The following is a 72,089-nucleotide window of genomic DNA, read 5'->3' as shown; positions in this document are numbered from 1 at the left end:
CAACTGACAGAAATTGTTCATTGTGCAGTAGTAGATCACACTACACCGCAGGAAAACCTGAGTCGGTCATAGTTGAGCCCCGTACTATAGACCTTACAAGAGATGGGGGCAAATCAGATTTTCAAACATGTTTCGTACGATTCGATGAGCAAGGAGACATAAAAGACGATGCAAAGTAATACACAAAAATCAGACTATAAAAAATTTTGTAAACAGATGGGAACGATACAACATCAAGGCAATAGGTGGAACAAGGTAATACCAAATCTTAAACAGAATATAAACCATAAGGTAAGTAAATGGTATCAGTTATACAATGGCGTTTTGTTTCACTGGAAGCACGAAAGTTTTAACCAGTGGTGTGTATGCCTTCCAGAGGAAAATATCGACGAATTTATCAAACATACACACGATTATGGGGACACTACGGAGTAAGAAAATGCACAGACAAGATTTCCAAACTTTGTTACTTTCCTATTTTATGAAGACGTGTTTTACAAGTATTAAGAGAGTGTACTATTTGCCAAAGAACAAAATCATCCAATATGTCAAAGTTTACAGAATTACACCCCATATTAACCAAAGCGCCACTGGAAATTGTTTCTCTGGATATCGCAGGCCTATATCCCAGAGAAAAATGAGATGTCAAGTAGATAATAGCTCTTTATGATATTTTCACAAAATACATCAAACTTTATGCTATCAAAACCACTACAGCCAGTAGCATCATAAAGAGAACTGAAGAGGATTACTTACGAAGAGTGGGGAAACCCAAAGTAATATCAACAGAGAACGCAGCGTATTTCGTAGGAAGAAAATGGAGAAAATTCATGAATACACAGGACATTAAACACATCTTGGTAAGATTTTTCCATCCAGAAGCAAGTCCCGTGGAGAGGGTGTTTAAAGAATTCAATAGATTTATAAGGACATACGCTCCTAATAAGCATTCACAATGGATCGAATACATGACTCCATTTATGCAAATAGTAAACCATTTCCCCCACTCTTCCACAGGTTTCACTCCTAATGAACTGATGTTTAACATAAAGCAAATTGACGAATGGATTCACCCATTCCAAAATTACCTTACAGGATAAAATCAACAAGAATACAGAAAGAGAACATACAACAAAAAGTTAAAACGAGTTACACATTTTTTTGAAGGGCAACGAGTCCTCTTGAGAACACATCCCAAATCGACAAGGATCGGTAAGCTAAATAAAAAATGGCAATTACTATACTCAGGGCCATATATTATTGCAAAAATACCTTATCCTGGAACTTATAGGTTGGTATATGAAAGAACAGGGAGAGACAAAGGTCTCAACACTCACAAAGACTTAAAAGCTTTTCACGAATAGTGGCACAATATCACAGCAGTTTTCTTGTCATAAAATATATTTATGAGTAATGTCATAGTTTTATAAGTAAAAAAAATTATTATGTGTATTTTCGAATGAAATATGTATAGACTTAAGTAATTTTCTTGTTTAGTAAGCAAATACAAACACTTGACAAGAAGGAAGTGCAAAAACACAGCTTCACGCGAAGCGAAATTCAAACTGGAGTAGCGTACGACTTAGCTGTGCGCGCTCAACGATGAATGTTTACGTCAGTACTAGGGAAGAGACATTGACCTTGCGCAAGCGCAACAGGCTAACTCATGGCGCAACCAAGTAGAAATGCGAAGCTGCACAAGTATCAAACTCAATTTCAAAATAAATGATAACATGCAACAATTATATTAACTGTCAGGGAACGAAAGAATATAATATTATATCAACATACGTAGTTACGTCAATATTATAAGTAAAAGAAAACATTACAACCAAACGTACAAGACGTGTTAGCTAAGAAAAGATAAGATACCGTATGAAATGTCAAAGTAACTTTCTTTATAGGGTGAATGATTAGAAAGAATGAAAATACAAGTGAATAAATACATAAACAAATAAGAATGAAATATGAAAAACGTCTGCGAACGAATGTGATGACCGAGTATATGAGTGGCCTACGAGCTACGAAACACAATTAAGTTTTTAAGTTAATTATAAGTTTTTTTATATTGCAGTGACCAGTGCATCGAGACGGCGCAGAAGAAGAGATTTACGACGGGTTTTATAGGTACCAAATGAAAAAACGGGCCGCACCTTAAAGAAATGATTTAGTTATTAGTATGTCCATTTGCATATTTTGGTCATCAAGCAAATGAAGAATAAGAATATACATCGTCCCAATGCAACTACAAAACATTTACCCATACCTACTGACTACAAAGTGCACATATACAAGTAGGCATGTGATCTCAAATAAAACTAATCAGTTCCTATGGCGTCACATGTGAATATAAACGACAGCATTTCCACGTAATTGTAAAGGGATAAGCATGAGGTAATGCAAAAACTTCTGCGTTACGAACACAAAGCGACACGTAAACAAATATAAGCAACGCTAGGGTATTAAAAAAATGATAGTACCTGAGTAAATCGTTAATACATTTCGTTTCCATGAAAAAGAAGTTCCTTGATAAGTGATTTAAGAAAGTACAAACAGCATTTCCTTAGTAATTTATAAACCAGTAGAATAGTGATTCCTTATTCCCTCCCTAAACCGAGCGAGGTAGCGCAGTGGCTAGTACACTGGACTCGCATTCGGAAGGACGACGGTTCAATCCCGCGTCCGGCCATCCTGATTTAGGTCTTCAGTGATTTCCCGAAATCGCTCCAGGCAAATGCCGGGATAGTTCCTTTGAAAGGGCACGGCCGACTTCCTTCCCCGTCCTTCCCTAATCCAATGAGACCGATGACCTTGCTGTCTGGTCTCCTCTCCCAAAAACAACCCCAACAACAACCCTCCCTAACGCAGGAGACGGCGCCCAAGTGTAGTTAAGCCAGCAACACATAATGTAGAATCCTGATGAGACTTCAGTAGCTCAGTTGGTAGAGCACTTGCCCGCGAAAGGCAAAGGTCCCGAGTTCGAGTCTCGGTCCAGCACACAGTTTTAATCTGCCAGGAAGTTTCATATCAGCGCCCACTCCGCTGAAGAGTGAAAATCTGATTCTAGAATCCTGATGTAAATGTTTTTCTCTATTTCTCCTTAGGAAAGTATTAAACTCTCATAACTGACGTATGCATGACTGCAAAGCAAAATATAGATACATTAAATGCATATATAGTAACATAAATGGTTCAAATGGCTCTGAGCACAATGGGACTTAACTTCTGAGGTCATCAGTCCCATAGAACTTAGAACTACTTAAACCTAACTAACCTAAGGACATCACACACATCCATGCCCGAGGCAGGATTCGAACCTGCGACCGTAGCGGTCGTGCGGTTCCACACTGTAACGCCTAGAACCGCTCGGCAACCCCGGCCGTCTATATAGTAACACAATGTAATGAGATATAAACAAGTTATATGTATTTGTGTACGAAGGAATTTTGAAGTTAAACAAACTTTATTAACAAGTAACTGTAACTGAAGAAGGAATTTTGTAATGTTTTAGTATTTAAGAATTTTCTACGTTTAGTACAAATAATGGGTGGAATGTCAGCCTTAGATGTAAGTCATTGTAATATGCATTGTTACGTCAAAACGTTAATGATTTTAATTGAATTTAGAGCCATGTGTAAGAAAACTCGAAGATTAAAACGATTCTCACGACAAAGTGAATAACGAAATACACTACTGGCCATTAAAATTGCTACACCAAGAAGAAATGCAGATGATAAACGGGTATTCATTGGACAAATATATTATACTACAACTGATATGTGACTACATTTTAACACAATTTGGGTGCATAGACCCTCAGAAATCAGTATCCAGAACAACCACCTCTGGCCATAATAACGGCCTTGATACGCCTGGGCATTGAGTCAAACAGAGCTTGGATGGCGTGTACAGGTACAGTTGCCCATGCAGCTTCAACACGATACCACAGTTCATCAAGAGTAGTGACTGGCGTATTGTGACGAGCCAGTTGCTCGGCCACCATTGACCAGACGTTTTCAATTGGTGAGAGATCTGGAGAATGTGCTGGCCAGGGCAGCAGTCGAACATTTTCTGTATCCAGAAAGGCTCGTACAGGACCTTCAACATGGGGTCGTGCATTATCCTGATGAAATGTAGGGTTTCGCATGGATCGAATGAATGGTAGAGCCATGGGTCGTAACACATCTGAAATGTAACGTCCACTGTTGAAAGTGCCGTCAGTGTGAACAAGAGGTGACCGAGACGTGTAACCAATGGGACCCCATACCATCACGCCGGGTGATACGCCAGTATGGCGACGACGAATACACGTTTCCAATGTGCGTTCACCGCGATGTCGCCCAACACGGATGCGACCATCATGATGCTCTAAAACGAACCCGGATTCATCTGAAAAAATGACGTTAAGCCATTCGTGCACCCAGGTTCGTCGTTGAGTACACCATCCCAGGCGCTCCTCTCTGTGATGCAGCGTCAAGGGTAACCGCAGCCATGGTCTCCGAGCTGATAGTCCATGCTGCTGCAAACGTCGTCGAACTGTTCGTGCAGATGGTTGTTGTCTTGCAAACGTCCCCATCTGTTGACTCAGGGATCGAGACGTGGCTGCACGATCCGTTACAGCCATGCGGATAAGATGCCTGTCATCTCGACTGCTAGTGATACGAGGCCGTTGGAATCCAGCACGGCGTTCGATATTACCCTCCTGAACCCACCGATTCCATATGCTGTTAACAGTCATTGGATCTCGACCAACGCGAGCAGCAATGTCGCGATACGATAAACGGCAATCGCGATAGGCTACAATCCGACCTTCATCAAAGTCGGAAACGTGATGGTACGCTTTTCTTCTCCTTACACGAGGCATCACAACAACGTTTCACCAGGCAACGCCGGTCAACTGCTGTTTGTGTATGAGAAATCGGTTGGTAACTTTCCTCATGTCAGAACGTTGTAGGTGTCGCCACCGGCGGCAACCTCGTGTGAATGCTCTGAAAAGCTAATTATTTTCATATCACAGCATCTTCTTCCTATCGGTTAAATTTCGCGTCTGTAGCACGTCATCTTGGTGGTGTAACAATTTTAATGGCCAGTAGTGTACTTAATTCAGCAGCACTCAAGCAACAAGGTGCCACAATCTTTTCCACATCGGTAACCGCCAAAGTGTTTAATGTACGCGCCAAAAGGCGTACCACTGCCCAAACTCACACAGCCGTTTGTACTAAAACCACTTCTGCCCGTACTTCAGCTCTACCACTACGGGAGCTGTGTCGCCTGGCCACGACATGGAATGCTGACTGAGGACTGCAGTTCGCGTCTATGCCGGGAGAGCCCATCCTGAAATTGTTCGATCCTATATCCGCTGCCACAGCGAACCAACGAAGGGCCAGGGTAGCAGCCGCGCACTCCAGCACCTGAGCAACGGGTCATTGCCCGTTTCGTCACCGGGCAGCCGGCTTCCGACATCAACTGTACAAGGGGTCGCTGAGCATGAAGAAACGCGACTGACAGAGGAGGAGGTAGTGTCACGTAGGCCATGGTCGGCCGACGCCAGGCTCCACAGCAATCCTGGGCGTCAACAGAACCAAAGTCAGCAGAATCCCTCGTCCGAGTCACCACCATCCTGTACTCAGCTGTGGCAAGATGCATTAATAAAGAGCATTCATTATTTTCAGACTGTCTCTCTAGCGCTGCATGGCTACCATCCAAAATACGCAGGTACCGACACTGTTACAGCATGTTGGTCAAGTGAAGGTGACCGGCTTAACTATCCTGGCTTCAATTTGCCGTCTGTGTTACTTCGTTACATTCGTTCGTCTGTGGCTGACGGTGTTGAATGCCACCAGCGCTAGTTCTCGTGCTTTGCCAAGATGAAATCCCTGTCTCTGTTAATTAAATTGTTACGTATTTTGGCTGCCTCTTCAGTGCTGAAACCCCAGTACTCGAAGATGAACGAGAGAATCTTCGTCACGCTGTATTTCGTGCAACATCCAGTGTCAAGACAGTGTTCACCGACAGCAGATTCTTCTGATTGATCCAATCCGATGTGTCGCCTATGTTCGTGGCATCTGTCTTTACAGTGCAACATGTCTAGCCAATGAAAGACTTCCCACACCGGCGCGGGATGTTATACGTTCCTGGTTTCCTCCGTTTCTTCTGGCTGATCTTGATGTTTAGTGCATGATGGAATTGTGAATCTGCTTCCTGGAATACCCTTTATAAACAAACATGGAAACATGGTTCAAAAATGAAGGAATAGTTGCTGTCACATGTGGCCATACCACAAATGTATGGTCTACATTTCTGCAAAAACATTTAGGTTTCAAATCCGCGAGATAAAGGGCTTTGTCCTCGAAGTCTTCCATAAAAATTTTATCTACTATGGAAGACAGAGCGCTACCTATAGCAAGACCGCCAGTTTACTCAAAATGCTGGTCGCGTAAGCACATGTTTGAGAAGAGGTAAGATGTCCTCTTCCAGCTTAGCTCCTAAGAGCTGTAGTGAATTCGCCGTACGCAGTCATAAGAACAAAGAGACCGCAACGAAACTCACTAATAAGTCAGCTAGCCCGAGACTTGGATTTTTTAGTCGCCGTATAAAATCTTCTGAAAAGCGAATATAGTGTTCGCACTTTCCTACCAAAGGGGCCACAAGAGAAGCCAGATGTCTGATTAAGTGATACGTTAAAGCTCCAGTACTACTCACAAACGGAATTCCTTCCTAATATACCTTCGGCAGGCAATAAAGTCGTGATGGATCTGGCGTTCTTACTCTTGAACAACTTCTCATATGCTCAGGAAACTGACTGGATTTGAGTATGGCATGTTTGTATTGTACTGTATTTTCTTGTGACGATCAGCGTGGAAGGCGATGGAACTTGAAAGTCTGACCTGCTACAGCATCCGTCTGAAAGCAGTGTGCACCTACGCCCATAAATCCGCTGACTGACAGGAGATATATTCAGCTGAAAAGAAGGCAGGGTTCTGGAGACTCTTTCTAATTATCGCCTTGTGTAACAGATTTTTTTCTCTCGCCAATGCCCTACTGCTCGTTGTTTCATCCTTAGCAGAGTCTAAATAATGAGCAAACCTGGCGAACGTCGGTATTGTCTGCTGATCCCGACATCTCAATAAAAAAGAGACGGAGCACAGTAGTCTATTTCTCTTGTTACGGAGTTTATTGAACTCCCGTTTTCGGTTAATCAACTCCTCTGCATAAACGAACCTAATGTCCTGTTTGTGCCTTTCCAAGATAATAAATGCCTGGGCTTTTCACGTTGGATAGTGTTGTGTGAGCTGTGCAATATTTTCGAGAGGCAGATGCTCGCCATCTTCAGATGCTGCTGCCGAGCTGCTGATGTGGTTGTATAGTCCGCAAGGAAAGTGCAGGTGGAAAGGGTGGAGCTATAATGTCGCCCTAGAGGGCGTTGACATCCTGAGCCCCCTTCCGAAGAAACGGGACACTATCTCCGCATGCGTGGCATGAAAAAGCGCGGGTGGCGCTGACAAGATGTTGGTACCCGACTTAAGGGTCCTGACTTCGATTCCTCATCTGTGTTAATTCGTTACATTTATCTGTCTGCAGCCGACAATGTCTTAGTGTCGCTAATGCTGGTTTCCAAGCTTTGCAGAGTTGATATCCCATGTATCTGTTAATTAAGTAGTTAGTTAAACGTATTCTAACTGCGTCTTTACAGGCGGAGTCCCAGAAAGTTGAGGCCGACAGAGAATTTTTGTCTCTGCGTATTTTATGACGTGTCCCGTATCAAGACAGTGCTCAGTAACAGCATATTTTTCTGGCTAACTCAATCTGGTGTGACGTCTATTTTTATCGCATCTGTCTTTAACAGTGCGACACCTCTGGAGAATGTAAGATTTCCCGCAGTGTTACTTGGTTTAATATACTCCTGTCGTTCTTAGATCTAGGACATATTTAAGAGAATCCAGCATCGTTTGCAGTCACGCTGGAGGGCGGAAGGCACATTTTATTCGAAGTTTCTTGAAACAGATCTAAAGAGATCACGAGTACGTAATCTTACACTGGTCAGAAGTGTCACACTGTTAAAGACAAATGCCACGAACCTTCGTGTCACACCAGATTAAGTCAGTCAGAAATATCTGTTGACGCTAAACACTGTCTTGACATGGGACACAGCATGAACTGCGGAGAGACAAAGATTCTCTCGCCCAACTCTATGTTTTGGGACCCCATTATTAACAAGCAACTGAAATACGTATATTAACTACTTAATTAACAGAGACATAGCATTTCAACTCAGAAAAGCTTGGGAACCAGCACTGGTGGCACTAACAAGGAACCCCTTGAGTCCAAGATCGCAAAAGGCCAACGATGTTTACGTCATTCGACGCCCCACATTATTATCTACCACGCAACCACAATATTGGCTGCCAATGGCAGCAGGATGCGGGACTGAAGGTATCCAGTGGTGTGCACAGCATTAGGCTGAAACGCTTAGTCGACGTGTAACTCATAACATTGGTGGTGTTGATATGAAGCAGAGCTATGACAACGATAAACAAAGTAAAGACTGCATTATGTCCACAACAATAGTTGCCGATGTTGACATTTCGTTAGAAATTTGTAGGTGAGATAAACAAACTTATCCCATCATTCGGCAAGAAATTTACTGAAAACAAATCGGGATTTGAAGAGGAAATGTATATGAAAGGAACCCTGGAAATTAGAGGTACGGTACGAAGAAAGATATATCACGATCGAGTAATATCAATGACTTAACAAATTCGTATATTTTTATGACTACTGTTAATCTGGGTGGTAAATTAGCTGTATAGTTACACTACTGGCCATTAAAATTGCTACAACACGAAGATGACGTGCTACAGCTGCGAAATTTAACCGATAGGAAGAAAATGCTGTGATATGCAAATGATTAGCTTATCAGAGCATTCACACAAGATTGGCGCCGGTGGCGACACCTACAACTAGCTGACAAGAGGAAAGTTTCCAACCGATTTCTCATACACAAACAGCAGCTGACCAGCGTTGCCTGGTTAAACGTTGTTGTGATGCCTTGTGTAAGGAGGAGAAATGCGTACCATCACGTGTCCGACTATGATAAAGGTCGGATTGTAGCCTATCCCGATTACGGTTTATCGTATCGCGACATTGCTGCTCGCATTGGTCGAGATCCAATGACTGTTAGCAGCATATGCAATCGGTGGGTTCAGGAGGGTAATACGGAACACCATGCTGGATCCCAACGGCCTCGTGTCACTAGCAGTCGAGATGACAGGCATCTTATCCGCATGGCTGTAACGGATCGTGCAGCCACGTCTCGATCCTTGAGTCAACAGATGTGGACATTTGCAAGACAACAACCATCTGCACCAACAGTTCGACGACGTTTGCAGCAGCATGGACTATCAGCTCGGAGACCATGGCTGCGGTTACCCTTGACGTTGCATCACAGACAGGAGCGCCTGCGATGGTGTACTCAACGACGAACCTGGCTGCACGAATGGCATAACGTCATTTTTTCGGATGAATCCAGGTTCTGTTTACAACATCATGATGGTCGCATCCGTGTTTGGTGACATCGCGATGAACGCACATTGGAAGCATGTATTTGTCATCGCCATACTGGCGTATCACCCGGCATGATGGTATGGGGTGCCATTGGTTACACGTCTCGGTCACCTCTTGTTCGCATTGACAGCACTTTGAACAGTGGATGTTACATTTCAGATGTGTTACGAGCCGTGGCTCTACCCTTCATTCGATCCCTCCGAAACCTTACATTTCAGCAGGATAATGCACGACCGCATGCTGCAGGTCCTGTACGGGCCTTTTTGCATACGGAAAATGTTCGACTGCTGCCCTGGCCCGCGCATTCTCCAGATCTCTCACCAATTGAAAACGTCTGGTCAATGGTGGCCGAGCAACTGGTTCATCACAATGCGCCAATCACTACTCTTGATGAACTGTGGCATCAAGTTGAAGCTGCATGGGCAGCTGTACCTGTACACGCCATCCAAGCTCTGTTTGACTCAATGCCCAGGCGTATTAAGGCCGTTATTACGGCCAGAGGTGGTTGTTCTGGGTACTGATTTCTCAGGATCTATGGACCCAAATTGCGTGAAAATTTAATCACATGTCAGTTCTAGTATAATATATTTGTCCAATGAATACCCGTTTATCATCGGCATTTCTTCTTGGTGTAGCAATTTTAATGGCTAGTAGTGTATTTATTGTGCTGCGAGAAGTTTTTGATGGACTGCCCCCTGCGATTTAATCTTGTGTGCCTGATCTTGAAGGGACAGTAGGGGATATTTACGTCACAGCAAACAAGAGTGGAAAAATTGGCGTAAGAGAACTTCAACTATGCTTATGGCCAATAGCTGGTCAAAATAACACGCTTTTGCTTCATTCCTGGCCTCTGTATAAAAATCATACACCTTTAGAGCAAACTATCCCTCCTGAAAAGCGTGTGAGGTTGCAACTCCTACCACCTGGAACCATTGGGCAAATTGAGCCTCTGGATGTTTGTTCTCTCCGTGCCAATAAAACATTTTATCGCACTATCTGCAGCTGTGCTTTAAAGGGTAGCAAGTTTCACGATAAGCTGTTCGGCATTTGGTTGCATGCCATCACATTCCAGCAGTTCTCAACACACCGCTGCACCAATATGGTTCTACAAGCATTCTTTAAGAGTGGATAGCCAGCTGAACGTCCTGCACGGTTTGCAACTCCCACAATTCCGCCTTCGATCTTGATCGTGCGAACCTTTGTGATCACTATGGCGCGCCCTTTCTCTTCCGATGTTCATAGCGCAAGTGACTGGTTTGTTTTGAACATTTCTTGAATGTCTACGATGTCCATTTTGTGTAGTGTAATACATATGTCCTATAGAAAGTCGCCCATCCGATACACATTGTAAGTCATTAGCAGCTAACATTTTTACTGTCGTAATTTGTAAGACAAGACATTCTATTGAGCCGTACTTAAGACTGGGGTGGCCACCTCGCACTCAAGTGGTTCCCTGCAGTACATTGTTGACCACAGACACGGTTCCTCTTCCGTCCAAAATAAGAATGTAAAGCTTGGTTTGAAATCCGCAGTGTTTTACCAGTCATTTCTTTCATGTAGTATGCCGTGGAGTTTCTCTGGCCGTTCAACGAACTTACCAGCCAGTTATAGGAAAATCTACAGTTAAACATGGACTCCAAACCACTGGGCATTTTTCATTCATCCAAATCATAGTCAGTGGTGATAGAAGCCATAAGTACTGATCAGAAAGTAATCCTAGGTCCGACTAAGGATTCAATGCCGTATCTTAGCGTTTGTAGTCAGAAACGTGCCCATTGCGTTAATGACTCAAACCATGCAGAAGTTTACAGCATTGCAACATTTGCTTTAAAGCGCTTTATCTAAAGATATGTAAATACGAAGTTTCTACCGTTCTGTGCTTAATCCTAAACACTGAAAAGCAACTAACTTACAATTTGTCACGGTAGTGTCATCTTAGTCCAGTTCATGAGTTCTGGTTGTGTCCGGGAGTATCGTTGGAATCCGAGCCTGATGACGCGAAATCTTGATTAACCCTGAAACACAGCAAACTACTGTTGAGAAACCAAAGGCAAAATTTGTTCAATTCGCTTTGTAGTCTCTCCCTCACGTATGAAGAGGCTACAAGTTCTGAGTGAAAAAGCAGCTTGGCGTAGTACACAAAATAAGAATGTGACTTTCCTCACAGCGAATTTCATAAAACAATATACTAGTTAACCTATGGATACTTAAGAAACTTTTCATATACATCATACAGCAAAAATAATAGAAAAAGAGGAAATGATTGTGTGCGTTCGTCGTAATTCCAGCACTACGAAAACTAGAAATTGCAACTAAGGTAGTCTTAAAACACCTTAAAAATTGTAAGTAGGCTGTTTAGGTTTTCTTATTGGTAACGCCACGTAGCGCTCTGTATGAAAATCACTGGCTGTGCTGTGTGCAGTCTGTGGCTAGTTTGCATTGTTGTCTGCCATTGTAGTGTTGGGCAGCTGGCTGTTAACAGCGCGTAGCGTTGCGCAGTTGGAGGTGAGCCGCCAGCAGTGGTGAATGTGGGGAGAGAGATGGCGGAAATTTGAGAGCCGATGATCTGGACGTGTGTCCATCAGAGACAATACATTTGTAAGATGGATGTCATGAACTGCTATGTATACTATGACTTTTGAACAATATTAAGGTAAATACATTGTTTGTTCTCTATCAAAATCTTTCATTTGCTAACTATGCCTATCAGTAGTTAGTGCCTTCAGTAGTTTGAATCTTTTATTTAGCTGGCAGTAGTGGCGCTCGCTGTATTGCAGTAGTTCGAGTAACGAAGATTTTTGTGAGGTAAGTGATTTGTGAAACGTATAGGTCAATGTTAGTCAGGGCCATTCTTTTGTAGGGATTTTTGAAAGTCAGATTGCGTTGCGGTAAAAATATTGTGTGTCAGTTTAAGCACAGTCATGTATAATTGTTCAAAGGGCACATTTCATATGGCGACCCTGCCAAAATACCTCACTGGAATCTTCTGAATTTTTCTTGTAGTTTGTGTAATTAGTGTAGCTTTTGTTTATTGCTAGCACATAATCGTAGAGAGAATCTCCTTTGTAGTTGCAGTTTTTCATTGTTGTACAGTAAAACAGTTGTGGCATGCATGTAGATTTGCACCAAGTATTTCGCAGCTGCACTTGCAATTAACTAGATATTATTTTCAGTGCTATGTTAATGTGTTTTCTTATTTTGCTCTTCAAATTGTGCTTTTCTGTGTTGTCGTGTGAAATATTGTGACAATAATGGCGTGTGAAAAACGTAATACTAGGCTCCAAAGTAAATTGAGAAATGACAGTGAAGACGAAAGCAGTGTGTTAGCGCCACCGTGTAATGAATTAACTAATGTTCAACATAGTAATTTAGTAATTGTGCATAGGGAAATGGAGCGGGCGGCAAACAATGGTGTAGACAGTGAAACAATTAGTGAAAAGGGAAGCATTATCGATCGATCGGTCTGCAACAGCTCGCCTCAGGAATCCGAAATGACAGGACACAATCTTGCAAATACTGTAGATTCAGGTTTTGCGTCCTCACCGTTTTCTCAAATAAGTCAAGACACATTTTCTGCTTGTCAAAATGTGAATGTTGCTGGTGCAAATGCACTGCCAAAAAGCATAAAGGAACAGATTCCATACACTAATACATTATTATTGCAATTAATGCAACAAATGGGACAAAGGCTACAAAAGTTAGACACAATGGAACAAAATCTTCACACCACGCTTGAACTAACACGTGAAGATTTAACTACTGAGTTACATAAAATCGAATCGAAATGTCAAAAAGTCTGTAATGACGTAACAACACAAATTTGTGAGCATTTCCAACCTATTTTTTCGCGGCATGAAAATACATTACAGAATCACGAAGCAGCCATAAAATAAATGCAAATTGTTGTTCATGAAAATCATGAGACCTTGCAAGCTAAAATTGACTCAGTTGCATCTACCGATTCGGTTATGCAACTTGCAAAAACTCAGGAAAACTTAAAGGACACAGTAGATACGATTTCAACAGAAATGGACATTCTGAAATTTGGTTCAGAAAAACACACTGAGGAAATAAGTACTCTATCGGAGAAAGTAGCCATTTCGAACAATCTGAATTTTCCAGTCTTGTGAAATATTTTGAAGACATGTTGCACAAGGATCAGTTCACTAACTTATCTACAAAGGTAGATGATGATCTGAATGACAGAAGACCTGTAGCCATCACTGACACAGAAGAGTATGAACAAATTAAGAAATTCAAACAAAATCAGAATCAAATTAATATGCAACACAAAAGAGAAATCCGGGAAGTACAAGATCAGTTGGCACAAGTAATACAAAAATTACATATTTCAGAGGACACTCGCGCTCCAACACGGGAAGAGGGACTTAGAAATACGGAAAAGCCACAAAATAATAACTCAGGGCATTTCGGAAGTTATGAAAGAATTTGGCAATGTGCACCGAATTTTGAGATGGAACCGCCGACACGACGTAACAATGACCGATATGCGACTCGTCGACACGATGATTTTGACTATAAGCTGTTCTTTACTAAACGTAAATTCAAAACATTTAAGAATTCTGGCAACGACATTCACCCACAAGCGTGGCTCCATCAATTCTCTCATTGTTTTCCTCCCAACTGGTCATTAGAGCACAGATTAGAATTTATGTGTGTCTATTTAGAGAATGAACCAGCTGTAAGAATGCGATCGGTCATTCACGATTGCCACAGTGAAGGAGAATTTTATCATGCCTTCCTCTCAGCATATTGGTCTCAAGCTACACAAGATCGAGTAAAACACAGTATCATAATGATGAAACATTTCGAACAATCTGAATTTTCCAGTCTTGTGAAATATTTTGAAGACATGTTGCACAAGAATCAGTACCTGTCAAACCCATACAGCCCCTCAGAACTAATCCGCATTTGCTTAATCAAATTACTTGAACATTTACGACATATTATTTTGGTAGGATCTTGCAAAGACGACATTGAAGCTTTTCAGGGACTCTTACAAGAATTAGAAATTGACACTGACAATAGCGGGACGCGAAAACAGAAACACAACAATTACAGGTCACATCCGTCACAATTCCGCGATGAAAGAAATAATAACTGGACACGACAAGCCTATTCCTACAACGCAAATCGTGACCAAAACAGACACCACCCGTATGACAACCGTTGGCAGAGTAGTAATAATTACAGGGAAAGATCACCTCTCTGCGGTAGTGACTATCACAGAGACAATCATAGAAACAGACAATATGGGAACCAAAATAATTATTATCAAGGGAGACAGAATAACTTTAGACGCAACGGTCCAGCGCGCAGTTACGATTCAGGGAGAAATTCTCCACCACGTGACCGACAAGAAAGAAACTATGGAATCTACCGACATGACGACAGACGATATAATCATAACGACAGACCTGAATTTCATCAGAACTGGCGAGATTCAAACACGGCGGGGCCCTCTCGACAAGGTGAATTGATCTCCAAATCCCAATAACGACGCGCGCCAACAAAGAAACAGACAATGACTCGCACCGCAGGCAGCCACGTGCGGGCTGGGCTTCAGAAAAATAACATAAGCTAACCTTGAGAAAAATTCCAGTACTTCTTACCAACGCATACCACATGATAATTGCGTTGAAACTGAAACTCTGCATACTAGGAAGAGTAGAGGTTTACAACAAATTTGACGTGTAAAACCATTTATTGAGAGATAATCTGCTTTTTAACTTAGTCTTTGCCATAAAATTTTTCACTTCACGCTACTAGTACAATTTGTCACACTGAGAAACTGTTAACATGCAACTATGTTTTGAAGTTAAATATCCAGTCAAGTACCAAGAGAACTTATTTAAGCAGAAATTACGAATGCATTGTTATAGTGAACAGACGACACAGTGTTATTGTGTGTGTACATTCTTGCTTGTTAGTTGCACGATTACGTAACGACTATGAGGCTCACATACTTAGAACATGTACCTGTACTGCTAATGAGATTTTAATGCAACATTTTGGTTTAGTTGAAAAGACATTCTTTATTTGAAGTACTTTCTGTGAGATTAAAGGTGACTTAGCATTTGGTTTCTTTGACAGCTACACGATTATATCACGATGCTACTAATGTGTGACACAATTTACATTGTTGCTTTTGTGCTGTATCCGCTTTATATCTGCATAGTTTTTCTGAATTCTTCTGGAAAGTAAAACATGTTTTAGTAGTAACTTTGTGGTATAGCTACAATAAGACAGCCTTTTTTGTAGCACAACAATACGTTAAAGTGTAGCACTTTCTTGATCACAGTACTGTATGTAATAACTACGATATCTATACGCATAGCATTTCGCTTTTGTTTATTACCAGGTAAGTACATTGACTTCCACAGAACTTTGCTTACGGACAACGATAATTACGACACTTGGCACATTTTTTACCTTTAAGTAATTACAGAGATTATGTTACAACAAGACGCACAATTTAGCGCTACAGGACACGCATTTGAGTGATAAATTTTGTACTTAAAACATTTATTTTTAAAGATTTTTGAATTACAAAGAAAGCTTTCCGTGATACATTTCATTCCATTGCTGTAATCTGTAACACCTGAGGGTATAATTACCTTAATCCTCAGGGGGGTACACGTTTACTTTGTGTACCATGTGTTTGGCAAGCACTAGGAGCCCTAGCTAATATGGTATTTGCTTATACAACTTTAGACATCGGTACCATATTCCTCCAACACAGAATTACACAGCTACCTGATTATTTAACAGAGAAACAAACATCTTTTTACTACATCAGTGACCGATATTTACTCAATTACACAGTTGGATAACTTCACACTTATGAAATTGTATTTTGTCTGTACTTGTGAACTGTTCATATTTTTTTGGAACCATTGTGATAATACGAGAGCTTTGAATGTCGTATTTGGTATGAGATCATGATTTTTAAAGTACGTTTGAGGTAGATGACACTATTGAAATGAGCAGAGAATTTTTTTTAGGTTTTGAAATTATTGGAGGAAGCTACAACGATTTTGAGAATTGACTGAGATGTTATGATATTATTACGATGATGATGTGTATTATTCTGTTGAGGTATGTTTATGATCAATAAGATGATGCTACCGTATACGAGGAATTTGATTATGCTACGTATTTCTTATGATGAAATATTGAAGAAGTGTCGACGAATGTGTATATGTATAATAAGGTAAGGAATAATGAGTAGTGGTTAGGGACTCTGATTTGTGGAAAAGGACTGGAAACCAAGAATCGTACTTTAAGAATTATGAAATGTATTTATATGCGTAAATGTATCACAACGCCAACGAAAATTTTTTGGACACAGTTATGTTTATAGGATTTTGTTTCTACACATTTGTAACACAAATTCTCGACCTGTGAAATTTTTTATATGAGACTGTCACTGTAGTGCAAACTGGTGTCGTAAATATTTCGGTAAGAAAGTTAAATGACCACCTTCACGTAATGCGTCATGGGCACCCAGCTGCATGACAGTCGCCTGGAAAAAAGCCATTAGTGTGTGCCTTTCAGAGGCACAGGTGAAAAAAAAATGAGAGGCCATTATCCTCACTATTGACATTTCTTTGTAGAAAGCGTCGCAAATACGACACACTCAAACTTGAAAACATATGATTACACTGTGGAGCTCTTAATTTATGATATTTACTAAAATGCCTAATGAAATCATGAGAAACATTTTTACATCTATTGTCTTTCTAGTTGAGAGATTGCTCAATTTGTTTAATATCTAGTTTCTAGCTGCACTGCAGCATTGGTTAAAATAAAATTTAATAGCTGTACTAATATAGATATTTTATACCTACAAATCCAGTAAATAAATAATTTTATGACCTGCTTCCAAAAAAAATGAGGGAGCACAAAAAGACATTTCCCTTCAAAGGAATTGCATAGATAATTTTTGTCAATGACTTGGTAAATTTTTGGTACAGTAAGTAAAGGTGATGCATCACTCTAGTGTTAAGATGTGACATAGGTATTAGACATGGCCATCTTTACTGTAATATTTTTTATGCTTGAGCTTTGTCATAATTAGATATAAGTTACTGCATTTGCTGCTGCTGCTTGCTTTGCCAATTTGCATTTTTTGTTGTTGTCATTGCTGCTTGTATTAATTGTTTTGTGCTGCTGCATTGCTTCATCCCTTAGTTTATGCATCTGAGCTCAGTAGATTTAAGTTAGCTTAAGAGGGGCTAGACTATATAAGAGAATGAGTTGCGATGAATTGGAAGAAATGCATTGAGAAGTTATATGAAAAAAGTACAGAAAGCAGGTATAGATAGGACTTTTTGAAATAATGAAGAACGAAGGGAGATCTCCGAGAAGTAAAGAAAGTTTTTTTTGCAAAATACTGCAGTAAAACAAACCCTGTCCTTTCCTTGTGTTATCCCACTATATGTTTGTGTACCCTTGGGTATTTGTGTTCTTCTTGTCTTTATGTGTTTATCTGATGAGAGTTACGTTGTAGAATTTTGTGATAATATGTTATTTACTTTGTAAAGATGTTTAGACATTATTTATTCTGTTTTGTTTTAATGCTCATGTGTGAAGTTGATGTTTCAAAAGTTATTCTGATCTTTTATGTATTTACTTGTCATAATTCCTGTAACACTGATGTATATGTTTATTTCCATTCTTTTGTAAAGCCTGTATTACTACAAATGTTATCTGTACTATTATATTCTTTAATGATTTTTTTGTACCTTTGTAATTGTATTCTTATGTTATAAAATTGTAATTGACACCAGTTCATCAAATTAAGTAACTTGTAAGTTACATTTCACTGCACACGTTTCTGTTGGTCATAGTATATGGACAATATGTGAGAAGTAGGGACTGATAGTGTTTACACATGCATTGATAATTCAGCAAGGGACTGGTTAACAGCATTGCTGGTTCTAAGGACAATTCCAAAAAAAGTTTGTGAGTGCTGAAGCGGTGGTTTATGGACTTGCTATATAGTACAAGACTTTTCGATGGTGATTGTGCACTGGCACAGTCGCAACAGATGGCTGCTGGCCGTCTCTACAAGGACTGAAGTGGTTGTGCACCTTTGATGGCCCACCAATACCATTATTTCTCCAAGGACTGCAGTGGGTCTGCACCTCTGGTAGCCCACCAATACCATAATCTCTACCAGGACTACAGTAGGTCTGCTCTTTGATGACCTACCTACCAACATTCTTCAAAACTTCGACTGACTCTGTGGTGGGTTTTCTCTGTTGTGGCCTATTACCTGTCTGCATGTCAAGAGTCAGCACTGTCTTTCTGTTGGAAGGACAACACTACTTCTTCAAGACTGCATGGAAATCCATTACTTCCATGTGCATTCTCTTTTACTGCTCAGACTTTAGGAGAAAAAAAAAAACACTGCAATTTTACTGTGATGAATGATCAGGACTGTCTTTATGGACTGTGGGAAAACTTTAGCTTTTGACCAACATTGTATCAATAAGTGTGTGCATTTGATTTCTTTGTTATTGTAATTATGAAAAATTTTTTCCAATCTGTATTGGCCACTGCCCAAAACAATTTGTAAAATTTTTTGTGGGGAGCATGGGGGCTATGTAAGTAGGCTTTTTAGGTTTTCTTATTGGTAACGCCACGTAGCACTCTGTATGAAAATCACTGGCTGTGCTGTGTGCAGTCTGTGGCTAGTTTGCATTGTTGTCTGCCATTGTAGTGTTGGGCAGCTGGTTGTTAACAGCGCGTAGCGTTGCGCAGTTGGAGGTGAGCCGCCAGCAGTGGTGGATGTGGGGAGAGAGATGGCGGAAATTTGAGAACCGATGATCTGGACGTGTGTCCATCAGAGACAACACATTTGTAAGATGGATGTCATGAACTGCTATATATATTATGACTTTTGAACACTATTAAGGTAAATACATTGTTTGTTCTCTATCAAAATCTTTCATTTGCTAACTATGCCTATCAGTAGTTAGTGCCTTCAGTAGTTTGAATCTTTTATTTAGCTGGCAGTAGTGGCGCTCGCTGTATTGCAGTAGTTCGAGTAACGAAGACTTTTGTGAGGTAAGTGATTTGTGAAAGGTATAGTTTATTGTTAATCAGGACCATTCTTTTGTAGGGATTATTGAAAGTCAGACTGCGTTGCGCTAAAAATATTGTGTGTCAGTTTAAGCACAGTCATGTATAATTGTTCAAAGGGGACGTTTCAAAATGTCGGACAGTTTCGTTTTGGGCCACCATAATCAGTTGTAAAATGTAATCTCTTTCGTTGGACACATTCACGTAAAGGGTTATTGCATTCTTCGTTTCATTGTTACTGATATAGATTGACATGTTCATATCTTAGTATGGATGTTCTGTGACGTTAACGTTGCAAGCATAGTTTAAGTTCAAGTATGGTGGGGCATTTTGCACTACACGTTTGAACTCTGATATTCATACTTTCTGTGAACTGCAAACTTTATTCAGTGCTACGCTTCTTTGAATGGTTATTTTATGAAGTTACTAGACAGCACATGCGCTTTCTGTTGTTTATTGTATACACAGTGTTGCGTATTACTTTGATATTTCGTTATCTCTGGTAACGTAATTGTATTCTTTCATGTGGTTTGTATTTTTCCTAGTTTTCCACCGTGACTTGCATCGTCTGCATTAGGATGTCTGGCACCATGCAGTCTCGATGCAGGCACTGGATGTAATGCAGTCCGTGTGAGAAACACGTAGTGTTACGCTGTTACAAAATATTTAAATTTTTCGCATCTCAGAACTAGTGCCTAAGATAACTGTGGTGCACTACGGGCGACAAATGGCAGTGGTGAATGACGGCTGTGGAAATGTGTACGTGCGGGAAGAAGTGTAACTGTTGGGTAACTGACAGCCCAAATGAACCACAGGACTACCAACAGTGTCTCCTCAACGACAATTCTGCCAACGTTTCTGCATTTGGGCCTCTGCAGCAGACGCCTGGTTCAGGCACACATTCTGATTGCTCTTCATCAGCTGCAAAGGCTGGGATTTGCATGCCAATAACGTAACTCGACGCCCAATGAGTGGTGACAGATGACGTTTTCAGATTAATCACTTATTATGCTCTACCACACATATGGCGGTTGACGTGTATGGCGAGAAACGTTTGAAAGCAAACAACCTGCAGCAATCATCGGAAGGTTATGGTCTGGAAAATGTTTTCAGTGTAGTCCCTGTGTGATCTACACATTCTTGGAGGCACAATGGATCAACACAAGTATGCATCTGTCCTCTAGAACCGTGTCCATCTGTTCAAAAATGGTTCAAATGGCTCTGAGCACTATGGGACTTAACTGCTGTGGTCATCAGTCCCCTAGAACGTAGAACTACTTAAACCTAACTAACCTAAGGACATCACACACACCCATGCCCGAGGCAGGATTCGAACCTGCGACCACAGCGGTCACGCGGCTCCAGGCCGTTGCGCCTAGAACCGCACGGCCACTACGGCCGGCTGTCCATCTGTACACGCAGTTGTTTTTCCTGGTTGTACAACGCAACGCGTCATGCAGCTCACAGGGTACGCATGTGTTTTGGTGAGCACCAGGAAGAGTTTACCGTACACCCCTAGCAACCAAACAGGCCGAATTTAAACTCAATCGAGAATGTGTAGGATCACTTTATAGGGCTGTTCACGTCCTGGATCCTCAGTCGAGAAACTTAGCGCAGCTGGCCACAGCACTCGAGTCAGCGTAGCTACACATACCTGTTGGTACCTTCCAAAACCTCACTGGCTGTCTTCCAGCATGTCTCGCAGTGGTCCAAGATGCAAAAGATGTTTATTCAGTCTCTTGACAGGTGGTCACATTAATGTGATTGGACAGTGTATTTGGTGTCTATTTCATACCAGACGATAAAGATACCAGTATGGGGATCTGTGCCACGTTTACAATTTCTCTAAACTGTATTCTGTTAGCAGAAAGAGACTGGTGCCTCAAGTGTTTCTCTGGGCACTCCATGAAAGATGTGCTGCAGAACAACAGTACATCAAAGCATCCTTTATGTTTTTGCAGAGGCACTGTTGCTTCCCCACAACATTTAATGCAGCCCTGCATCAAGCAACTGGAAGAGGTACCTGCGACAACTCTTTCACAGGACTTGTACATGCAGGGTAATGCAAACTCTTCTGACTTCACACCTTATCTGTTACTGGTGACTCGAATTAATATGAAGATCGTGTCTGACTAGATTAACGTAAAACATAAAGAAAAATTCCAGGCACAAAAAAAATGCATCAGAAAACACAGCAAGCATTTTGGGCATTTGGGCATACTAGTTGGTGGATGTATGAAACATTATATGTATAGATGTATCATAGATTGGATGGCCATGTACGAGGTCTGTTAGAAAAGTATCCGACCTTTGGCCGGGAAAAAAGACTGGCTTACCTGGACTGATGGACATCTAATAACCCTTAAAGTAGTTCCCTTGTGACTCCACACACTTCTTCCAGCCATTGCTGGAAGCATGCGGCAAAAGCCTCTTTCGGAATGGAGTTGCTATCATTATTTCCTCTCTTGTCCGAAATCGCGTTCCTTTCAATGGCCTCTTGAATTTGGTGAACAGAAGCACAAATATGGGTTTTCGCCGAAAAAGTCTGAATCACATGCAAGTAATGTGCTGGAGCATTGTCGTGATGAAGGCGCCGCTTTTCTGTTGACTGCACGTCCGGTCTCTTGCGCCACACAGTACCACGTAGGCGATGCAGGACATCCCAGTAGTACTCTTTGGTGACTGTTTGACCCTGTGGTGCGTACTCAAGGTGTACCACATTGCGGGAGTCAAAGGAAGCAGTCAGCGTCACTTCGACGTTGCTGCATACTTCGTGGGCCTTCTTTGGTCTTGGTGACAAGGAATGCTTCCACTGTGACGACTGGGGATTGGTTTCTGGGTCGTACCTATACACAGGTCTCGTCACTAGTGATTATGGTGTTCACGATGTTCACTGTTGTGTGGAGTCCAGCATGACCTCTGAGACTGCAACGCATTGTCGCTTTCGCTCCGCCTTGAACAGCTTCGGCACGAATTTCGCCTACACCCTCTTCATGGTCAAATATTCGGTCACAACGGAATGTGTCGAAAAAATACTAATGTCTACCTCATTTCAAATCTTTCTGATAGCCACATGATGATTCTGCATAACTAAAGAACGCAACATCCCCAACACTGGCTAAGTTTCACGGAAGCGCGAAATTTAGTGCGGACGCCAATGTGAGATGCTATTAATAGTTTCCACACTGAAACATTGCCTCAATATATGGTAGAAAACCCAAAGAGATTCTGGTAGTATGTAAAGTGCACCAGTGGCAAAGAAACAGTCAATACTGTCACTGTGCGATAGCGATGGAAATGTTACTGATGATAGTGTCACTAAAGCGGAGTTACTAAATACAGTTTTCCGTAATTCCTTCACGAAAGAAGATGAAGTAAATATTTCAGAATTCGAAACCAAAACAGCTGTTAACATGAGTGACATAACAATAGATACCTTAGGTGTTGCGAAACAACTCAAATCACTTAAGAAAGGCAAGTCTTCCGGTCCAGATGGTATACCAGTCAGGTCCCTTTCTGGGTATGCAATCATAATAGAGACTTTCTTAACAATCATATACAACCACTCAAGCAACGGCCTTGCCGCAGTGGATACACCGGTTCCCGTCAGATCACCGAAGTTAAGCGCTGTCGGGCGTGGCCGGCACTTGGATAGGTGACCATCCGGGCCGCCATGCGCTGTTGCCATTTTTTGGGGTGAACTCAGCCTCGTGATGCCAATTGAGGAGCTACTCGACCGAATAGTAGCGGCTCCGGTCAAAGAAAACCATCATAGCGACCGGGAGAGCGGTGTGCTGACCACACGCCCATCCTATCCGCATCCTTATCTGAGGATGACACGGCGGTCGGATGGTCCCGATGGGCCACTTGTGGCCTGAAGACGGAGTGCTTTTATATACAACCACTCACTTGACGAAAGGTCCGCTCCTAAAGACTGGAAAGTAGCACAGGTCACACCAATATTCAGGAAAGGAAATAGGAGTAACCCATTGAATTACAGACCTATACCACTGACCTCAATTTGCGGTAGGATTTTGGAGCATATACTTGAGAGGTTCCATGCCCTCTTTTGTATGTCTCCTTTCACTTTCATCAATTTTATTAATGTTCTATGTCATTGCACGGTAGTAACAGACCAAATAAGGTTATTGTAATGAGAGTATTTGTACTGAGAGCTAAAAAAAAATTCACTTGATTCCTATACATGTTGTTTTACTTCCCTGGGTGGCCTGTGCGAGGTAAGCATCGGAGGATGTGGCACACGGCATTTTCGGTTGGGAGCTGCACTTCCCTGAATTCTGAGGGGTTCGTACAATAGGTTTAAGTGCCTGGCGGAACGACTGACGTCGGTCGAGTTTCGCCTATTGTATGCAGGGCGAAACGACCTGCAAGACGTCTGAGTGTTGCCGCAGTTTATGTGTTTACCGTTTTGGCGCGTCCATAACGAAGATTCCTGGCACTGACTGACTGCATTGTCCTCTTGATTCTGAGAATACTTGTGGACCGTGCCCTGCTGGGTGCGACTGTCTGGCTCCAGATGGCCGGTGGTCTAGGCAGGTAGTTTTAGTAGCCGCACAAACGGCAAGTTCAATGCCCTCAGCTGAATAGCACAGGCATGATTGGTCAACTTAAACTGAGGCTAGTTGACATCATAAAGCCCTGCTCGAAATTGGAGGGAACGGTCGCTATTGGCGCGAATAATGTTCTGAGACAGTGTGGGGGAATTCTGGAATCAGAACTGAATGCTGATTCGAGTAGAGTAGGGAGTAGAGCAATGTTGGCTTCGCTCTTGCGTTACTGGGCCAGTGAATTTTGGGATCTGATCTTCCTCGGAGTCGGACTGTCTTGGGACTAGGTCGCTCTTTTTTGGAAGCCTTCGGGGCCAGGGGTTGACACAGAGTTTCTGCACGGCAGAAGTCGGCGTCTACATCATCATGACGCTGCCTACCGATGACGTGCTGCAGATTTCAGTACTGGTGCAGTATTTTGCGGCTCCGGCATTGTAGAACCTTATCAATTTTATACTGGATCACTCAGCACAACGCGCGCTCGCTATGCTACAAGTCCACCTCGCTTGTTTCTCTGTGTGATCCCATTTGAGCTCTCACTACTAATTGCGATATTGCTATATAGTCAGGAGATTAATGTTTGATTCATTAGGACCTCCAGTCATTATCGTCAGTCTATTGCATCACAGAGAGTAGGAGCCCCTTGTTCCCGAGCCAACTCTTATTCTCATAATATTTAAGTACACCCTATCCTTTAACCTACTGTGTGTTTCGGCAGTCATGTGCATTTATGTTCTAATGTATAATAAATCCCATTGTAATATTTAATCCGCATATCATTTCGTAGATATAGGCAGAATCCCATTTCCTGTTTTTACTATGATAAAGTTCTCTTTTTTGTGTAGATTACGATTTCTATTAAATTATTGTGAGTGTGCACTCCTTATTTTACCAACCAGCAGAGTCCACCACCATTTCCTTCCGTTAACGTTTTGTGCATAATTAATCAGCTGGTAGATAAGGAGGGGGTCGAGTACATGTCTCGTTATCATGCAAAATTCGTCTGAATTAAAGAGGTACAAACTATTTTCCACCCCGGCACCGTGCATAATATGGCGACCTTTGCCTCGGTTCTTTCCTGTGACTGCTGAGACGCTGTCAGGACTTGATAGATAACATTTCTTGATTAAAGAAAAACACCATAATTAATTTTCCTTGCTGTAATTAGATTTCACGATAGAAATATTTTGCGGCGCGCATGTAATAGCCACTGATTTTGTTCATTTATTTAGTAATTTCATGTTGTTTTATTTTGTGTGTGTTGGTTGATGTGTGTGGGTTCTGTACCACATCATATTCCGTTGAAATTGACAGCATTGCTTCAGTGCTGAAATTATTTTGGAGGGGTTGTTTTATCGACATTTGTACTTCTAGGTTAAATTCGTTTTTTTAGTAGCAGGAGTCGATTAGTGCAATTAGGTGTTATCTGGGATTTTCGCTGTTATATTTTTGTTGTTGTTGATGTTCCGTGAATGAATGTTTACTCGTAGCAGGGCGCGACTGTTGTCGAACGCATCTCAGATAAATAGATTGCACACGGTGGAGCAGGATCAGGGTAGTATCAGGGTTGAGTCAGATGAAGAAATGTTGAGTTTTCCTACTGGATGGGAGGTATGGAACACTGATGATAGAAGTGAATCAGAGGCAGACGGAGACCAGGAGGAAATGAGCTGTGAAATCAATGAGAAAGTAGGTGAGGTAGAAATGAATAGCTATGTGGAGGATCTTGTTTATATAAATAAGACCACACATGAGAATACACCGAGGAAAATTCGGCCTCCACAGTATAACAGTGCTCAACTGTCTAGAGCAGGGCTTCGCAACATACGTGCTCGCGGAGCAAGCTGTGAGCAGCAAGGCGCGAGCACGGAGCAGCGCGAGCACTCTACCCCCACTACCGGACTAGAGCGGAGAGTGGGGAGAGTCACGTGGGGCACACAACGGCTGCCGCCAGTCATTGTAAATCCGCGGCCACCCGCAGGGATATCACTCACGAATTATTACTGCGACAAATGAAACAAATAAAGGAGAATGTACACGTGCCACATAATTTTACTTAGTGTATGCATCTACATTCGTATTAATTTGTGAACTGTTACACAATAAAAGGTGTCACTGAAGTGTGGGATTCTCGGTTAGCTTGTACTTTTTGCCCTTTACAATTGCGTCTATGTTCGAAGTAATGTTCTTGCGCATTGTAGGCGCAGCGAGCGGTTTAAATTTCGATCAGACAATGCGTTTCTCAGGCGCGTCTTGTTACATTTCATTGCAGAGAACAGTTGTTCACAAACATACGTGTAACCGAACATTGATATTATTGTAGCCGCCAGTTTGTGCAAACGAGGAAATCTATCCTGAGGGAAGTGTCTGTAGAATTCCAAAATGTTTTTCTTGTTCTGAAATTTGTCTCTGTATTCTCTGTCACACTGCAGGTCAATAATTTCTAGTTGCAGCTCAGGACGAATCTCTTCAATATTCGCTGAATATGGAGAGGAGAACAGATCAAAATCACTGTCTAGTGCTGTCAGATCTTGAAAGCGTTGATCAAATTCTTCCTTATAGGCAACTAAACTATGTGAATAACGTTCACAGTCTTTGTGAACATCTTGCATGGATGATAATTTAGGAAAATGAGCTAGATTTTCTGTTTCCAGCTGACTCACCCAAAGTGTAAATTTCATTTTAAAAGCTCGTATTCGATCTATGAAATGAGTAATTAGCAGATCCTTACCTTGTAGTGAAATGTTCAAAGCATTCAGATGGCTAGTTAAATCTGCTAAGGACACGAGATCACAGTTCCATGAAGGCTCTTTCAATTCAGGAACACACATGTTATTTATTTCCATTAACATATTTATCTCATCTATTAGGGAAAAAAATCGATTTAATAATTCGCCACAACTAACTCAGCGGACCTCGCTGTAATAAGGCAGGCTACCATACTGGCTTTCTACATCCTCAACAAAGCTTTTAAATTGCCTGTGTTGTAGCCCATGCTTCCTTATATAATTGGTTGTACGAACAACAACACTCATCACATTTTTTAGAGTGATACTCTTTGCACATAAGTTTTCCTGGTGGATCACACACTGAACGCCCCTTATATTATTCGGCACGGTCAGTTTTTGCATTTTCTTCTTCAACAGCGCAACGAATCCTGATTTGTTCCCTGTCATCGTTAGTGCACCGTCTGTAGACACTGAAACTAAAGAATTCCACGACAATCCTATATTTTCAACACTTTCTTCAACACTACTTAAAATATCACCTCCGGTTGTAGTGTTCTTCATGGCTACTACATCGAGGAGCTCCTCCCTCACCTGAAGATCTCTATTAACACCTCTAATAAATATGGCAAGCTGCGCTGTTCCAGTGATATCAACACTTTCGTCCAGAGCTAGAGAATACGCCATAAAATCTTTACAGATATTTGCAAGATGGCTATGGACGTCGTCTGCCATGTCCTGTATGCGACGCATAATGGTCATGTTAGATAATGGCACAATCCGAAACTGTTCAACTTGAGATGGACACAAATGTTCCGCTGCAACTCCCAAACATTCTTTTATTAAATCGCCATCAGTGAAGGGGCGCAGGGATTTTGCTAAAAGCAAAGCAATTTTGTAGCTCACTCTGAGAGCTGCCTCAGTTAATTTTTCTTTGTCGTCCAGATCTTCTTCGGATAGCTTCCTTTTAAGTTTAATAACTTCCCGTGCACGATCTGGTCCATCACATTTTCCTCTTCCGTAGTCTTTCGCGTGGTACGACATATAATGTCGCTGCAAATTAAATTTCCTAAAAGAATTCAGCGTTTTGTGACATGCTAAACATTTTGCAACACCATCTTTTTCTGTAAACATATACAATTCCTCCCAGTGGGGGTTTAACTGCGAAAGCATGGTTGGGGTTACACAACGGCGACTTGACATGATTCTTAACCAGCGAAGTTACTGTTAGAGCTGATCGTAGTACTTTAAACGTTACACAGTCGGCGCGAATTCAATAGGCACGCTCCGGCCCTATTCAAACGTGCGCGCGCATTTCCCCTCCCTCCCCTCCCTCCCTACTCCGCGAACTTGCACCTGCTCGCGAGCACGGGCCTGAGCAGACGCGAGTACTCGCGCTCAAAACCGGCCAGTTGTTAAGCCCTGGTCTAGAGTAACATTACCAATTGGTGAAGACGGGCCTTGTCAGCCGAAGGATTTATTATTAGAGATTTTGGGGGTGGTAAAGGACATAAAGCAGAGCCTAGTAACGAGAATGGATGAAGTAGAGAATAAGGTACTTGCGGTTGTGAACGAAGTGAAGAGTGAAATAGCGAAGGTCGGTAAGAGGAGTGTCGAGGCGTAGAAAAGGGCAGTTGAAGGCAAGAAGGAAGCAGAGTTAGCGAGGGTTGAAGCAGCTGGATCTAAAACATTTGCAAAAGTCGCAAATAACCGTGCAAGAAACACTAGGCGAATTGGACACGTCAATGCGGTAGGAACTGATGCAATAAAAGCCCAGGGGAAGGAAGCACTTGCGAGTACAAGGCAAAGAATGGAAAGCGTTGAAGAACGCTTTGCGGGTACCATTCAGAGGTTGGAAAGCGTAGAAGAACGCCAAGTACAAATTGGTACATCGCGTCCAGAGGCGACGACCGGCAGACATGGAAGTGTGGCACCGGACGGCGGCCCACCGTGCACCGGCTCGGCTCAAGGTAGTGGACTACGAAGCGCGCACAGCAGCCCAGGGAGCGAACCGATGCAAAATTACAGCCCGACCGCAACAACTAACGCTCAGTTCCAGCATCATTTTGAAGCAGAACTATGTGGTCACAGCATGCACCAGGAGATGTCAGCTCGAGTCGAACGGACGGGTGCGTTTGATGCTATAGTTCAATTCTTTTATCTTGGCGGTTCGCGCATGCCCGCCCAGACGCGGGAGATTGCTGCGTTGCCAGTTGTACGCGCCAAGAGAAGCAGCGCCATAGTATAGTTCGCAAACTTACGTTTAGGGGGGAGCGCACAGTTAATGAAGTAAAGCCACCACGGCCGCATTAACCCTTTCGCTGCTACAGAGACGTGCTCCCCGCATTCCGCGATGAGCGCGATTTTGTCATCATTGCACTGCTCGCTTGTGCAGACGCATGGTGTTTCGACTGCTTTGACACACTTTATCATTCGATTTCACAAAAACTATTTGGCCCCAAAATTTGATTTTTACACATCTTCTTGACTGATACCTCCCCCCCCATAAATGACTTAATTTTGTTTAGATGTTCAATGCACTTATTGTGCAGCATTAGATGTAGTAAACCATTGCACGAAATTCTGAAGAGGTAAAAGTCCATAGCATATACTTTCCGTATGGTGGATTTTAGTTGCCACTAGAAATTTCAAAATATTACATTCAAACGAATAAAATACATGAAGTAAGACACTTCGATATTGTGTTTAAATAACGAAAATATTAAACACCGATCAAGGATTGAAGCAGCGATACACTTTAACCATTACGCTAACACAGCTCGTAATTCAATATATCTCCCGGAGTACTTTAAAGCAAAATACCGACAAACCCTGCTGGTATGATTATGAATTACTCACGTTTCGTCGAAGTACAATAGGAAATAAACGCCGGCCGCGGTGGTCTCGTGGTTCTAGGCGCGCAGTCAGGAACCGTGCGACTGCTACGGTCGCAGGTTCGAATCCTGCCTTGGGCATGGATGTGTGTGATGTCCTTAGGTTAGTTAGGTTTAAGTAGTTCTAAGTTCTAGGGGACTAATGACCACAGCAGTTGAGTCCCATAGTGCTCAGAGCCATTTGAACCATTTTTTTTAAATAAACAATTACCGCTGTTCTTTATTGTGAAAAAGCGGTTAGTGAGAATGATACAAACACCTTTCCTTGCTATCGCCTGAATTAGGAGGCTTATTGCTTGTTTGGTTTAATTACTTAAGAGAATATGAAGCAATTGGTATAAAGAATGCTTTTTCCAAACTTTCTATAAAAGAAAGTCTGCTATCAAGACGTTGCTTTTGTTCAATTGTTTTATTTATGACTGAACGTTTCTAACACTGAAGACACTCGTCCGTGCTCTGCACTGCAGTCGAGCTCTGGCAACGTCGTTCTCTGTTCATTGGCTGACTGTGTTTTTTGACGTCAGATGCGCAGAACGAACCTAAACTCGGCCGCCGTCATAAATGACGCGCACTTTAGGACCAAAAGAAATGTGCAAGAGGAACCAGAGTTTGATTACAAACACTTTCTATCGGTCCTCAAATTCCAAAATTTCTGAGAAAATGGAGGCTCACTTCACCCAAAAATTTGGCTGTCAGAATTTTCTAACACGCAACCAACATCTTGGCCACTGACAGCAAAATTAGAATTTATCTGCGCCCACATCGAGGGCACAGCAGCTGAGAAAATGCGCGGTGTTGCGGGTACATGCCGAACGTACCAAGAATTCACCGACGCGTTTCTCGGAACGTATTGGTCGCGCGAAATGCAAGACCGTATAAAATAGGAAATAATTTTGTGTCCAGATCTGGAGGCGTCAGGATACAAGAGCTCCACGAAGCTCTTTGAGGCTTTCATTGAAAAGAATCAGTTTCTTGATGTGCCACAAAGTGATGGTGAAATAATTAAGTTCTGTTCCGCAAAACTGCCAGGCAGCTACCAGTAAGCACTTGTAGGAAAGTACGGAGCGAATATGGAAACATTCAAAAGCCTTCTGCGCGAGTTGGAGCTAATTTTTGAAAAAGAATCAGTTTCTTGATGTGCCACATAGTGATGCTGAAATAATTAAGATCTGTTCCGCGAAACTGCCAAGCAACTACCAGCAAGCACTTGTAGGAAAGTACGGAGCGAATACGGAAACATTCAAAATCCTTCTCCGCGAGTTGGAGCTAATTTTTGAAAAAGAATCAGTTTCTTGATTTGCCACATAGTCATGCTGAAATAATTAAGTTCTGTTCTGCGAAACTGCCAAGCAGCTACCAGTAAGCACTTGCAGGAAAGTACGGAGCGAATATGGAAACATTCAAAAGTCTTCTGCGCGAGTTGGAGCTAATTTTCGAAAAAGAATCAGTTTCTTGATGTGCCACATAGTGATGCTGAAATAATTAAGTTCTGTTCCGCGAAACTGCCAAGCAGCTACCAGCAAGCACTTGTAGGAAAGTACGGAGCGAATACGGAAACATTCTGAGCGAGTTGGAGCTAATTTTTGGAAAAGAAGCGGCACATGATCGAAGGAAAGGGCAATATAACCATTACAATGGCGACTTTCGTGGAGCACCGTGCAATAACAACAACAATGACAGGAGGGATGAGCGTGATGGAATATCCTGGAGGCAGAATTATGGGATACAAAATTCTGGATGGCAGAGTAACTTGCAGGACAAAACGATATCCGCCAGTACGACACGAGCTGGAGGCGCAGAGATTCAGATGAACAGCATGATGAGTCAATCGAAATTCGTGGTCCTAACCCGAGTTCCAATCACAGAAACAGAAATGGAGGGCGAGGTTGAAGCCAGGACCGTGCGGATTCGGCTCGGGGAAAATCAGCACAAATACTCGGACAGAGCCGTTAACATACGTTGAAATGTAAGGAGCGCCAAAACGTTGTTTTCGTATTGGAAAAAAAGGTGTTGCCTGTGTGTGAAAGAAAAGGGAAACATTTGTAAAATAGACTGGGTTAGAAAACCTCTTTCTGTTGTGTACACATTAGACATTAAGTGTGGTAATTAGTTTTTATTTTATATTCTTTAACATGTACATGTGTAACTTGTAGGGGCTACGAAGCGACAAATGATCTTGCGCGATACTGGTTAACTCAGAAAGCAAAGTGTCGGTCTACCTCACTTTTCCGGACTTTCCGTTACATGGGGGAGCCACCAATCTTCCGAGTCATTGGTAATACAGACTTGATCTTCATGTGCGTTTTTCTTCACACCATACCTATTACTGTGTCTTTGTTGAAGAAGGGCTACTGGATGCATATCGACAGTTTTCTGGGCACGCCTTAGAGCGTTGCACCATTTGTTTGTTCAAATGGCTCTGAGCACTATGGGACTTAACTTCTGTGGTCATCAGTCCCCCAGAACTTAAAGCTACTTAAACCTAACTAAGGACATCACACACATCCATGCCCGAGTCAGGATTCGAACCTGCGACCGTAGCGGTCGCGCGGTTCCAGACTGTAGCGCCTAGAACCATTTGTTTGTTTTCGCGGTATTTGTCACTGGGGTCATGGGCACACAGTTGCAGTGTTCCACCTATTTTCAGTGAGCCTTTTTTTTTCGTTGGCGAGTTGGGCACGCCACAGCGCGTTGCACCATACTCTTATGGTTTGGAGGCGGATATACAAAGGTGGTCATTGTGAACACCCATCCCGCTGCTGCTGGGCTCAAGCTTTCTGGAGTGTACCGAGTTTCTCGTACGATGGTAAGTCACGTCTCAGAACATGTGCGGTCGTCGGGATTTATCGCATGAGCGGTGTAATACAGAAGGTATGGAATTCCTCAACAAGTCCGGTAATTGGTGTCTTAGTGTGAGACCTAGCACACAAGAGAAGTCCAAAAGTATGATATTTATAAGAACTTGTTTACAGTCTTTGTTTACGGTCTTTGCATTGTAGCTTGCACAGTCTGCCGTGTTCTCTTTGTGTAAAATTTCCACCGTAAATTTCAGTATATTCAATTACATCTCAGATGAGTAACGACCAACTCAGCGTATCGGCCACGCCAGAGACAGCAACATCCATCGAGTTGTCTCAGCAGGGCAGGATGGGGGAGTATGTATGGTAAACAGGTGTAGCCGATTAGTTACATATAGTATTTTTATTAATTTCCATTACTAAGGTCATTGCAGCTAATTTTATCTCGTCTAATATGTGTTCATTGTGTATTTGTGTGCGGCCTCCATATTTTGAGCAGTTTCAGGGATAGATCGAGGCCTCTGAGATCAGAGATGGGGGTGGGGGGTGGGTGGGGGGGGGGACGTGCAGTGGCGCCTGCAGATAGCATAGTTAGCGTAGTTAGGGAAGTAGTTGGGAGCATGCTCCAGTGACGGGTATACCATATTGGGATTACATATAGTATTTTAGAGTTATGGGCAGCGTACTTCAGCTTCTCTTTAGCTTAATGAATCAATAATTACATATACCCTGGTATTAACAATGGGCTCATAGGTTAAGTCACTATTCTTTAGAATAAGCATTAATTATAAAGTCTCTCAGCAGAGTGTAAGAATTTTCTTTTGTATTAGTGTAACAGTTCTATTCATGTAAATATACATTTTTATTATTTTTTTTATTGAATGTACAAAATACAATCTTTATGAATTCTGAATGCTGTTTTTGTAAAACGTTTTGGGGAGGCACACTTTATAAAAGGACAAGTATTGTGCAGGTACTGGGAACAGCGAGTGGCTGCTGGACGAGAACTGGCGCTACAAGGTGGGCGATGTGGGGTAAATGAGGGCCCAGCCGCAGGGAAACACCTGAGGGAGGAGGCTGTCAGTCACGACGCATCCCCCCTTCTCCCCCGCCTACCTATTCAGTGCAGTGAAAGTAAGGCGCCGGCTCACCTGGCGGACAGTTCTGGGTCAGCTGAGAGCGGACACAACCCCGGAATCCCACCGGGACAGGCGACCCCATTGGCGGCTGGCCGGGGAGACAGCACGGCGCCGCTCAGCAGTGACACAGAAAAGGGGCTTCCACTGTAGAAGAGGTGCCGGACGACGAGGGCGTGCTCTAACAACGGCTGCACGAAGCGTCGGAGAGATCTCTTGAGCCGCACTTATCACAGACGCCGTTTACAGTTCCTGCACGAGTTCGCATAACTCACTATAATAGGCCGGACTGCACGCCCAAAGCAGTTCTCTACTGGGTATTGCTGGACTGCAGTTTGTCGTGATTATCTCATCTCCTAATACTAACGCGAATTCTTTACAGACGAATGGAAAAACTGGTAGAAGCCGACCTCGGCGAAGATCAGTTTGGATTCCGCAGAAATGTTGGAACACGTGAGGCAATACTGACCCTACGACTTAAGAATAAGGAAAGGCAAACCTACGTTTCTAGCATTTGTAGACTTAGAGAAAGCTTTTGACAATGTTGACTGGAATACTCTCTTTCAAATTTTGAAGGTGGCAGGGGTAAAATTCAGAGAGCGAAAGGATATTTACAATTTGTACAGAAACCAGATGGCAGTTATAAGAGTCGAGGGGCATGAAAGGGAAGCAGTGTTTGGGAAGGGAGTGAGACAGGGTTGTAGCCTCTCCCCGATGTTATTCAATCTGTATATTGAGCAAGCAGTAAAGGAAACAAAGGAAAAGTTCGGAGTAGGAGTTAAAGTCCATGGAGAAGAAATAAAATCGTTGAGGTTCGCCGATGACACTGTAATTCTGTGAGGGACAGCAAAGGACTTGCAAGACCAGTTGAACGGAATGGACAGTGTCTTGAAAGGAGGATATAAGATGAACATCAACAAAAGCAAAACAAGGATAATGGAATGTAGTCGAATTAAGTCTAGTGATGCTGAGGGAATTAGATCCGGAAATGAGACACTTTAAGTAGTAAAGGAGTTTTGCTATTTGGGGAGCAAAATAACTGATGATGGTCGAAGTAGAGAGGATATAAAATGTAGACTGGCATTGGCAAGAAAAGCGTTTCTGAAGAAGAGAAATTTGTTCAAATGGTTCAAATGGCTCTGAGCACTATGGGACTTAACATCTGTGGTCATCAGTCCTCTAGAACTTAGAACTACTTAAACCTAACTAACCTAAGGACATCACACACATCCATGCCCGAGGCAGGATTCGAACCTGCGACCGTTGCAGTCCCGCGGTTCCGGACTGAGCGCCTAGAACCACGAGACCACCGCGGCCGGCAAGAGAAATTTATTAACATCGAGTATAGATTTAAGTGTCAGGAAGTCGTTTCTGAAAGTATTTGTATGGAGTGTAGGCATGTATGGAAGTGAAACATGGACGATAAATAGTTTAGACAAGAAGAGAATAGAAGCTTTCGAAATGTGGTGCTACAGAAGAATGCTGAAGATTAGATGGGTAGATCACATAACTAATGAGGAGGTATTGAATAGAATTGGGGAGAAGAGGAGTTTGTGGCACAACTTGACAAGAAGAAGGGACCGGTTGGTAGGACATGTTTTGAGGCATCAAGGGATCACAAATTTAGTATTGGAGGGCAGCGTGGAGGGTAAAAATCGTAGAGGGAGACCAAGAGATGAATACACTAAGCAGATTCAGAAGGATGTAGGTTGCAGTAAGTACTGGGAGATGAAGAAGATTGCACAGGATAGAGTAGCATGGAGAGCTGCTTCAAACCAGTCTCAGGACTGAAGACGACAACAACAACAACATCTCATCTCCTACAGAGAGCAGTTCCGAGCAATCGGCCACGTTGATATCCTTGTTTCAACATCCATCAGATGACTCCTTGATTGTTGGAGTCATTCTAAGAGTAGTATCCTGTACTGCAATTTTTCGGTCTAGATAAGACCGAGTGTTACTGTCTTTGGACAGCCTACTACCTCTCCTATGGCTCTGTCCTGAATCTTGCGGTTCTCAACAGAATCAGAGCCTGTACATGCGCTTGCCATTGTACAGCACTGTACTGCACATCAACAATAGGCTGTCGTACCAACCCACGAGCTTGTCGACGGACAACGCCAGTACAGAGAGTATGACTGGAGCTACTTCTGGATGCCGTGCCTGGTTCCGAGAAACATTAGATTGGTGGCCCACACCACTAGTCGCACTCCTCCCACCAGGAGCCCCTTTCTCCACGCCAGGAACCACCATCCTGCTCCACAGACAAGTGCGGTTATGTTCGTGTGTTGAGTGATTCGTTGTGTGATGTTAGTGTGTGAAGGATGTTATGGTCAACTGTCTTTTTTTCTATTTTTTTGCTCAGATAACTTCGTTAGCACAGTAATATTCGTGCCTTTAGTGGAAACATTTTTTTTGCCCCAAACTTTATTTCAGACACTAGAAAATGTAAATACAATGTCAGCTACATGTATATTGTTTTGTTTTATAGCTTCCAGTCTTCTTTTTTAGATATACATGTTCATGTTAAAGATATCCTTGTTCCCTATCATAATGTCAGTTTGGAACAATTTTTTTGGGTGTTGCTCACTATGTTACATAATCTTCGATCACACAGGTATACTTACAAAATTTCTATCTTTTCTGTGTTCACTATATCGCTCTATCTCACTTATGTTCATGCCTGTCAATTGTCACTATGTGCACAAATTTCTAGTGTATGTGTCAATAGTTACAAAATGTTATACACAATTATATGCTACAGTTACACGAGGGTATTTTTGTTTCTGTATGTGTGCAGGATACCTGCAATTCTGGTTAATGGTGAATGGACCATTAGTCAATCAGTCATTGTGAAAAATTATCATCCTTTCTCTTCAGGGAAATGGCGTGAGTGTGGTTAAATGTTTCAACCATGAAGCATAGAAATATTGTTTGTCTATTCGGCTTGATGCAGAAGTATGTGTGTGTTTGAGTTGGGTACCAGTAGCTAATTCTTAAATGTTATCTTAATGAGAAGCTTGCAGTTCCATTAGGTCAACATTTTACTGCAGCTTCGAACTTGGCCTTCTGGCATGTGTTCAACATTTGTATGACTGTGCGAATATGTCCACGTATGACAGTGGGCTCCCTGAAGGTGAAACTGTGTAGCGTGTGACTTATTCGTCAATGTGAGTAAGATGTTGGCAATGTCATAAGAGAACTTTCCACCTTTCATTTTATCATCAGTTTCCATTTTAATCTCCTAATTTGTAGTGACACTTTGGAAATTTTCAGACCAATTCTATTTGAGTGATTGACACACTGCCTTTGTCAAGTGAGTCAACCACTACCAAAAATAATCTAAAGTGACTGGGGGGTAATGAGAGGTTCCATGCCCTCTTTTGTATGTCTCCCCTCATTTTCATCAATTGTATTAATGTTCTATGTCATTGCACGGTAGTAATAGACCGAATAAGATTATTGTAATGAGAGAATTTGGACTGAGAGCGCAAAAAATACTTTTCACTTGATTCCTATACATGTTGGGCTACTACCCCGGGTGGCCTGTGCGAGGTAAGCATCGGAGGACGTAGCACACGGCATTTTCGGTTTGGGGCTGCACTTCCCTGAATTCTGAGGGGTTCGTACAATAGGTTTAAGCGCCTGGCGGAACGACTGACGTCGGTCGAGTTTCGCCTATTGTATGCAGGGAGAAACGACCTGCAAGACGTCTGAGTGTCGCCGCAGTTTATGTGTTTACCGTTCTGGTGCGTCCGGAACGAAGATTCCTGGCACTGACTGACTGCATTGTCCTCTTGATTCTGAGAATACTTGTGGACCGTGACCTACTGGGTGCGACTATCTGGCGCCGGATGGCTGGTGGTCTAGGCAGGTTGTTTTAGTAGCCGGTCAAACGGCAAGTTCAGTGCCCTCAGCTGAATAGCAGAGGCATCATTGGTCAACTTAAACTGAGGCTAGTTGACATCATAAAGCCCTGCTCGAAATTGGAGGGAACGGTCGCTATTGGCGCGAATGATGTTCTGAGACAGTGTGGGGGAATTCTGGAATCAGAACTGAATGCTGATTCGCGGTTTTCGAGGAGAGTAGGGAGTAGAGCAATGTTGGCTTCGCGCTTGGTTGCCTGGGCAGTGGATTCTGGGATCTGATCTTCCTTGGAGTCGGACGGTCTTGGGACTTGGTCGTTCTTTTTCGGAAGAACTTAGAATTCTCAGACAGCCTTCGGGGCCAGGGGTTGACACAGAGTTGCTGCACGGCAGAAGTCGGCGTCTACATCATCATGACGCTGCCTACCGATGATGTGCTGCAGATTTCAGTACTGGTACAGTATTTTGCGGCTCCGGCATTGTAGGACCTTATCAATTTTATACTGAATCACTCAGCACCACGCGCGCTCGCTTTGCTACAAGTCCACCTTGTTTCTCTGCGTGATCCTATTTGAGCTATCACTACTAATTGCGATACTGCTATATAGTCGGGAGATTAATGTTTGATTCATTAGGACCTCCAGTCATTATCGTCAATCTATTGCATCACAGAGAGTAGGAGCCCCTTGTTCTCGAGCCAACTCTTATTCTCATAATATTTAAGTACACCCTATCCTTTAACCTACTGTGTGTATCGACAATCATGTGCATTTATGTTCTAATGTATAATAAATCCCATTGTAATATTTAATCCGCATATCATTTCGTAGATATAGGCAGAATCCCATTTCCTGTTTTTATTATGTTAAAGTTCTCTTTTTTATGTAGATTACGATTTTTATTAAATTATTTTGAGCGTGCACTCCTTATTTTACCAACTAGCAGAGTTCACCACCATTTCCTTCCATTACTGTTGTGCTCATATTAATTAGTTCGTAGATAAGGAGGGTATCGAGTGCATGTCTCGTTCTCATGAAAAGTTCGTCTGAATTAAAGAGGTAGAAACTCTTCTCCACCCCGGACCTCGCACACTGTACTCGAACATTATGAATCACCTTGAAGAAATAGACTTATTGATACATAACCAACACGGATTCAGAAAATATCGTTCTTGTGCAACACGGCTAGCTCTTTATTCCCATGAAGTAATGAGTGCTGTCGACAAGGGATCTCAGATCGACTCCATATCCCTAGATTTCCAGAAGGGGTTTGATGCCGATTCCTCACAAGCGTCTATTAATCAAATTGCCTGCATATGGAGATCATCTCAACTGTGACGGTTCGTGATTCCCTCTCAGAGAGGTTGCAGTTGGTAGTGATGGACGGTAAATCATCGAGTAGTGATATCTGGCGTTCCACAAGGTAGTGTCAGAGGCACTCTGCTGTTCCTGATTTACATAAATGAAAAATTTGAGCAGCCCCCTTAGATTGTTTTGCAGATGACGCTGTCATTTACCGTCTAGTAAAATCATCAGACGATCAATTCCAATTACAAAATGATCTAGAGAAAATTTCTGTATGGTGCGAAAAGTGGCAATTGGCACTAAACAAAGAAAAGTGCGAGGTCATCCATATGGGTAGTAAAAGAAATCCGATAAATTTTGAGTATACGATAAATCGCACAAATCTAAGGGCTGTCAGTTCGACTAAATACCTAGGAATTACAATTACGAGCAACTTAAATAGATAATATTGTGGGGAAGGCGAAACGAAGACTGCGCTTTGTTGGCAGAACACTTAGAAGATGCGACAGACCCACTAAAGAGACAGCCTGTATTAATCTTGTTCGTCCTCTGCTGGAATATCGCTGCGCGGTATGGGATCATTACCAGGTAGGATTGACGGAGGACGTCGAAAAACTGCAAAGAATTTTAGCTCATTTAATGTTATCGCGCAATAGTGGTGAGGGTGTCACTGATATGATACGTGAGTTGGGGTGGCAGTCACTGAAACAAAGGCGGTTTTCTTTGCTTCGAGATCTATTTACGAAATTTCAATCACCAACTTTCTCTTCCGAATGCGAAAATATTTTGTTGACACCCACCTATGTAGGGAGAAATTATCATCATAATAAAATAAGAGAAATCAGAGCTCGAATGGAAAGATTTAGGTGTTCCTTTTTCCCACGATCCATTCGAGAGTGGAATGGTAGAGAAGTAGTATGAAAATGGTTCAATGAACCCTCTGCGAGGCACTTAAGAGTGAATTGCAGAGTAACCATGTAGATGTAGATGTAGATGTAGATGTAGATGTAGATGTAGAAGCGTTCACTTTGTGAATGAACTGGCCATTTGGGCATGTTGATGGCCGACAGGAGCGTGGCTCGCGCTCCACCGATGTGCAGCCGTCCTTACACCGGTTGAACCTTATTCTGTGTGACGCCCATAGCATCGTCACGGAAAGTCGTCTTAATCTTCCGAACGGTTTCCAGCCAGCTGTCGCACAGTTTCTGGCAAAAGTTGATGCAGTAGCGCTGCTCCAATTATTCCGTCATTTCCCTTATAATGTAATACCGACCCAAGCACTGCACATTACTTCATTCAACTTCATTCAACTGCTGCTTGCCAGCAACCGACGCTATCGGCAGGCGGGAAAAAATTCACTCCTGTCCATAGAAGGTTCAACGTCGAGACATGCAAGCGCGCTAGTTTCAACTCCTTCAGTTGTTCACAAAAAAATAAAGGTAGGATACTTTTGTAACAAACCTCGTATTATTTGCGAATACTTACTGAAGTAGAGCACCTGATTTATATAGAATACTTGCCCGTTACAAGAACAAGTCTTTCATTAGGAACAACGTAGTTTTCAGGTGATATGACTATTACATTTTTATGAAACGTTAATGAAATCAGTGTCACAGAAAATCACCAATTCAGTGGTAACATTCCATCATCACAGTAATAGTCAAAATATCATCCATGTTTCATTAATTAATATTTGCGCAATATATTTAATTTGATTAAAAGATTTCTATATGAAGGCAACAGACACCGCCCCAACTGTAGAAAGTTTATTAAAACCATGAGCAGTTTCACGTCAGTTTAGGCGCATCCTCAGGTAATCTAAACAGGGATTTGAAAGGAAGTATTTTACAATTTCTTCTTTTTACGCAGATTGAGTGGACACTGTTACATAGAGTAGACCAGACTCGTGCATTACGTATTCACATAATTGTGTCTGTGGCATTATTAAACGCTTTCTTGAAGCTTCTCCCCGTCACGATAAAATTAAAACGCGCCAGAAACGTCTGTCGAACAGATGAAACAATGTGTCCCTAAAGCAAAATAAAATGAGTCTTTGATGCAGAGAAAGTTGAATCAGCCCTTCAAAGCGTACGAATTCGTATGTACGCACCAATACGCGTAAAATAGGAATCGCAGTGCGGTACAACTTTCATCCGAAGACCGTCAGATCTATCACAACCAATAATCTAGATTCCTCTAGAAAAAAAGTACCACAGGATTCCTTTCTTTGGAGGTAATTCTGATAGAATAGGCAAATGCCTAAATTCATAAAACACATCCCCGGCTTATTATATTCCTAAGGACTACGGCAAAAAAATTTAGACACAAGGAAAGTATGCTTCGTGATATGTTTAAGTTATCGGGTGTCTACCGCATCTCTTGTTAGCAATGTGACGCCAAATATATAGGCCAAACTGCTGAATGTTTTTCAATTCCTATTGCGTGAATTCAAGATCAGCACTAAGTGCGCATTTACCGACACAGGAGACAAGATCAGGGACATAAACGAGAGTATGCAGATTGTATATTTGGAAAATAAGGGTAACAACCTTAATATTTCAAAAGAGATAGCGATTTTCCGAGCCTTACAAAAATCTCCATGAACACCCAGACAGAACGGAGGCATAGGAATGTTTTATAAAATTTTGAATACCTATGGAAATAGCCCATTGTTCTAATGTTCGACAACGTATCTCGCTGCAAGTGAAAGCTTTTACTGTTTATAAATTCTTCATTGGTTCTCACATTTCGTGGAATATTACAAAGTTTATATTAATAAAAAAAATATTACTAGTTTGTAGCATACGGGATTAACTGTATTAGTTTTTATTCCCGCTTCGTCCATGTTTTATATGACTTGCTGATTTAAATTGTAATTTATTTTATGTGCAGCACATATCCTTCTTTCACGCTTCGCCGTTCGGTACACTAGCCCCACATTCTCTAGCTCTATTCCGCTGGGTTTTCGGATACCACGGCCAATGCTGTTATCCTCTTGGCTACTTGTATAGGGTTCTAACTAGTTCAGTATTCCTTACGGCCGAGCACACATCATCTTCAGCTGATATTATGGTAAGTTTTATTGGTGATGATGTGCAACTGCGCTCGTTTTGAAGAGCTTATTTTACTCTCTCCGCACCAAAAACTCGTTATTTTGTCTTAGGGAGATCCCGTTTTATCTATTCGTCAAATGCTTCTAACGGGTTTTAATTTTATCAGTAATGTCAAGGTTGGGAGGGGCTTCAAGAAAGCGTTTAATAATAACGTCTAGGGCGGGGACAGGCTTCAAGAAAAGCCTTAAGCAATATTCCAGACAGAATTATTTAAGTACGTTATGTGCGGGTCTGTTCTACTCCATGAACAGTATTCATTAAACCGTGTAAAAATAAAAGTTGTAAAATACTTGCTTCCTAACCCCTGTTTAGATCACCTGAGGTACAAATGACTCTGAGCACTATGGGACTTAACATCTATGGCCATCAGTCGCCTAGAACTTAGAACTACTTAAACCTAACTAACCTAAGGACATCACACAACACCCAGTCATCACGAGGCAGAGAAAATCCCCGGGGATGTAACAACAACATCGCTGTACTATTGTACATATAATAATTTTTTCTTCTGATTTTTGATAAATTAGTGTAATCGATGTTCTGATTTCATTTCTTTTTTGTTTCATGCCATTATGTTAAGGAAACTATAAACAACTTTCAATGTGAATATTAATATTTATGTCAAATTTCAAGCAATGTTATAACAGAATTGAAGTGTAAGAAACGTTGAAACTACTGTAAGAAGTTGTAATTGTGCGTCTGGTCCATACGTAGGCAATGTATTAGGATATGTAGAATGCAAAACCTCTGGTGAATACCCTGTCTGTAGGGGAGCGGTAAAAGGTGGATGGCAGGCGAGCGCGGGAAAATGCACACGGGCACTGCACGGCATAACGGGCTCAGCAGTAGTAGTCGGAGTTGGGCCTTGGTCTGAGCAACACGTTCTGGATGAGGAGGCTCTCCTGGAAGACGTGGTTTCATTGAGCCTCGGATGTGCCGTTCCGACGCCCATACAGCATGGCAAAATTCCATAGGCACTAAATGGAAAAGTATTGCGACGCTAAGAAGAAGCAAAGTGCCGATACATCAAGAGCCATTGCTGTGATTGTATGTGTGCTCTGTGCCTCGCCATCTCGCCGCCTGCCAACCGCCGCATCGATATGAACAGGTTGAAACTTTTAGTACTGTATTCGTGTGGACCAGTGTTACTTTTGTTCCATACTGTTCAATAACAACTTAAATTCTACCAGAACTGTCCTATCATTTAATTATCCTCACTACTAACCTAGCCAGGGTCCTTTCCAAATGTTGTGCAATCCGAGTGTCCCGAAATGAAGATTTAAAGTTTATGTTAATAATAATTACCTGCAGACCTAGCTATGTTAGAATGATGTTTAAAGAACTTTGTTGTTAATGAAATAATAGACGAATAACAGGTCTGACAAAGTTGGAAGATAATTTTGAAATTGAATTAGTAATGAAGTTTAATTATTTTGAGGCAGATATAATGGTATTTTAAATGAGCAGGAAATAAGATAAAAAGAGTAGTAACTCATATATTGGAAATCTTGAGTGCTTAATGATTTTAATAGTTCATTGTTTTAATACAGTGATCACAACAGTTTCAGGGTACCCACCCCCTTTTTTTATTCATTTAAATTCTGAAGTGTTCTAAACTGATTAGACCAGCAAAGTTAAAGCCAATATAAAAACCAAAATTTATCAGTGTTTTACCTTTATCATAATTGACATTGTGTGTGTGTTTCGAAAGTGCTATTTCTAGGGTAACCTATGCCCGATTTTAATCAGATCAATGGACAGTACGAAGTTTTGTAGTAAATATTAGAGTGTAATGTTATGTATTTATGGTTTATCCATATTGGTACAGAAAGTGAAATTATCAGTTCAGTAGATTTTCTGGTTCTAAAATTTACCATATTATGCAGTGTTATTACGTGTTGTTTTGCATGCACGTACATCAACTTGTACAGGGAAGAAACTCAGATAATGCCTAATTAGGCTTGCGACCGTATTATTAACAAATTGGTAGCATCTTCTGTGTTGTTTCTTGTCCGTCCTGACGTGTAGTTTCATTTCGTACTTGCTTGACGTATCATTGTTTTTACTGAGTGGGTGTAAGTCTGATTTGCCTGCATTCAGGTACACGCGGTCAACATATATACCAAAATCCTTTCTTATAAGGTGAAGCCCGTCAACTTACCATAGTACAGGCTTTAATGAGTATCGTGTGCACTAGCGCAGCGTTACAAGTGGCTCCCGGTGACAGGACATCCAGTTGTTGTAGGTCACAAATTAATGTGAATACCGAACAGTGGATGTTCAGTGGCACGTATTGCAATAATATTTACTAAAGTAAATAGTAGTGAACGTCAAGTACGGTGGAGGGGTGTAATTTGCATTCAGTATGGACAGGAAAGTAGACACGGTAGATGTGCCGGGGGTAATGGAAGATGCGCATGGCAATAGCAGGAGTTTAAGCGGCCAAATAACAGATGGCGTTAGCGGAAGTCATTTGGCGTGCATACAATATCACGAACATGTTAACGAACAGATTGAAATGTCGAGATTGCCTAGAACACAGCAAGGAATAAAACAGGAAGTAGAGGACGACTTTGTAGATGATACTGGGTACGTGAACGAATCCACTGACAAGTTTGATTCACCACAGATAAAGAAAGAACCGAAAGAAACTTTTGAAGTAGGATCGGAACACACAGATTCCGTAGAACAAAACACTGTGAAAATTTTAAGCATGAACGATTTATTTGAACAATTAACCAAACAAATTGCAGGACAGAATAATCAGCTTAAAACACACGTTGCCGAGCAGCTCAAAACACAAAATGATCAGCTTAAAATACACGGTAATCAGCAGCTCAAAACGCAGAATGATCAGCTTAAAACACACGTTGATCAGCAGCTCAAAACACAAAGTAATCAGCTCAAAACGCAGAATGATTAGCTTAAAGCACAGGTCGAAGAACAAGGAATTAAAATTAGTAAACAAATAGAACAGGTAGAACAAAAAGTGGGTAATTTAAGCTCTGTTGTAAATACTATGAAATTTGAAATTGACACAATTAATAAAAATATGGATACTATGCAGGGGGAAATTGACAACATTAACAGTAGGTTTGATGTTGAAATTCTCAACATCCAAGAGAAAGTAGAGCCTCTAGTTGAAACAAAAGTAGACGAAAAAGTTTTCGGTCTTAAAACTGAGATCGTAAACGAATGTCAACACGGAATCTCACGGTTGAAAAAGGCAGTTTCAGACACTGAAAGAGATTTAGGCGAAATAGTTACTGGATGTGTACAAAAGTGTGAACAAAATACATCGAAAATTCAAGGCAAAATTTTCGATCTCGAGAGTAAAATCAAAAATAGGCCTGGTGTTGTCTGTAATGGTACGCCACTTACGAAGCTGTTGGAAGGTGAGGAGCGCTTCGATCCCGCCAAGAAACATAACGGATGGCATCCGTTGGATTTCATAAATAATTGTGAGAGGATGTTTCCTGAACACTTGTCTGGTCAGGAAAGATAAACGTAGTAATTAGCGCCTTAGCAGGTGACGCTAAGCGCTGGGGAATTAATTTGAATACGGAACAAATGACGTTCGAAGAATTTAAACAAAAGTTTGCGGAAGAATATTGGTCCGAACAAAAACAGGATCATTTGTGGCGCGAGTTTATCATGGCCAAACTTCATAACAGGGGCAGGAATTCTTTGAAAGATTTCTGCGAATATTGGTACCGAAAATTGACACATTTAAGGGGCTCCGGAAAGGCTCAAAATCATGAAAAGCTCAATTTTTACTTTTTTGCGTTTTCTGAATCTGCAGACTATTACCTTTTAATAGATATATAATTTATTCAATTCCGATGACTACAACTATTTTTAAATTTTTTTTTAAATGTGTTCTGCATGGGCGTGACCCACTGTGGCGCTGTTAAACTGCTGTCAAATGGTGTTATTATTAACGTCCGTGTTCATCAGGTACATTTTAGTGATGTGAGATAAAGTATGTGTTGTGGCTAACCTGTGATGGTTCAATATATATCGCTGGTGTGATTGTCGATTGTTTCATGTTTATTTACTCTGTCGTTATCTCGAAAATATTCGTAATTAATTCTGTTTCTTGAGTCTCTGTTTTGTTGAAGTATAATAATGAGTAAAAGTAAAGTTATTAGAAATCCTCTGAAGGCTTTTAAGAAAAGGAGAAATGTTGGAAAGCCAAAGGTATTTAGAAATATGGGAATGAAGATAGGTTCTAACATGGTACGAGCGATGCTTGCTTTAGACAAGGAACGCCTTCGGGCTGCAGACAGGGCTGTAAAGAGTCTAGAAATACAAGCAAGAGTAAACAGGAGGAGGAACAAGAGGAAGCTGGAGGAGGAGTTTGCAGAGGATGAAGATAATCCATCCTATGGACCTGGAATGCACTAAAAAGTTAATCCAATCTTTGTCGCTCGATTCCCAAAACTTTTATTTTCTCATACTAATTACATGTTTTCTAAGGATCTTCCAAACATATTTGTTTCAAACTTTCAGTAAATGTTACACAGTACCTTCTGCATAATTTAACAGACCCTTTTTCCAAAAAACTGTATATTTTTGAATATATAAATAAAAAATTGCAAAAAAATGTTGTAAATTTTCATTACAATTGAAAAAAAATCATCTTTAATAACTGAACTAAAATTTTGTAAAATCCCTGTGTTAAGTTGTAGCCCATATTCCAATAAATAATCTGTAAAAAGTTCAACTTCCTACCTCAAATACTTTGTGAGGAAAGATGTAATTTATAAGCGTTATTTTAACATTGCAAGTATAGGGCGTTCCGGAGCCCCTTAAGAGAGAGAAGATCCGATTCTGTAATCATATGGGAGCTATATAAAAAGCTTCCAGAAGATTCAAAGAGATATGTGGGAAGCAATCATCGCAGCTTCCAAGCGTTTCTCGAAAGGGTCGAAGACGAAGACCATTGGCGCGAAAGTCGTGCCAATTATCAGAATTTTGGTAACAGAAATAATCGCAATAATGACGAGAGAAATGACGGCGATGGGTATCGCGTCAATATGATACAGAGAGGTAGAGGCAGAGGAAGAGGGAGTCATCCAGGTCGCAGTAGAGGGTACACCGCGCAAAATAATAACGACGCGGGAAACTGACTTCCGCGAACGTTGCGGGCCAAACGGAAGCGGACAGTATATACCGGCCCCGATTTAAGAAATGTTACTGGACTGACAGTAAAATTGTGAGACAGGTTAGAGACAGGCGTGGAACGACGCAACGGGTTGTTGCGAAACAAGCGTCGGGTGCAAGCGCGGATGAGTCATCTTCGCCACGCAGGGCGATACTTGTTAACAGGCGAGTGGAGCATCAGAGGGCAACGGCCCAGCCTGGCAGAACAGCTGTTCAGAGAGAAGCCGCTAGCAATGCGGCAGTATTAGGTAAGAACATAGCCGTAAGAACTGGTGAATACATTACGAGTGATAATTCCGTGGCGAAGGAAATAGTAGATGAAACAGTGGATACACAGAGAGGTGCGGTTAGCAGTGTTAGCAATAAAGTAAATGGCGAGAATGAATTAGCAGAAGTAACTGATTGGCGTGTGCAGATCGACGATCTGTACAAGGGCCTCAAGCAGTGTGAGTGGGAGGATTTTAAGAAGGAGTATGAGGCAAGGAAGTTAATTAGTGATAAAGGAAATAGTAGGGACGTCGATAAGGTGACGTGGCCCAAATTTGAAGAGGAGAGAGTAAATAACGCCGCGCAAAGTACGCGTGCTGCCGATAGGACGAAGGTTAAAGATAGAAAGGAATTGGAGGATGAAATCCTAAGCATTGACGAGGAAGTAACTTCTGTTAACAATCTGCCAACAGTACAAGCTGCTACCGAAAGGCACCGTGGGGAAGGGGCAGGTAATTACCCAAGAGTAATTGAAGTCCACGAGGATTACACTAAATATGAAGTAACAGTGGATGTGAATAAAACTGATAATGAGGCCGTTTTGTCAAAAGAGGATAGTGAATTAAAACCAAAGCCTGACGAAAATACAGAGGGAGAACTTAGTGCCTGTCTCAGAAAAGCTTTTATGTTAGAACCTGAAAGCGATCCAGAATCGTCGGATTCTGACGATGGTTCAGATGACGAGTATTTCGGTACTAGTGAAAATAATGGGAATACAGCTAATTGCGATATTGTACCTAATGATGGCGAAGTTTCAAAACAAAATCCAGATGTTGAGACTGAACAAAGAAAAAAGGAGCCACCGGACGACTCAGTGTTTATTTTGCAAAGAGTTCAAGTAAGTAAAGACTTTGAACTCCAGAAACCGGAAAATCCACCAGATATAAATGGTTCACAGGTTAGGAACGTATCTTGGGACGATGTCACAGTCGACCAAGGTGCGTTGTGGAAAAAACAGGAAGGGGCATGATTTAGAGTCTGGGGCAATTTTATATCGGACTTTGAGAATGTCATGAACACCTTACATCATGAAACTACTGGGTTCCCACCGGAAGAAATTTTGTTAGGCAGCAGAAGTAAAAGTTTAATTGAGGAAAAACTAGAGTTTCCGCCTTGCACAAGCTTGGGGCTGAGTCAAAAGAAAGAATTAGTCAGAAAAAGGGCAAAGCAAAAAGCTGAATCTAGATCTAAAAGACATGATAAAAATCTGAAAGTTTCAAAATTTAAAACTGGGGATTATGTTCTTTTAAAAACCCACGAAAAGTCTAGTGAACTGAACCATGAAATTTCCAAATTTAAATATATTTATAATGGACCGTATATAATACAGAACATTCCACACGATAATGCTTACTACCTGATCTACCCAAAATCCAAAAGACCTTTAGGTGTAAGAAATGTGATGGACCTGAAACTGTATGTTCCTACGAGTGAGTGACCTAAGTACACTCAGAGAGCAATTTGCAGTAAATGTGCTGTATCCTTTGCTGAAACTATTTTATTCCAAAAGTAACAAATCTTTGTAAATGTATGTATACCAATGTCAGTGTGCTAATGTAGTTATGTGAGTTTCAGATTACCAAATGTACTATAAATGTAAAGAGGTATGGAGAAAAGGGTCGAAAAGAAAAAGCAAATGATGCAAGCCAGATAAAAGATGGGACTGCCAAAAAACAAAGTGGGCAGCATATGAGTCATAATATAACGGACTGCCATACACCAAAGAAGGCAGATAAATAGTCAAAGGAGAATTGTAAGTGTGGTACAGGATATGTGATAAAATGATGCGAAATGGACTGCCCAAATATGAATCATAGGCAGCAAATAGATGTAGTGATTTTTCTAAATATTATTGTGTGTTTATTAGTAAATAAGGAAATGGACTGCCATTCAATGCAAGCAGCAACAAATTGTTTTATAGTGTATATAGGTATTTGTATATGCTTTGTAGGCAAGTGTTTGTGTTTCAGCTTTTGAATTTAATTTTTTGAGAAGTTTAATAATAATGAGTAATTTGCTACTTAAATAATGTTGTGATAGGAGGTTGGACTGTGCCAAAGGCACTTAAGTAAATGATAGGTAAATGTTCTTGATATATTAAAAAAATTATAGACCTATATACTGTGAGTGAAAGGAAGTTTGTGGTATAAAATTTTTTTTGATGGGATATTCACACAAAGATTCAGAACCACTGTATAAATATAAAATTTAGTGTTCCCATCAAATTTGCACTTAGTGAAATTTACTGGAAACAGGGGCATGTGTAACAACAACAACGCTGTACTATTGTACATATAATAATTTTTTCTTCTGATTTTTGATAAATTAGTGTAATCGATGCTCCATTAGGTTTCGGGAATGCAGCCGCATGTATTCTGCTTCTTCTTCTAATATTTCGGCTGTATACCTTTCAGCCATCTTCAGAGAGAGCCGTACGACTGACGCTCCAGCGCTCGCTCCATCCTTTTAAACTCGCGGACCGCGCCACTGCGCATGCGGCCACAGATAAACAAGGCGCCAGTGATGTTGATTGGCAGCAAAGACGTACAATATGCATGAGTTACGTCTGTGACTGCGCATTCGATCCATGCTGGGAGGTCGATATATTACTGGGAGCTGAACTGTAGCGACGTCTTTGTAAGTTCAATATTGAAAGTGCCGGATTCCATGATTTATCTAATGTGAAACCGCTGTCTCTATTAATTAAATTCTTTGTCAAGCGGATTTCAATGGCCTCTTTTATCTGTGGCCGCATGCGCAGTGGCGCGGTCCGCGAGTTTAAAAGGATGGAGCGAGCGCTGGAGCGTCAGTCGTACGGCTCTCTCTGAAGATGGCTGAAAGGTATACAGCCGAAATATTAGAAGAAGAAGCAGAATACATGCGGCTGCATTCCCGAAACCTAATGGAGCAGTCATTGCGCCGCGAAAATCTGAAGACTCGCATAGTGTAATCGATGTTCTGATTTCATTTCTTTTTTGTTTCATGCCATTATGTTAAGGAAACTATAAACAACTTTCAATGTGAATATTAATATTTATGTCAAATTTCAAGCAATGTTATAACAGAATTGAAGTGTAAGAAACGTTGAAACTACTGTAAGAAGTTGTAATTGTGCGTCTGGTCCATACGTAGGCAATGTATTAGGATATGTAGAATGCAAAACCTCTGGTGAATACCCTGTCTGCAGGGGAGCGGTAAAAGGTGGATGGCAGGCGAGCGCGGGAAAATGCACACGGGCACTGCACGGCATAACGGGCTCAGCAGTAGTAGTCGGAGTTGGGCCTTGGTCTGAGCAACACGTTCTGGATCGAGGAGGCTCTCCTGGAAGACGTGGTTTCATTGAGCCTCGGATGTGCCGTTCCGACGCCCATACAGCATGGCAAAATTCCATAGGCACTAAATGGAAAAGTATTGCGACGCTAAGAAGAAGCAAAGTGCCGATACATCAAGAGCCATTGCTGTGATTGTATGTGTGCTCTGTGCCTCGCCATCTCGCCGCCTGCCAACCGCCGCATCGATATGAACAGGTTGAAACTTTTAGTACTGTATTCGTGTGGACCAGTGTTACTTTTGTTCCATACTGTTCAATAACAACTTAAATTTTACCAGAACTGTCCTATCATTTAATTATCCTCACTACTAACCTAGCCAGGGTCCTTTCCAAATGTGGGAGGACGACGGTTCAATCCCGCGTCCGGCCATCCTGATTTAGGTTTTCCGTGATTTCCCTAAATCACTCCAGGCAAATGCCGGGATGGTTCCTCTGAAAGGGCACGGCCGACTTCCTTCCCCATCCTTCCCTACTCCGATGAGACCGATGACCACGCTGTCTGGTCTCCTTCCCCAAACCAACCAACAAACCAACTTTCCAAATGTTGTGCAATCCGAGTGTCCCGAAATGAAGATTTAAAGTTTATGTTAATAATAATTACCTGCAGACCTACCTATGTTAGAATGATGTTTAAAGAACTTTGTTGTTAATGAAATAATAGACGAATAACAGGTCTGACAAAGTTGGAAGATAATTTTGAAATTGAATTAGTAATGAAGTTTAATTATTTTGAGGCAGATATAATGGTATTTTAAATGAGCAGGAAATAAGATAAAAAGAGTAGTAACTCATATATTGGAAATCTTGAGTGCTTAATGATTTTAATAGTTCATTGTTTTAATACAGTGATCACAACAGTTTCAGGGTACCCACCCCCCTTTTTTTATTCATTTAAATTCTGAAGTGTTCTAAACTGATTAGACCAGCAAAGTTAAAGCCAATATAAAAACCAAAATTTATCAGTGTTTTACCTTTATCATAATTGACATTGTGTGTGTGTTTCGAAAGTGCTATTTCTAGGGTAACCTATGCCCGATTTTAATCAGATCAATGGACAGTACGAAGTTTTGTAGTAAATATTAGAGTGTAATGTTATGTATTTATGGTTTATCCATATTGGTACAGAAAGTGAAATTATCAGTTCAGTAGATTTTCTGGTTCTAAAATTTACCATATTATGCAGTGTTATTACGTGTTGTTTTGCATGCACGTACATCAACTTGTACAGGGAAGAAACTCAGATAATGCCTAATTAGGCTGGCGACCGTATTATTAACAAATTGGTAGCATCTTCTGTGTTGTTTCTTGTCCGTCCTGACGTGTAGTTTCATTTCGTACTTGCTTGACGTATCATTGTTTTTACTGAGTGGGTGTAAGTCTGATTTGCCTCCATTCAGGTACACGCGGTCAACATATATACCAAAATCCTTTCATATAAGGTGAAGCCCGTCAACTTACCATAGTACAGGCTTTAATGAGTATCGTGCGCCCGAGCGCAGCGTTACAGGGACCCGGGCGCGGGAAGCGAGAACGCAACCGCAAGACCACGAGCTGCGGACGATCACCTGAGGATGCACCTAACTGGCGTGAAACCGTTCGTGGATTTAATAAACTTTCTACAGCCAGAGCGGCGTTTGCTGCCTTCATAATGTGCACATTTGGCTGCGGTTGTCGACAATTGAAGGTAATATGTAATTAATCAAAACAATTTTATTTTGGTAGATGGTAATAATTACTGAGCAAGACAGAGACCGGAATACACAGCGCAATAATAACTGAGGCCATTGTAAGTGCCCGACCCCGGTAGCTGAGTGGTCAGCGCGACAGAATGTTTATCCTAAGGGCGCGGGTTCGATTCCCGGAGATTTTCTCCGCTCAGGGACTGGATGTTGTGTTATCCTAATCACATCATTTCATCCCCATCGACGTGCAAGTCACCGAAGTGGCGTCAGTTCGAAAGACTTGCACCTCCCTGACGGGAGGCCCCAGTCACAAGACATTTACATTTTATTTATTGTAAGTTCTACTCGGAGATGGAGACACTGACACAACAGAGGAAATCATGGCGTACCGAACAAAACCAGCTGGAAGAATCCCCTCCACCCCCCCCCCCCGAAAGAAACGACAACAAGGGCTGCTGTGTGAGTTAATGATGTAATTATTTCCTACCTGGATGCTGGTGATCTTGTGTTCGTTCCCCGGGGGCCCGGGATGGGCGCACGCTGTCCCCGCATGAGTGCTCGCCTCGGCTGCGGCACAGGGGTCTGGACGTTCAGCACCATCAGACAGAAAACTCAGTGTCACCAAGATATTACGGAAATGGAAAAGAGCTCGGCGTGTAACCAGGCAAACGTGTTTCGTCAGCCGAGGCTTTGCGAACGTATTGATACTCTACTCATTTAGTATGGTATTTGCAGAGAACATATTCGAACACTTCAGTCTCTTAACTTGCTAAAGAAAATATAACTGATCTTAGCTTGCCACAGATATTTGTACATTACACTCATAACTCGTTTAAATTCGTAAACACTATTTTGATTACACGTAATCGTTGAGTACAGACACTTGTGTAATAGAAAAGTGAGTAAACCTCCATTGACAGTGCAGTTGAGAAGAGCGCGCAGTGTTCAGGTCGTCCACGTGATTCTGACATGTCATTCCAACCTAATCACTTTGTAGCAAGGAGAGCTGTCAATACACGTATGTAGCAGGTGAGTTGATACACACCACAGTGAACTCTTTCGAATTCTCATCCGCTATCGCGAGACTCAAAACACAGAAGATCTACTAACTGCAGCCAATAGAGGCCTAGATGAGAAATGAACAGACCTCCATGCTGCCATTTTGGGTGGCAATCTGGAGGGCTGTGTCGACCCCTGTGCGCACTCACACTGCTACAAAAGGCCTGAATCCTTGGGGCACGTATGCTGCATCCTCCGTTCGCAGTCACACTCAGGTGCCTTCAGCCTCGGGCCCACCAGAGCCTGTTAACTGGTTGTGCATTTGCACCAAACGGGCAGGCCGAAGTGGCCGTGCGGTTAAAGGCGCTGCAGTCTGGAACCGCAAGACCGCTACGGTCGCAGGTTCGAATCCTGCCTCGGGCATGGATGTTTGTGATGTCCTTAGGTTAGTTAGGTTTACCTAGTTCTAAGTTCTAGGGGACTAATGACCTCAGCAGTTGAGTCCCATAGTGCTCAGAGCCATTTGAACCATTTTGCACCAAACGGCGTGATCGGCTTACTTCGGAGTTTGCTTCTGAGGCGTGCCTCTCGACTATCCAATCTATCCCCCACTCTTCCCCGCCCGCGCCAGCCCTGCTCCAACACCGTGGTGCGCGAAGAAAATTAGCAAGGAAACAACTGTGCAAACTGGAGCCAAGACGTCGAGGTCTATTCACTGAAGAATGTATGATTTGTCCGACGCCTCATGATCGTCTCTGGTGCAGCAGAAAGGAGGGTCGGTTATATTTTGGAGCCGTCTCATATGCCGACGTCGAACGCCCATAATCACTACTGAGGATAATTTCAGACCTGTGCAATGTTGAGACAGAATACACCAAGCTATCGTCCAGCTCTTTAGTCACCGTTTTGGCGACAGGTTAGTCTTTCAAGATAATAACGCACGATAACACTGTACCCTCCTCGTAACACCTTCCTCCAGTATGCAGGAATCAACCGATTGGAATGGCCTGCAGTATCAGCTGACATGAACCTGATTGAGCCCCACTTGGGACCAGATAAAATTTTTTTCAGTGCTTTATCACAGAAGCTCTCTTCACACACTGGATAACTTCAGGAAGTTCGCTGTTGAAGTGTGGGACAGATATTCCGACAACTTTGTTTGCAGCATGTGAAGGAGGCACGTATTGCGGAAAACTGCCAGTTGCTGAAGCGGCCATCACAACCAGAAAATATCGTTAGGTTTAGCCCACACATGCAGTTGTATTTATCATCGTGCAATCCCATGATGATGTTGATGACGGTACGCCCCGGGTAAGGGGTTCCCTACACTTTAATGTTGCGCGCTGCACCATTCACTTGGCATGATACAGGAATAATATTTTCCAAATGTGTCTTAATGAATTATTTTAACTAAGTGCTGTGCTTTTTGATCATAATATGGCCTGATGATTGTACTTGGTTCCGAAACCGGTTGCCACCAGACAACTACAGACTAAAGCAAATAACATCGAGGAGGTCAAACCGTGTTACAATGCATACGGAGGACACGGTATTGAATGCTACCCAGCAACAGATTTTGACTTTAAAGATGCTTAAAGATGTGCACTTTGATACAGACTGCTCTTAAAGCGATTACTGTTTTCCTTTTATTTCAAAACAAACCTTTTCTTAAGCTTGATAAGACGTATTATTTCATTCCACGCTTCCTTTGAATCTAAACTACTCACACATTCGCAGATATGAGGGAGGTGCAAAACCTTCGGGAGTAGTTAATAAGCCGCAGGCGTCACACTTTTACAATAAACGCTATGCTTAGAACTTACTGTATAGATTAAAATTAACTCCACTGTTACATAGGTCCCACAAATGTTCAGGAGCAAATTTACGCAGGCACTAGAGCAACCATAACTGAATATTTTCAGATGATAATTCAATGATTAGAATAATTTTCTTGCTTTTTTTATATTTTTCGTTCCCAACTCGTGAGAGCAGAGCCTGCTGTTGCAGAGCTTGCTTCTTTCAGCTAGTATATCCGTAAGCTCGGAGTGTGGCAGAGAGGATTCCATCTGGGAATGTTAGAGAAGGGGTTCCCAGTACCGGCTTTCGTCTGATGACCACGGGAAACCTTCCGAAAACTTCCGTCGGACTGGGGGATTGGAACTATTTTAATTTATTTCTTGGGCAGTGTTGTTTATTGCCCCACACTAAAATTAAAATTTTGTTACATACACTATGTCATCCAAAGTATCCGGACACCTGGCTGAAAATGACGCACAAGTTCGTGGCGCCCTCCATCGGTAATGCTGGAATTCAATATGATGTTGGCCCACCCTTAGCCTTGATGACCGCTTCCACTCTCGCAGGAATACGTTCAAGGTTTCTTGGGGAATGGCAGCCCATTCTTCACGGAGTGCTGCACGGGGGAGAGGTATCGATGTCGGTAGGTGAGGCCTGGCACGAAGGCGGCGTTCCGAAACATTCCAAAGGTGTTTTATAGGATTCAGGTCAGGACTCTGTCCAGACCAGTCCATTACAGGGATGTTATTGTCGTGTAACCACTCCGCCACAGGCCGTGCGTTATGAACATGTGATCGATCTTGTTGAAAGATGAAATCGACATCCCCGAATTGCTCATCAGCAGTGGAAAGCAAGAAGGTGCTTAAAACATCAATGTAGACCTGTGCTGTGATATTACCACGCAAAACAACAAACGGTGCAAGTCTCCTTCATCAAAAACACGACCACACTATAACATTATCGCCTCTGAATTTTACTGTAGGCAGCTGACATTCACCGGGCATTCATCTTGCCATCGGATCGCCACATTGTGTACCATGATTCGTCATTCCACACAACGTTTTTCCACTGTTCAGTCGTCTAATGTTTACGCTCCTTACATCAAGCGAGACGTCGTGTGGCACTTACTGGCGTGATATGTGGCTTATGAGCAACGGCTCGACAATGAAATCCAAGTTTTCTCACCTCCCGCCTAACTGTCATAGTTCTTGCAGTGGATCCTGATGCAGTTTGGAATTCTTGTGTGACGGTCTGGATAGATGTCTGCCTATTACACATTACGACCCTCTTCAACTGTCGGCGGTCTCAGTCAGTCAACAGACGAGGTCGGGCTGTACGTTTTTGTGCTGTACGTGTCCCCTCACGTTTCCACTTCACAATCACATCGGAAACAGTGGACCTAGGGATGTTTAGGAGTGTTAAAATCTCGCGTACAGGCGTATGACACAAGTGATTCCCAATCACCTGACCACGTTCGAAGTCCGTGAATTCCGCAGAGCACCCCATTCTGCTCTTCATGATGTCTGATAATTACTGAGGTTCGCTGATATGGAGTACCTGGCAGTAGGTGGCAGTACAACGCACCTAATATGAAAAAAGAATGGTTTTTGGGGTATCCGGATACTTTTGATCACATAGTGTATATATTCTGGGGAGTGGGGGAGAGAGTTGTCCTGGAGGATAGAGTCCCTAGGAACACATGATTATTCCTGGTCAGTGTTTGAATCTAGTTACTGCATTTTAGAATCACATGACGTAATACGCACTAGAGACTGCTATAATCAATTCCCGGCATTTTCTGCTATTTTTGTTGTTGTTGTGAAACGTGAAGTTCTGTTTTGTGCAGCGTTTGGCTCAAATGGCTCTGAGCACTATGGGACTTAACATCTGAGGTCATCAGTCCCCTAGACTTAGAACTACTTAAACCTAACTAACCTAATGACATCACACACATCCATGCCCGAGGCAGGATTCGAACCTGCGACCGTAGCGGTCGCGGTTCCATACTGAAGCACTTAGAACCGCTCGGTCACAGCGGCCGGCTTGTGCAGCGTTTGTATGCACCACCAGTTCTACATATTTAAGTGCTATACAATAATTTAAAGCTAGGATATTGTTAATTCTACAGTTACACAGTATTACGGTGAATAAACTTCTGCATACTTTTAAAACTAGTTACATAATGTCTCGACGGTTAAGCTATACTCTGTCGGCCGCGCACCGTCTTGTACGTTGAAACGGAAGGTCTTTCTAGTATGGAACACATTATATTAGCATGTGAACTGACGGACGAACTAAGAAGGACAAAGGAAGCAGGCCAGCACAAGCGAAGAGAGCATTCGTGGCCAAGACGAATCTGTTAGTATCAAAGACTGGCTCTAATTTGGAGAATACTTTTCTGAGTTTGGAACATAGCGCTGTATGGTAGTAAGACTGTAACAGAAGGCAATGAAAATTTTGCTACGTGGTTCCATAGATGCATGTTGAAAATCAGGTGGACCGATAAGAAATGAGGAGGTCCTCCGCAGAAGCGCAGATAAAACAAATATGTGGAAAACACTTATAAGAAGGGGACACAGAACGGAAAGACGTATGTTAAGACATGGAGGCAAAATTTCCATGGTACTAGAGGGAGATGCAGAGGGTAAAAGCTGTAGTGAAAAACAGAGATCTGAATACAACCAACAAATAATAGAGGACGATGGGTATTGGTATTACCCTGAGATGAAGAGGTCTGTATACGACGCGATATCGTGGCGGGTCTCATCAAAACAGTCAGTGGACTGATGACCCTTGAAAATAAATTAATACTTTTTATATGTATAGTACATGATCCGATGTAAGAGACGGCCTGAAGTCCGTATTATAAATAAAGCCGTAAATAAATAAAGAGTATTTATTTATTTATTTATTCATGCATTTATTTTACCTGGCAAGATTAGGGCCTTCAGGCCCTCTCTTACACCTAACCATGTATACTCAGATCGAACGAATTACAGTTTCTACAGAACATTAAGGACATATAAAGTGTTATACAGTATTAATGTTAAAGAAAAAAATAGAAATTATAACAGTAGTACAATGATAATTATAACAATCAAAAAAATAATTATAACAATCAAGAATAATAATAATAATAATAATAGTAATGACTATGTATATGAAAGTAAACAAATTTTTCTTTTATGAATGTCAGTCCTATTGCTAGTTGGGAATTTTCTCGTTATGTTCTTGCAGCTTGTGAGTTATTCTCATCGAGCAGAGACATAAGACGATAGAATGGGATGAAAGAGATATAGAAGAGATAGATTAGGTTAGAGGAAGAGAAATAGAATGGTAAAACTCGAAGCTATGATGGAGAGGAGAAAGAAAGAGATGAGAGGGGAACAACAATGGTGGCTATACCGTCCCTAATATGTAGGTTTTGAGTAAGTATAAGCATGAAGTAAACGCCATTAAAACCTCCTTGTTGGCTCCACATTGTGGATGCCACGTTTGTTACATGGCAACACAGCAAAGAAGAACACCGTAGGTTCCATAACTTCTTACTTGAGATTCATCGCAAAACCAACTTCACCCTGAAAGTAGAGAGTGAGGCCAGTATTCCTTTCGTAGATGTACTGATGTATACAAAATTTGACAACACTACAAGCCTACAAACGCAAACAGATATTTAGATGCCACTTCGCACCACCACACAGTCCAGAAGCAAGCTGCCCTCAGACTAATTCTTCAGGTGCCCTCCGCATCAGTGGCAATAACAGCTTGGAAAACGAATTGGACTTCTTAAAGAAGATAATGACGGCCAATGGCTACGATGATTTGTCGATAGACAGGGCTTTCGAAAAAAACATTATTAATTATTTTAATATGAAGCCCCCCCTCTTCCATGAATCCCGGAAGTGCCGATGTGCGGAAGCTTGCAAGACCCAACGAAGCAGATATCCGTTCCGTAGGTGCAACTACAACGGAGGGGTTTTTATTGAGAGACTAGACAAACATGTGGTTCTTGAAGAAGGGCAGCAGCCTTTAATGTAGTTGCACAGTCAACAGTCTGGATGATTGACATCTGGCCTTGTAACGTCAGCCAACATGGCCCTCTATGTTGTTGTTGCCGACGGCTGAAATAAGAGTAAATTACAGTCGTTACTTTTCCCGAGAGCATGCATCTCTACTGTACGGTTTAATGACGATGTCATCCTCTTGGGTAAAATATTCCGGAGGTAAAACAGTCCCCATACGGATTTCCGTATCGAGAGGAGAGCATCGTTATCAGGAGCAACAAAACTGGCGTTCTATGGATCGGAGCGTGGAATATCAGAGCCCTTAATCGGGTAGGTAGGTTAGGAAATTTAAAAAGGGAAATGGATAGGTTTTTGTCGGGTATAGTGGGAATTAGTGAAGCGCGGTGGCAGTAGAGTACACCGTTATAAATACTAAATCAGATGAGAGTCATACAACAGTAGGTCTAATTATTAATAAGAAAGAAGCACTCCGGGTAAACTACTATCAACAGCATAGGGAATGCAATATCGTAGCGAAAACAGACACGAAGCCAACTCCCTCCACAGTATTACAAGTTTATACGCCAATTAGCACCGCAGATGGTGACGAGATTAAAAGAATATGTGACAAGGGACAAAAAGGTTTTCAGATAATTAAGAGAAAGAGAAATATAACTAGAATTCTATAGTACGAAAAGGAAGAAAAGGAAAAATGTACGTCTGGGAGCAAGGAATGAAAGGCGAAGCCGCCTTGTGGAATTTTGCACAGAGGGTAATTCAAACATCGCTAACAGTTTGTTTATGGATTACGAAAGAATATTGTACACGCCGACCAGATCTGGAGACACCGGACGGTTTCGGATTGATTACATAATGGTGAGATAGAGATTTCGGAACCAGATTTTAAACTGTAAGACGTTTCCAGAAGCAGTTGTACACTCTGACCACAACATATTGGTTATGAGCTGTGGATTAAAATTGAAGAAACTGCAAAAAGGTAAGAAATTATGCTGATGCGATCTGGATAAGATAAAGTGTCAGAGCTTGTTGCGCATTTCAGAGGAAATATTACGCAACGACTAACTACACCAGTGGAAGGTGGTAGAGTAAAAAACAAAACAAATGATAGTTTTGAAGAGTAGACAACATACACTTATATCCTCTGGAGAGGCAGCCACGACAAAACTATTCCACCAGGAGTGCAAGCTTCATGAAACAGGAGAAATTTCCTCAGACTTCAAGATGAATGTAATAATTTCAGTTCCAAAGAAAAGTCAGGTGCTGAAAGGTTTAAATATTAATGACTATCAGTTTAATAAGTGCTGTTTATAAAATACATACACGAATTATTTACTGACGACTGGTAAGAAAAAACTGGTAGAAGCCGACCTCGAGGAAGATCAATTTGGATTCCGGAGACATATAGGAAGACGGAAGGCAATATGACTTGTTTAAAAAGATAGGTTGACGGAAGGCTAACCTACTTTTAAAGCATTTAAAGACTTAAAGAAACCTTTTCACGACCTTCCCAGAATTACTTTTCACTCTGCGGCGCTATTGAAAGCATTCTGGTAGAGTAGAACTCTGTGCGTGTCCGGAACTCGGAACTGGGATCTTTGCTGGAGAACTTCAGTGAAATTTGGAAGGTAGGAGGTGAGATACTCACGGAAGTTAAGCGAGTCGAAGTCGCGAGTGGGGCTTGAATAGCTCAGTTGGTACAGTACTTTCCCGACAAAGACAAGGATTCAAGATTCGAGTCATTGTCTGGCAATACACACTCTGAAACTGTGAAAGACGCAGAGGTTATTTATAACTTGTACAGAAACCAAAGGGCTGTTTACAAGAAAGGGAAACAGTGACTGAGAATGGAGTGAGACAGGGTCGTAGCCTGTCCCCGATTTTATTCAATCCGTACATTGAGCAAGCAGTAAAGGAAACCAAAGAAAAATTTGGAGAAGGAATTAAAGTTCAGGGACGAGAAATAAAAACTTTGAGGTTTGCCGATGACATTGTAATTCTGTCAGAGACAGCAAAGGACCTGGAAGAGCAGTTGAACGGAATGGACAGTGTCTTGAAAGGAGGATGTAAGATGAACATTAACAAAGGTAAAACAAGGGTAATGGAATGAAGTCGAATTGATCAGGCGACACTGAGGGAATTACATTAGGAAATGAGATATTTAAAGTAGTAGATGAGTTTTGCTATTTGGGCAGTAAAATAACTGATGATGGCCGAAGTAGAAAGGGTATAAAATATATACTGGCAATGGCAAGAAAGAGTCTCTGACGAAGAGAATTTTTTAACATCGAATATAAATTTGAGCGTTAGGAAATGTTTCCTATAGGTATCTGTCTGGAGTGAACCATTCTAAGGAAGTGAAACGTGGACAATAAGTAGACCACACAATAAGACAACGTAAGGTTTTGAAATGTGGTGTTACAGAAGAATGCTGACGATTAGAAGGGTAGATCGCGTAACTGATGAGGAGGTACTGAATAGAATGGGAAGATACGAAATGTGTGGCACTACCTGATTAAAAGAGGGTTCGGTTGATAAGACACACTCTGAGATATCAAGAAATCATCAGTTAATTATTGGAGGGAAGCGTAGTAAAAACTGTAGAGGGAAACCAAGAGATGAATACGTAAGCAGGTTTAAATGGGTGCAGGTTGCAGTAGTTATTCTGAGATGAAGACGACTGCACAGGATAGAGTATAACGGAGATCTGCATCAAACAACAATAACAATAATAGTAAGAATTACGAGGAACCGCTTTCTCATTGTGTTAGATTACCGTATGGTTCATCTACGTGCCACTGTTCTGGTTCTGGAGTTACTGAAAGAATCTGCAGAATTCTATTGGAAAATGATACTTTTAAGTCAAAAACAAAACAAACAAAAAACATATAAGACTTTTCCTATACAAAATAGACGCACTTGATCATCATCCCACTGTGCGGGTCTATGAAGTGACGTGTGGCTATGGCACAGTGTATGTAGGCGAAAAGGAAAGGATTATGAGAGAGCTTATTATGGAATATGATCGTCAGACGCAAAACAAAAAAAAAAAAAAAAATGACTCTGAGCACTATGGGACTTAACAGCTGAGGTCATCAGTCCCCTAGAACTTAGAACTACTTAAATCTAACTAACCTAAGGACAACACACACATCCATGCCCGAGGCAGGATTCCAACCTGCGACCGGAGCGGTCGCGCGGTTCCAGACTGAAGCGCCTAGAACCGCTATATATATATATATATATATATATATATATATATATATATATATATATATATATATATATATAATCTTTTATTTCGCTGGCAGTATTGGCGCTCGCTGTATTGCAGTAGTTCGAGTAACGAAGATTTTTGTGAGGTAAGTGATTCATGAAAGGTATAGGTTATTGTTGGTCAGGGCCATTCTTTTGTAGGGATAATTGAAAGTCAGATTGCGTTGCGCTAAAAATATTGTATGTCAGTTTATTGATGATCAGAATAAGTAGAGAGAGAAATGTCTGAGCACGTTCAGTTTTGCTCAGCTGTTTGAAAAGCAAATAACGTAGAGGTTTTCCAGCACTGTCATTTATAAAAAATTTCTAAGGGAATGTTTCAATGTGACTTCGTTAGAGAAGACTGCTACAAGCTTGCATCCTCGTGACTTACCGAGATCAAGGAAGCAAATACGCCGCCACGGTGCGCAAGAAATACAAATAGCGGTCTGGAAGGTTTCTCTGCGGAACGACAAGAATATTTCGATAAACTTTCCCCCTTCTTTGCTCTACCTATTTCGCTTTTGCCTTATGACGATAGACCACGATTTGCAGCCGGAGAAATTTAGCCAGAAGCCCTTCTTCATATTAAGAGTGGTAAATCTCCTTTTGTATCCAATTACGATGGTCCGCCAATTGTAGCCAGTAGAATTTTACCCAACAGCCCTATTTCTTCAGTATAAGCGCTGGAAAACTAACTTTTATAAGTAAATGCTAACTGTAGACACCAGGAGATCCCGGCTGAGCGGTCGAAACGTCAAACACATAGAAGAAATTGAAGAGGAACACGACATGCCCCAATAACCTAAAAGATTTATCTTCAGTGACAGCAGCCACGAATACCTGCAGAGTTACATAAACAGAGGACAGTTTAAATATAATTAAAATTTCTGCAGGAGCTGCAGCAATCATGATAGGTAGTTTCCCTGTAGTACTCACCTGCAAATCATGTGCTGCCGCTGGTGCTTGTCTCCCTCCCTGTTGACCAATTTCTGTAGGCACGAACTCTGATCTGGCCGTCTCGGATGATCGCTGCGGTTGTACAGGTGCGGCTGCCTGAGATGTAGTGGGTTGCGATGCGTTCTCCTTTGCTGATGCTTGGCTCCCAACATGCTGACCAGTTTCTGTAGACACGAGCTCTGATCCAGTCGTTTCAGACGATCGCTGTGGTTGTGGTGGTGCTGCTGCCTGAGATGTGGTGGGTTGCGGTGTGTCTTCCGTCTCGTTTGCTTGGTTCTCAACGACTGTCACAGACAAAGGTGTTACGTCTGCCTCAGAATCCACTACTGAAGCTTCTTCAGCTGCTTTTCGCCTTTGCTCTAGGTACTCCTTTAACTGCTGTAATGTTTTTATATCATGAGAATGCGGAAATACGTGCCCTGCCTGGAGCAAAAGACGAAGATGACGTCTAAGCATCAGACTTCGGACATCATTTACGTATCCGTGAGACTGCCTCTTTATAATCTGTGGTGGCTTTTCCTGCAAGACTTCGAGTACCCTAGCACCTATTTCAGTAACTGGAGGGTTGAACCTGGGTGCTTCCTGGGCTTGTTGTGGAAAGGGTTGCATTTCGATATAGGCCAGTGACATAGGTGTGTCTCTACCAGCAGACATATTGGTGGAGTGTTGCTGATTCACTTCAGTTGCATCAGGTATTCGTACAAACACAGCAGGACTCTTGGCCTTCGACTGAGACAGTTCTGCTATTGCAGCCCGCAGTATCTGCGATTCTGTTGCGTCCGACAGACTGCTCTGCAGATGTTCGTTCAATTCTGACGCATCTGGCAATCGCGCATACACGTCTGCACCTTTGGCTGTGCGCTGAGTCAATCCTTGTGCTTCAGACTGTTGTGGAAGCTGCACTCCTCTTGCGCCAGATACTTGTAGAGGTGGTGGTATATGTGCAGATGGAGGCCAATTTGGGGACTCTTGCTGAACTGATCCCGTCGGCTGGATATCTTGAGCAGGCGCAGGTGACTGTATATTATTCCCTCTGGTTCCTTGCGCAGGTCTAAGAGTATATGAGCCAGAATGCAGCATCTGAAATTGTTCTGCTATACCTGATTTTGGGTCTACAACAAGGAACTCGTTTCCTCTTTCTCCTCCTCCTATGGTCACAGACTCTAGACTGTCGTATAGTTGGAATGGTGCTGGAGTGTCATTATGAGGCAAATTTGACACAACAGGCAGAGCTGGCTCCTTGGCAGAACAACAACGCTGGCATACCTCAAAAGGGTTCATCACCTGATGAGGTGCAGGTACTGCATTTTGCACGACATTTGGCTGTGGCCGCTCCTGAGCGCCTTGCATTGCGTTTCTCGCCGTATCAGCTGTTGGCAGTTGTCCACCTTGTGGTTCCTGGGCATCAGGTTGATCTCTAAGCGCCTGGGATTCCCGTTGGACGCAACAACGCAAACACTGTTCAGGCAGCCCGAAGTGTGGACTTGGTGCCCGAATAGGTGACACAGGCGACATCTGGAGGCTACGCCCATCCTTCTGTAGTAGGAATGCCGGATTATCTACAAGAGATGACTGAAGAACGGGCTGAAAGGCATGTGAAGGTACGTTCGTGGATGGTGGTGAATGATATTGGTGGACAGGTTCCTGAGTTACAGGACGTTGAGCTCGCGGGTCACGCGAACGTCCATATTGGTTTAGATGTACAGGACGTTGAGCTCCTGGTTCATGTGACAATCCATATTGGTTTGGAGGTACAGGACGTTGAGCTTGTGGTTCAAGCGACCATCCACGTTGGTTTGGAGGTACAAGACGTTGAGATTGTGGTTCAAACGACCACCCACGTTGGTTTGGAGGTACAGGACGTTGATCTTGTGGTTGATTCAAGAATCCATATTGGTTTAGAGGTACTTGGTTTAGAGGTATATGACGTTGAGCTTGTGGTTCAAGAAACCATCCAAATTGGTTTGGGGGTACAGGAGGTTGAGCTTGTGCTTCCTGCGGCAATCCAAATTGGTGTAGAGGTACATGACATTGAGCTTGTTGTTCATGCGGCCATGCATATTGGTTTGGAGGTACAGGATGTTGACCTTCTGGTTCAAGCGGCCATCCATATTGGTTTGGAGGTACAGGCCAATGAGTTTGTGGTTCATTAAAGTTTCCATATTGGTTTAGAGGTACATGACGGTGAGCTGGTGGTTCATGCGAACATCCACATTGGTTTGGAGGTACAGGATGTTGGTTTGGAGGTACAGGACAATGTGCTTGTGGTTCATTAAAGTTTCCATATTGGTTTAGAGGTACATGACGGTGAGCTGGTGGTTCATGCGAACATCCAAATTGGTTTGGAGGTACAGGATGTTGAGCTTGTTGTTCATGTGGCAATCCATGGCCGAAAATGCGTGGGTCTCCTGGTGGCATTGGCACGTTGTGCGGCCAGCCAACTGACGAGGGGGCGCCCTGATACATCGGTGCTTGGGGTTGTTGCTCACTTGCGAGAGACTGGGCTGCCTGTGGAACGTTTTCCGAAGCAACTGGCGAAAGCACACTGCGACCGTCGAAAGAGGAGAGTGACGACAATGGCGATTCTTCTGCTGCTGCTGTGAACGACAGCTTACGTGGGTTGTAGTAGCGCCCTCGAAATTCTTGGGGCTGCCCTCCTGGAGCGCCACACCTTCTGCACGGTGACCCGAGATCTGCCTCGTCTGCTTCACTTCTCTGCAAAGAACGGCCGCAAGTGTAGCAATACTGGATTTTTGGTTCCGATGTTGCTTCTGAAAGCAAAGACGTTGTTGTGGCCTCATCCACAGCGCAGGCTAGTGACTCATACGAGCCTGATTAAGCCAAATAAGGGTTTTAAATGGTGTCCTCACCTTCAGAAGAGCTTTCACAGGACTCTCCAGATTGCATCCATCTGCCAGATGCAATTGACGGAGACTTCATCCCACATGCTCAGACAAATAGCGAGACAGCCACGATAGTTGTACTGTAGCGATGCCAAGGTGACGTACCTTAATCTGTATAATGGCATGATTCATTTAGTGATAAATCAGTCACGAATTATTAACTAGACAGTAATTGTTATCTACCGGTATTAATGGTAACCTAATCCTATGGGAGTTTAATTTCCGTCTGTACCTACTTTCTTCCTTTTCTCCCTCCTACACTCACTCTACCCTCCAGTGTTGGAGTGATGTATCGCCCTATCCAGCTACGGAGAAAGCTTTCATCAAACCAACACTAGATTTCTTAGTGTTTGAGATACGAGCAAGTTCTCCAATGTTAAAATGGTTTCTTTCTTCTAAAAAAACTACGTGTACAATATTTTATGGTTTAGAGGAGGTAAAAAATAATTTTTTGTGTGACGAAAATGTTACAAATGCACTCTTTTCCTGCAAGGAGTCCATAAAGACCTTGACACAAGTGATATTGAAACGTCTCTGCAGAGTCGCTTCATAACACTGTCCTCCCATTTGATTCTGTTTACGTCTCATTCTCATTTCTGTTAAGCCTTACCTAATTCCACTTGCGCTGTGGAGAACGAATTACGGCAGATTATGGAGCGGGGTGACTGAGCGAGCGGGAAGCTCTTATAATTCGCTATTATTGGCTGTACCAAAGCGTGACAACCCTGTTCGTTTGGTGCTAGACCCCCGGCAAATAAATACCGTGATCGGAAACAGACAGGCCGAAGAGCCTTGTCGAGCTCCCCAACGTTCCTATGGAGTCAAAATATTATCGTCGATCGACCTCCAAAGTCACTGCCAAATCGCCCTGGACCCACCCTGCAGGCAGTATACTGCCTTCTTTTGTTACGCTAACCATTTCCACTTCCGCCGCCTTCCGTTCGGATTGAATGTTTCATCAGACAACTTCATCAGAGGCTTGAACAGTATGTTACCTGATGATCTGAAGACATGATAGACGATACCTGTCGACGACATACTGATTGCGGAGAAGCCTTAGGAGGAGCACATCTGGTTTCTGAACAGATTACTAGACTTCTTCGTAGAGGCTAGCGTGACTTTTAACCTCGTCAGGTCCAATTCGCGAGCAAAGATATTAATTTTTGGGCATATTGTGTCCATGGAGGGCATCCATCCTGACCCGGAAAAAGTCACTGTGACAGCCACGTGTACAAGACCAATGACAAAGAGACAATAGAGGGGAGTCCTACGTTTGCGTAAATTTTATAGAAGATTTATAAACATAAACATATCATGGACCCCACTTCCGTGCTCCCTGACAATTAAAAACACTGTTCGATACAGGATCAGCAGGCGCAAGACGAATTTAATTGACTAAAGAGAACGTTAGTGGATGCTCGTTAAGTTATCTAAGTGAGACGACGTCGCAGCCTGGTAAACCATTTCATTCGCCAGTCCGGTGCTCTCATATAGCGAGTGAAATTATTCAGTAACCGATCTTGACGTGATGGCGCTTTATGGAGGTGACTTACGGGTGAACGATTTTAGCATTATGTATATGAAGGGCGATGTTTGGGAACCACATCACTACGTTGCTGAGTGACCTTGGTCGCGAGCAGGATAGGGACGAAGTTCTGCGTGACACAAAAGCGAAATGGCACTTAAAGTGCGATGCTACACTACGGCAATATTACCTCGTGCGTGATGGTATATTGTTCAAAAGGTACGGAGTTGATGACGGCCAGTGGCTCGTACCTATCCATTACGAGGTTGTGAACAAACTGGCATGGTATGTGCACTTCACTTGTGGATACTTTGGTGCGCGGAAGTGCTTTGAAAAGCTGCAGGAAACCAGCTACTTCAGTGACATGCTCAGGCGAATTCGTCGTGTGATTCAAGTTTGCAGGTCCTGTCAGCGAGTGAAACTGCCCACTGCATCGTATTCTGCACCAGTACATCCCATTGCTCCGTGAAGACTCAGGGGCCTCGCTGCTGTCGACCTTCTCGAGCCTCTCGTTCGTTTTTAGTGAGTTTATGCATATGCTTCCAAGGTGATGGAGCTCACCTTCAAGTTTGTGTGTCAAACCCCACCGTGCCAAGCCATGGGAAAGACAATGGCGGCAGCTTTCACCAACCATTTCCTCAAAGAAATTGGTTCCCTGTGTTGTGTAATTTCAAACAATGGGCTACAGTTCTGATCGAGACACTGGAAGTGCACGCTCAGGAGGAGAAGAATTAAGCCTGTATTTATATCCCTGTTCCACCCAGCCTCCAATTAGAGTGAATGAATTATGAAGGAGATACATAAATTAAGCCGACTGTGTTGCTGTCGTGATCATTGAACCGTCAGTTAGGGCGGTTCACGAACAACAACTGAAGTACATATGTTATTCCAAAAACGTTATCGTGGAAGTGGGGGTCAGGAGGTGCTGGTGAAATAACACACAGTTCTAAGGTTATCTTTTTATTTTAACAGGCTTTCTCAATAATCAATTTTTAAGTCTGGCATAAAAAAAATTTCAAAAACAATTTCGAATAGCTGATAAAATTTCTTTATGGAAAGGAGATTGCCAGATATGACGTCAACAACTTCCCAATAGTAATTTTTAAGTTGACACACACACACACACACATATACCTGGAAATTGAAATAAGAACACCGTGAATTCATTGTCCCAGGAAGGGGAAACTTTATTGACACATTCCTGGGGTCAGATACATCACATGATCACACTGATAGAACCACAGGCACATAGACACAGGCAACAGAGCATGCACAATGTCGGCACTAGTACAGTGTATATCCACCTTTCGCAGCAATGCAGGCTGCTATTCTCCCACGGAGACGATCGTAGAGATGCTGGATGTAGTTCTGTGGAACGGCTTGCCATGCCATTTCCACCTGGCGCCTCAGTTGGATCAGCGTTCGTGCTGGACGTGCAGACCGCGTGAGACGACGCTTCATCCAGTCCCAAACATGCTCAATGGGGGACAGATCCGGAGATCTTGCTGGCCAGGGTAGTTGACTTACACCTTCTAGAGCACGTTGGGTTGCACGGGATACATGCGGACGTGCATTGTCCTGTTGGAACAGCAAGTTCCCTTGCCGGTCTAGGAATGGTAGAACGATGGGTTCGATGACGGTTTGGATGTACCGTGCACTATTCAGTGTCCCCTCGACGATCACCAGTGGTGTACGGCCAGTGTAGGAGATCGCTCCTCACACCATGATGCCGGGTGTTGGCCCTGTGTGCCTCGGTCGTATGCAGTCCTGATTGTGGCGCTCACCTGCACGGCGCCAAACACGCATACGACCATCATTGGCACCAAGGCAGAAGCGACTCTCATCGCTGAAGACGACACGTCTCCATTCGTCCCTCCATTCACGCCTGTCGCGACACCACTGGAGGTGGGCTGCACGATGTTGGGGCGTGAGCGGAAGACGGCCTAACGGTGTGCGGGACCGTAGCCCAGCTTCATGGAGACGGTTGCGAATGGTCCTCGCCGATACCCCAGGAGCAACAGTGTCCCTAATTTGCTGGGAAGTGGCGGTGCGGTCCCCTACGGCACTGCGTAGGATCCTACGGTCTTGGCGTGCATCCGTGCGTCGCTGCGGTCCGGTCCCAGGTCGACGGGCACGTGCACCTTCCGCCGACCACTGGCGACAACATCGATGTACTGTGGAGACCTCACGCCCCACGTGTTGAGCAATTCGGCGGTACGTCCACCCGGCCTCCCGCATGCCCACTATACGCCCTCGCTCAAAGTCCGTCAACTGCACATACGGTTCACGTCCACGCTGTCGCGGCATGCTACCAGTGTTAAAGACTGCGATGGAGCTCCGTATGCCACGGCAAACTGGCTGACACTGACGGCGGCGGTGCACAAATGCTGCGCAGCTAGCGCCATTCGACGGCCAACACCGCGGTTCCTGGTGTGTCCGCTGTGCCGTGCGTGTGATCATTGCTTGTACAGCCCTCTCGCAGTGTCCGGAGCAAGTATGGTGGGTCTGACACACCGGTGTCAATGTGTTCTTTTTTCCATTTCCAGGAATCTAACCTAACCTAACCTAACCTAACCTATATATATATATATATTGAAAGGTCTCTGTTGGATTCCTTTCATGTTAATTTCTTAAATCTGTTGTCATTTACAGCATAAATTCCTCTTCTAAATTTACTGTGGTGTTTATGACTATCTGGGAGGAGACTGAGCAGTGAAACGTGTTACTTTTACACATAAACAAGAATGATCTGTCACACTACAACACTTTAAAACACAGTTTATATGTAATTCATGTCACACAGTCTCATACGGAACCTACATCCGCTTTCTTTTATATACTGTATATGATAAGATACTGTCATCCCCCTTCCCTTCTGTGTGAGAGGATGAATGAGCAAATGTATTTCTAGTTGCGTGCTTGATGGTAGCAGACAAGCCTGTCTGCTAGAGAACAGTAGGACCAACGTCGGAACAGGTAGCTACGCTTTCTAAAAGCAGAGAGGTTTCTATTCTTAGTATGGTCCTGTCCGTCCCTTGTCATGTTGGTATAGGAAGCTGCCTCTCTGGTCACTTCCGTTTGTATTTGTGAGCCACCCTCAGGAAAGGACCTGGGTAGTCTGTCCGCGGCGAGCGACTGAAGTGGTAACATCTCCGGCTAAGCGCGTGTCTGCTAAGTCCGTAGGACAATGGATTTCTTAAGTTCAGCCTAACTGAAAATTTAATCACCTTTATTTCAGGTTTAGCTCTAAAATATCTAATGTTATCTTAAATTGCAACGCAGTGTAATCCGAGTGTGAAGTTCAGAATGTCTTCCGGTATTTGCTTTGTCACTATTTTGTGAGTAGAGTGAAACCACACGTTGATCAGTAACTCTAACTAAGATCATCAATCTTAAATGCGAATGTGCATGAGATTATAACGTCTCGTCTTGACAATATGTTTCAATATAGCAACTTTTCTTTATGTTCAACCCACATGGGGTGTACTTTGTGAGACCAGTACCACGTGCTTATACAATTGTTTGACCCATCAGGTTAATAGTAAGACGATAGTAACCAGTTCGAGGTTTTTCTTTTGTAAATTGCGTTTCGATGTAATTTATTTTAATTATCAAAATTATTGTGGAGTTACACTCTTTGTTTAAACCAAGTTGACCACGTGAAGCATGTGGTGTAAGCATCAAAGTAGCCCTCAGCTATTCTTTTCGGGAAGATTTCACAGAGAGTTAGTATGAATTTAGTACACCAGTGTGTGGTAATTTCATGACGGACAGGATTGCGCTATGACGTAACTTCTTTGGGTGAAAATTGAATCGGTTGGTTGTGGTTAATTTCCTCTTGCATATGTTTCAACGTTCTTCGTGTGTTATTTTATGAATGCAGTGTTGTATGTAGTCTCCCAATCTTGGCTCCCTATTTGATGTGTTCCGTAACATTACAAACTCACATTTACACAATCCTAAATAAGGCACCAGTTTAGTAATGAATCAAGTATGATATGCTGAAATTTTAACGGAACAATGATCAATGTTAAAATAAATGTCCAAATATTCACTGATTTATTTCTTTTTATTTAAATTGTCTATATATATATATATATATA

The 72,089-nt window shown here is 42.4% G+C and overlaps 1 protein-coding gene and 1 pseudogene across 1 annotated transcript; one reads left to right on the top strand and one right to left on the bottom strand.

Annotated features, from left to right (window-relative positions):
* The first annotated feature begins 23,243 nt into the window (after window positions 1–23,243).
* LOC126261142 (5S ribosomal RNA) lies at window positions 23,244–23,361 on the top strand (annotated as a pseudogene).
* Window positions 23,362–33,807: 10,446 nt separating this feature from the next.
* Window positions 33,808–66,024, bottom strand: LOC126260673 (trithorax group protein osa-like). Its single transcript, XM_049958010.1, has 2 exons — window positions 63,538–66,024; window positions 33,808–33,987 (listed from the first exon to the last, which is right to left on the bottom strand). The coding sequence occupies exons 1-2, from the start codon at window positions 66,022–66,024 to the stop codon at window positions 33,808–33,810; spliced, it is 2,667 nt and encodes an 888-aa protein (XP_049813967.1).
* Between the last annotated feature and the right edge of the window lie 6,065 nt (window positions 66,025–72,089).

This window comes from Schistocerca nitens, chromosome 5 (genome assembly GCF_023898315.1).
Source record: "Schistocerca nitens isolate TAMUIC-IGC-003100 chromosome 5, iqSchNite1.1, whole genome shotgun sequence".
Taxonomy (NCBI): domain Eukaryota; kingdom Metazoa; phylum Arthropoda; class Insecta; order Orthoptera; family Acrididae; genus Schistocerca; species Schistocerca nitens.
The sequence above is the reverse complement of the archived record's forward strand: the minus strand, read 5'-3'. Positions and strand labels throughout refer to the sequence as shown.

What these genes read in the sequence shown, in the direction of transcription:
- LOC126260673 (XM_049958010.1), bottom strand. Translation starts at nt 66,024, where the DNA reads ATGTATCAGGGCGCCCCCTCGTCAGTTGGCTGGCCGCACAACGTGCCA. An exon ending in CGGCAGCACATGATTTGCAG is followed by an intron (nt 33,988 to 63,537) that starts GTGAGTACTACA and finishes CGCTTCGTGCAG; the next exon opens with CCGTTGTTAGAGCACGCCCT.